This window comes from Alexandromys fortis, unplaced genomic scaffold (genome assembly GCF_014885135.2).
Source record: "Alexandromys fortis isolate MF-2015 unplaced genomic scaffold, M_Fortis_MF-2015_v1.1 scaffold_130, whole genome shotgun sequence".
Lineage (NCBI taxonomy): Eukaryota > Metazoa > Chordata > Mammalia > Rodentia > Cricetidae > Alexandromys > Alexandromys fortis.
The window spans coordinates 4,012,484-4,084,572 of NW_026068016.1; the positions used below are offsets into that span (position 1 = coordinate 4,012,484).

A 72,089-nucleotide genomic window follows, 5' to 3' on the forward strand; every position below is an offset into this window, starting at 1 on the left:
TTCCTTTGGGTGACATTTTTCATGTGCACATAAGTCTTCTACGTGGCCAATAGGAAGCAACCATCCATTCCCTGAACGCCTACACCCCTCTGAAATAGCACACACATGACCGTCAGACCCTCATGTGTGCTGACTAGAAAGGGGTTGTGTTAGGTGTGATGCTCGGTAGCCTAAAGTTGAACTTTTAGACGAAGGGGACCAGGAGGAAAGCTGTGAGTGGAAAAGCTGACACAGTTGGAAATGAGTTCTGAAACTCCATCCCCAGCCTCTATTCAAATGAAAAAGCTCACCCATTATAAGGCAGAAGGAGTGCAGGGGAGGGGAAGGCAGAGAGTATTCAGCAAATGCTTGCTGTATGCCAGATCTTGTGGATTATGCGGACTGGGAACCGAGGCGCTGAGCATGGCAGGATGGTGGGCTACAGTTACCAACCCAGTCCTGTAGTTTCTAAACACACTCTGGCTCAGTCTTTGCAGCCGGCTCTTGGTTGCCTTGGAAACACCTTCTTCATCCCATCCATGCACCCTTACACCCCCCTCTCCAACCTATTTGTCTTCGTGGTTGCTATCTGCTCTTCCACGCCCATGAAACACCTCTGGGTAACCTTTCCCTACCCATAGTGGTGTCTCTGATCTCGGGTGACCTAGGTTCTTCTCTCCTCTGAGTTTCTTCACTGGGCTCACACTTACTAGTAACGACTGATTTCCCCCCTTGGTCTCTGCATCTTGATTTATCAACTATTTATTGAATGGCCTACTGTGTGCTGGGTATAAAGTAGACGAGGGAGGGGTACACAAGGCAAGGTCTTTGAGAGATCAGGTGATAAATTACCTCATTCACTTGCCTTTGTCTCTATTCTATCACATCACGGAAATGTCTTTGGTGGGTCTTTTCTAAGATCGCAATGTCCTGACGCATATTAACTACTGACTTTCTTTTTGATAACAGTTTCTAGATGTCTATAAACCATGAACATATTGTAGGCAACATGTTTTTCTCCCTCTTTCCCCTGTCATCCCATCCTCCCCTCCCTTTCTGTCTCCCTCTCTCCTTCCCCCCCCCCCACACGTATGTATCTGGTGAAATATTGTATCCTAGTACATCTCCATGATACGCAATTTCCAAGGATTGCCTTGGAAGATGTAAAGAACTTTCTTTCATACTTTCAGCCTGAATATTTTATTACCTCCTTGTTCCTGACTTTATCAGCACATTTCCCCATATTCCCAGTATACCTTGTCTAAAAAAACCCAAAATAACAAAAAACTAATTTAAACAATTTATATATTGTGCTGTGAATAATTTCTTAAAGATCCCTTCTGTTCAGAACTGGCTGCATGGATATGGGTTCTGTGCCAACTCGTCTCTGAACACAGAATGGAGCAGAGTGAGTGCCCAGGGCATCAATCAAACGCTTCTGCAAGGATGTATGTAGTACGTGCCCCAGGTCTCAATAAAGAACCCAACTTTGAGAGATGGCAAGATGGGTCAGTGGCAAAGAATACTCACTGCTCCTTCAGAGGCTGGAATTTGGTGCCTGGCAACTCCTATGGACAACTCATAACTCCTGTGACTCCAGCTCAGGGCATTCCGTGCCCTCCTTTGCTTTTGCAGACATCTTCCCTCAATTCACATACTCCTGCACACTCACACCCGTTTGTACAAACACAGAAAGTGTAAAAAATAAATATTTATTATTTTTGTTTTTATTGTTATTATCATTTAAAGAACCTGGGTTCTTGGTCAGGGGACTTGGGAGTAACTGAAGTGATCTGGTATGCTGGGGTGATAAAGTCTCATGGGCTTCCTGGGTACATGTACCTTACTCCCCTGTCAGGGAGATCAGGGAGGTTGGGCTCCCAGATACCCAGAGAGCAATGCTCACACTGTCTTGCAAAGGGCAGGACAATTGTTCTCTGTGTACTCCCTGACTCCAGGCAAGGACAAGTGTGGCCATTTCTGCTCCTCAGACACACTTCAGTTTCTTACCCCTGCATCCTGTTCCTACCCATTGGCTGTCTGGGTTTGGATTCTGTTCCTCACTCTTGAAAAGGACTCTAAGTCGTTGTGTTTAGAAAGCCCCGGGTCCACCTCTAGAGAACCGTCCTCGGGAGATCCGTCCTCCTGGGAGCTGATTGTTCTCATTTCCAGCATCAGTCATGTGTACCTACTGTGTGCACCACACTGACAGCTAATGGCACTGACTGGCAGCTGGTTTTACTCCTCACCCCTAGGGGTACTCTGTCTTGCACAAAGTAGATGCTCAATCAATTCAGGCCTTGGTGTGGATATTTGTTTTTTCAAGGACTTCCTCTGATTTCCTTAGGTGTCCGTGTGTGTTGACTCATGAGTCTGTCAGGTTTGGGGCAGTACAGATAGTGTTTGTCCTGTTCACAGCAGTGTCCCAGTATCTAGCATATAAATATTTATCCACAATAAACATTTGCTGGACAAATGAACTTAGCAGTTAGCAAACACAGCTTGCAGAGTGTGGGGAACTCAAGGAGGAGGAGTTGAAATGGGACCAGATGAAGGCTGGCCTTTGAAGATGTTCATGCGGTGGCTTTGAGTTTGCATCTCACTCTTTTGAGACACAGGGGAAAACGTAGACTCAGCTACCAATGGGGAAGGACATCAGTAAATGTGCGGAGATGTCATGGAGCCTGGACGGCTGAGGGTCTGGTGGAATGTGAGGACCTCAGACCCCCAGCTCACCTCTTTAAATTCAGGGGTAAGGTACTTCCTGGATGCCTCCCAACTGTTGATGGGCACTTGGAGTTTCGGCAGAGCGCTGTGCTCTGATGGACTGCGAGAAGCCTACATCCTGGAATTCTGGACTAACTGTGTCTGTTCTCAGAGTACATCCCTGTTTCCTATCCATCCCATTCCAGTTATGGCTTGGCTGAGCTCCCAAGGGCTGACGGGCAGTTAGAGGTGGGGAGAAAAGGTCGGTCGTCCTGAAGTTGTCTTTTCGGGACAAAGAGCTATTTCACTATTCTTGGATGTAAAGGGAGATTTAAATTTTGTAGTTAGTCTATTCTATGCATAGTTCTTCATGGCTAACATTCCTTTTCCTTAGCTTTATCTGTAAACCTCCCAACTTCACATGTACTATTTTCAACCCAAATGGGGGAAACTGGCCATAGTTAAAACTCAAAATGAAAACCCATGGTAAAGCCTCACCAAGAGCTGTCCTATTAAAGTTATGACCGTACAATTGGCTATTATTGAAGGAAAATAAATAAATAGAAGTAGGTAGAGATTGGGAACAGGGCCACCCTCCGGTCCCCTGGCACTTGTAAATGCATGCTTTTAAATCCTCTCCATCCATCTTCATTAGCATTGTGAGCAGTTCCTACTGGTCTTGCAATGTAGCATCTCTGCATTATGCGAATACACATGATGTCCTGGAAATGGGCAATTTAATATGACAAGCACCCCATCTCTCAGATACTTTTTTTTATTTCATAAACAGTAATTTCTGCTAGGAATTATTCCATGATTTGTGCATAATTTCATGCAGATGGTTATTTAAATATAAATAGAGAAATCTGTCATTTAATATCGTGTCTGCCCCTACTTGGGTTGGCATTCGCAACATTTTAAAATAAGGCCACAATGAAAGATAAAAAAAAATCCTCAAGCCACATACTAGCTAGGAGATAACTGTGTTTGCTCATTAATTGTCGTTTGAGTGACCCTCAATTAACTTTCTCAATATTTCCAGTTTCGTTAAAAAGAAACTTAAATGGGGTCTCTTTGTGAAATGTGTTTACAATGTAATGAAAAACCTCTTTGTTTACCTAATTAAGACTGCGTTCTCAGCAGTAAAGAACCATTTTCCTCCTCGCAAATGTTAACTTTTGACTTCAGACTAACTCGGGTGTGGCTGAGATATGAAGCCAGACACACAGGTCTGTGCACCAACACCCACCTGTGTTCCTTTCACCAAAAATGCCACAGAGTTGGTAACATTGATGAATTTTACCCTAATGCAAAGAGACAGCACGGGGGGGGGGGCGATGAATGCTGTCGTTAACCTCTGTTTGAACAAGAACTAACTCAGCAGTTGGCTCAAAGAAGTGAGCTTGGGATGTCAGTTCAGAATATTGCTGACATGTGTATCCCACCACACACATCAGGCAAAAATGATGACCTCGGAGACTGGCGATGAGACCTTGTGAAATGGAAGAAGAAAGCTTGCTCCCTGCCCAAGCTTGAGTCTTTCTTTGTTTTTTTTTTTTTTTTTTTTCTGGTCAAAGACCTGTGAAGAGTTTTTCAGGTCAAACAGACATCTGTGAGTATGAGCCTGGGTGAACAGGTGAGAGTCCCCATTTCTAAACCCTGTCTTATAGCAAGAATGCAAAAGAAGAAAAGTGAAAACATGGGTGTGAGCCCATGTGTGTTTGTGCATGCGTACATGTGTGTGACATGTGTGTGTACATGTATACACTAGACCTCCTGATTCCAATGCTTAGGGCTCTGTTGACTCTCACCTCTTCATGCCTAGACTACATCCCTTTGCACTTCCAACTCCTTCAAGACAAGAGGTACCACTTCACAAAGAACCAGTTTCCAGTTGAGAACAAGTAAGCGGGAATTCAAGGGACTTCTCTGTCTTTGTCTTAATTCTACTGTTGTTTTAAACTTGAAGGTGAAGCTTTTCTGTTCCTTCCTTGTTTGTGTGAGTGCAACTTGTGCACTCAAACGGAGAGTCCTTCGGCAGCTTTCAGATATGGTGGCAACTTCCGTGCCTCCTGAGGGAGTGGACAGCATCATCAAACACACTGCTGTGCCCTTAGCTTCACCAAACTCTCTGGGAATTGTCTGTTGGCTTCAAATACTAGGGAGAGCTTAGCCTTTGTGGGAATTCCCGTTTTGAGTTAGTTCTTCTATTGACAATAAAAGTCATGCCTCTTCCCTAAGTTTCAGCTCTGTCATTGGAAAAGGAAAGGCCTGAGTATCAAATAGTTCACCCCTTCCTGGCACTCACTTCCTGTGTGTCTAGAGGCCTTCATTTAAATTTCTTGCCAGGGTGTGCAGTCTGGTAACAATTTCTGTCCAGCTGGTTCTTCCCTCTCTCTTTCTCTCTTTCTCTTCCTTCCTTTCTTTCTTTCTTTCTTTCTTTCTTTCTTTCTTTCTTTCTTTCTTTCTTTCTTACTTCCTTCCTTCCTTCCTTCCTTTCTTTCTTTCTGTCTTTCTCCTCCTCCTCCTCCTCCTCCTCCTCCTCCTCCTCCTCCTCCTCCTCCTCCTCCTTCTCCTCCTCCTCCTCTTTCTTCTTTTTCTAGTTTCCTTCTGTCTCCCAGGGGTTGAAGAATATTCAAGCCAGGGTTACCTGGTTTTGATCCCAGCTTTACCTGTTCCAGAGGCATGATCTTGGGCGAGTAACTTCTTATTAATGAATCTGTTTTCCATCGATAAAAGGGACACAGTAGCACTAACAGCCTTTATGTCATAGGCTACTAGGCTATACGAGATGATCATTGGTAAACTCTCTAAAGTGAGGCTAAGAGTTTGAATAGGACTCATATACTAGCCACTAAAATGGAAGAGCTTCTTGCTTTCCTGTTATAGACTGACATAAAATATGCATGGATATGTTGGACATGCATGATCTTTTTAAAATAAATGATTCTTAAAAAAAAATAACACTAGCTTTTAAAAAATACTATTAGCTCTAACACCTGCCTAGATAGTTATGTCCAACAGGAACCTATGCTTCTAGTGTGTCAGAAAATGGATACAGGCTTATCTTATCTTTATCACAACAATGTGGGTCTAAGAGTAGAGCACCCCCTTTTCTTATTTATTTATTTATTTATTTATTAAAGATTTCTGCCTCCTCCCCGCCACCCCCCCCCCTTTCCCCCCCCCCACCTCCATCCAGGTCTAGTAAGGTGAGCATCCAAACTGCCTAGGCTCCCACAAAGTTAGTATGTGCAGTAGGGTCAAAAACCTATTGCCATTGTTCTTGAGTTCTCAGTAGTCCTCATTGTCCACTATGTTCAGCGAGACCGGTGTTATCCCAGGCTTTTTCAGACCCAGGCCAGCTGGCCTTGGTGAGTTCCCGATAGAACATCCCCACTGTCTCAGTGTGTGGGTGCACCCCTCACGGTCCTGAGTTCCTTGCTTGTGCTCTCTCTCCATCTGCTCCTGATTTGGACCTTCTGATTTCAGTCCGGTGCTCCAATGTGGGTCCCTGTCTCTGTCTCCTTTCATCGCCTGATGAAGGTTAATATTCAAGAGGATGCCTATATGTTTTTCTTTGGGTTCACCTTATTTAGCTTCTCTAGGATCACGAATTATAGACTCAATGACCTTTATATATGGCTAGAAACCAAATATGAGTGAGTACATCCCATGATCTTCTTTTTGGGTCTGGCTTACCTCACTCAGGATAGTGTTTTCTATTTCTGTCCATTTGTATGCAAAATTCAAGAAGTCATTGTTTTTTTACTGCTGAGTAGTACTCTAATATGTATATATTCCATATTTTCTTCATCCATTCTTTCATTGAAGGGCATCTCAGCTGTTTCCAGGTTCTGGCTATTACAAACAATGCTGCTATGAACTTTGTTGTATGATAGGGCATCTCTTGGGTATATTCCCAAGAGTGGTATTGCTGGGTCCAGGGGTAGGTTGATCCTGAATTTCCTGAGAAACCGCCACACTGCTTTCCAAAGTGGTTGCACAAGTTTGCATTCCCACCAGCAATGGATGAGTGTACCCCTTTCTCCACAACCTCTCCAGCAAAGGCTATCAATGGTGTGTTTTATTTTAGCCATTCTGATAGGTGTAAGATGGTATCTTAAAGTTGTCTTGATTTGCATTTCCCTGATCGCTAAGGAAGTTGAGCATGACCTTAAGTGTTTTTTGACCATTTGAACTTCTTCTGTTGAGAATTCTCTGTTCAGCTCAGTGCCCCATTTTATAATTGGGTTGATTAGCCTTTTACGGTCTAGTTTCTTGAGTTCTTTATACATTTTGGCTATCAGACCTTTGTCAGTTGAGGAGTTGGTGAAGATCTTCTCCCAGTCAGTGGGTTGCCTTTTTGTCTTAGTGACAGTGTCCAGCACCCCCTTTTCTTAATAGCTGCACACACACAGTGTCAAAGGAGCCAGTGGATTTAGTCACATGGAGTGACATCGTAAGAATAAAAAAAATGAATTTCTCTTCAAAACAATAGTTTTTTTTAATAAAAAAAACCTCGTATGCACTAATTAAACCCATGCTTTGAAAATATGAACTATGGCATTATTATCCATTTAAAATGTTGTCTTTTTCTTCTCTAACAGGAAATCTGCAACCTGTTAGACTGGAGTAGTATTTAAAATACACACATTTGCAGAAGCTTGGTCTTTGAAGTCATTCCTAACTATGCTGTCCTAAAACTAGCCAACTAGTTTAACAAATGTATGGGGTTGAAACCCATAACATCAGGTAGCTCCTGCCACCCTGGAGGTTAAAGTTAAGGAGTGTTGATAAGGCTCTATCAGGGAGATGTAGCTCACTCATGCAGCCCTTCCCATAGTATGTGCAAAGCCCTTGGCTTGATGGCACATACTTACAGTCCCGGCACTCAGGAGAGGCAGAGGCAGGAAGATCATGCGTTTGAGGCCATCTTGGATTACACAGTAAATTTGAGGCTAACTTGGGCTATACGGAGCCAGCTTGACTCAAAAAAGAAGAGGAAAGAGAAGTATGTTGATCCTGATAACATACTACCTTCACGATGTAAAAAGTATAAACAGTATTCTGCATGGAAACTCTCCCACTTGACCTGGGAAGCAGTCAGTAAAATGTTTGTTGTGTAGGCATGAGAGCCTGAGTTCAAAGTTCAGAACCCAGAAAAGGCCAGTCATGGTGGCACATGGTACCAATCCCAGCTCTGAGGAGGTAGAGACAGAGGGAGGCTACCTGGCTTGTTGCCCAGTAGGCCAGTTGACTACATGAGCATCAAGCCAATGAAAGAGCTCCTGAGGAACGGTACCCAAGGTTGACCTCTCCAAATATGTACATGCATACTTTGTATACCTGCACACGTATGTGCATCTGCTTGAATACACACGTGTGTGCATGCACGTACACACACACACACAGAGACAGAGAGAGAGAGAGAGAGAGAGAGAGAGAGAGAGAGAGAGAGAGAGAAGGAAATATCACCTGCTGATACATTACTGAGGTTAAAAAAATCATATAAATCAGTGTTAGGTTGGGAGCTAGGTCCCAGTCCCTTGCATCTATCCCAGCCCCCAGGCCTGGTGTGGACTTCAAATCCCAGCAGGCCAGGTCCTGACCCCTCCCTGGTACTTAAGTGACCCCCCCCAAAAAGAGAAACACGTGGTCTCCCTTTCTTCCTCCCAGGGGTCGCATTCCTGCGGCTTACTGGTTTCCCTTTAGGGGCTACCCGAGAGCGCAGACCTCCCATTAACCCTGGATATTTCTTAATTTGGCTTGTTTTGATGTGGCTTGATTGGGAATTTTGTGTCGTCAGAGAGCTCATATTAAGAAATATTACTAACAATCAGCAGTTCTCAACCTGTGGGTTCCGACCCCATTGTGAGGGGATTGCATCGGATATGCTGCAAATCAGATATTTATTTACATTACAATTCCAGCAGTAGCAAAATTGCAGTTGTGAAGTAGCAATGGAACCTTTTAATACAGCTTGAGGAACTGTATTAAAGGCTCACAGTATTAGGATGGTTGAGAACCCCCGATATAGATTATAGTGAAATTAACAGCCTATGTAGTTAATGATAAATCCCCCCATTTATTTATTTACTTACTTACTTATTTTGGATTTTCGAGACAGAGTTCCTCAGTGTAGCCCTGGATGTCCTAGAAATCACTCTGTAGACCAGGCTGGCCTGGAACTCACAGAGATCTTCCTGGCTCTGTCTCCCAAGTGTTGGGATTAAATGCTTGTGCCACCACTGCCTGATTCCTTCTTATTTTTTAAAGCTCACACTTGCTATTCAGAAAAAAATTTAAGCTGTTTTAATGTTTTTCACCTTCATAAAATCCTAAACCAAAAAGTCTGGCCTTCCTCCTACTTCCAGACTTTCTCATCTCTTAGCGTTCTTGATTTCCTGTGCTTAGCCGAACTCTTACTTCCGGTCCTGCTCTTCCTCTCTCTGGCCCTTCCCAGCACGGCGCCTCACCAGCGGCCGGAATAATCTGTACACTGCTTCACAGGAAAGGGCTCACACATTGACACCATGGCTGTTAAGTCTAAACCAAAAGGCAACTTGCCCAGACCTCCTGAACTTACTCTCGGGACCAGGTACTGTGGTCGGCTTACCGTTGTTTTTCTTGAACTCAGGTGTTTGAACCTTAAACTTAAGGGGAAATCTCTTACTGGCTGGACCATTCAGAGCCATGTTTCTGAGGGCAGGTCCCCTGCAGCATGCCCAGGTTTCCGCACTGTACGAGTGTAAACATGCCTGTCATGAGAGGAATCCAGGCGGCCTGACCTGAACTGGTGGAAGACCAGAAAACATGCAAATAGTTAAAAAGCCAGCGATTTGGGGACCACAAAACACAAGTATGATTAAAATGTATCCTTAGAAAATCAACATAAACTGGGCAGTGGTGGCGCACGCCTTTGATCCTAGCACTCGGGAGGCAGAGACAGGTGGATCTCTGTGAGTTCGAGGCCAACCTGTCTGGTCTACATAGTGCGTTCCAAGACAGCCAAAGCGACATCGTGAGACCCCGTCTGAGGAAAAAAAAAAAAAAAAAAAAAAAGGAAAAAAGAAAAGAAAAGAAACCAGCATAAGGACTAGTGATCTGACTCCTAGATCAGGAGTGAGTGTACAGGCAGGGGTTTCCTTTCAGGCATTCATTTCTGTTTCCAAATAAATATCAGAGAAAAATATAGGTGTTACAAAGTACAAGTACTAAAATAACAGTGATTTTTTTTGAAAAGTATTGCTGCTGAGATACTGAAAGAAAATAATTCAACAATGATACCCAACAATGAACAATACCCATTTTTACAATAATTTTACTGGAATTCTCCCATTTTGCCTCCTTTCTAATTCATATATCAGCTTCTGTGGAGACCTAACCCATGCAAGCTAAAGTGAGTTTTCCCTACACGAAGAAACAGCCACAGCTTCACAACCTACCCTCACGGTTTCTCACCAAACCATTTGGCTTTTGGAATCCCAATTCCAAGCTGGAAGCTTTAAGAAAATAAGAGTCAGGGCTAGCCTGACTGATTTCCGGGCAAAGCTCAGTGGAGACTTCTCTCAGGGCAGCCAGGGGTTTGGAGGTGAAAATGTCCACTTCCTAGGAACCCCAGTATCCATGCCCTCATTAGCAGTCACTAGAGCTCATGATTAAGTTACCCACACAAATCCAGGCAGAGTCCCTAGCACACGGGAATGAGAATGGAGCTGGGTTTGGGTTCTGTTTTACCAGGAAGCCTGCAGTGGGCAGCTAATCTCTTCACAGCAAGCAAGGAAGAAATAAAGACAAACTGGCCACACCCCAGTAAAAAGACCCCGAGAACACAAACTGACAAAACACGCCGTCTGCTGAGCAACTCGGCTGCCTTCAGAACTGTGTTCCGACACACATAAGTGCTTTCACATTTAAGGAATATTAATCTGAAAAATACACGGTTTGGGGCGAAAGAAAAGATTCTCCTTCCTCATACTCTACAGACTTCCTTTAAAGCTTGTGTATTTTGAAATAGAAGTAGACACCCTCTCAGTGAATTGTGAATTAATCTGAAAAAAAAAAAAGATCTGGTTTTATGCACGTGCTTTTATGTATATAAAAGCCACTTAAATGCTCAACTGAGGGGGAGAAGACGGAATGACCCCGGCCTCCAATTTTCTCACTTCAGATAAGATTTAACATCTAGGAAGCACAAGGGCAGCTCCCGGCTGCCAGTGAGACTCAGTCACTCACAGATGCGAGTGTCCTGGCTTCGGTTTCCCGGCGCATTTTTCATTTCTCCTGTAGACCACAAAGGCGTCGGGTGAAAACCACACGCTTCCTTTCAGTCCCTCCTGTTCAGGAGGGTCTTCTACATTCATTTCATCCTGAATCCGATTTCCTCCATCTAAAATTTTGAATATGTCCAACTACAGAGAAGCTCCCTCCCAGGACCCCTGACACAGTGACAAGAATTCATAGTAAGTTTCCCCATTCAATCAGACATTTCTTGGGGGAATTGCAAAGGCTGTATCGAAAGAGTTAATATGTGTATATCTCTCCAAAATTGGCAAATGTATTTTATTTCCTCAAATATTCTGACCAGAGATCGGAGCCCCGCCCCTCCCAGCCATAGGCTCAAAAAAAAAGAGAGAGAGAGAAAGAGAAAAGAAAAAAAAAAGACTGTATTCACTAATTATACATCCTGAAAAGAACTTGGTTCGCTGTAAGATGATCCTACTGATATGCTAACTCCCCTTTTCTGCTTGTGCTGCCTGAAGCTTGTGTCTAACATTTTTTTTCAACTGTATGACAATAAAAGTTCTGGCAACAAAAGAAATAAATGGGCAGCTAAAGGAGGTCCAGCCAAGCACATGGCAGGCCGCCGCTCCCTCTGCTTCTGCCTGCTCTTTTGTAGATTCTAGTTGGGTAACTTCAAGTCAATAGCCCAGATCCAGCCACCTTAGCCACTCAGAGTGACACCCAAGCCCTCTCTCTTAACGCTCATGAATAGTCAGCACCCAGCAGACAAAATAGAACTAATCTTTTTTGACAGAATTGTTCAATTTTGAGGAAAAGCTTTTGAGTCTTCCACACATTTGCAGAATATGAGACAACAATGGCCGCAATCAAATTTGAAAACAACAGGCCAACCGGGCTGGGGAGAAAGTCTCTTTGAATTAAATAGCATACTCACTGGGTCCCAGTGGCCATAGACTCGGGACAAACAGTCATTTCAATACATGAAAGAGATAAACAAACGGAGAGGACGACCTCCGGCCAGAGCCCGGCTTCTGCCCTGATTCCCTCTGCAATGATACACATGTCCTTTCTTTTTCCCCTTTCCTCTCCTTTCCTTTCCTTTCCTTTCCTTTCCTTTCCTTTCCTTTCCTTTCCTTTCCTTTCCTTTCCTTTCCTTTCCTTTCCTTTCCTTTCCTTTCCTTTCCTTTCCTTTCCTTTCCTTCCCTTCCCTTCCCTTCCCTTCCCTTCCCTTCCCTTCCCTTCCCTTTTTTCCTTCCTTCCTTCCGTCCTCTCCCTCTTTCTCATAGACTAATACAAATACTTCTTCCTTCTCAGAAATGATTTTGCTGGGCCGAGGGCAAGAGCTGCAGTATAAAGTGCTTTTTCTTTCCCCTCTTGAATCCAGCAGTCTTTTGTCGTCATTTAAAAGCCATTCTGTCGTTTAGAAATCCTGTAGTATATCAGTCACTTCCAAGCCCAACGTGTGCTAAAGACGAATCTTTTCTCATCCTCTCCTCTACCTCCGCCTGTTTCATGCAAGGCGTCTTTATACCTTTGGAGACAGGTACAAGCAAGGAGAAAAATCTACCCAGTTCATGGCAAAAACAGAAGTTAGCAACATGGCCCATGCAGCTGCAACACTGCATTTAAAATTCCTTTTTCTCATAGGAAGAGGGCTAATCCTGCCCCCGTAATTCCCTACAGCCAAAATGTGCCCCCTCCCCGCGTGACAGTGCAATGCAAAGACACTAGCATGCTTATCTTGCCTAACCAGATGGCCGACTTGGATCAATGCACACACGCCACGATCAATGGGAGAGATAAAGAATTAGGAAAACAGTGGTACATGCTCCCAGAAAGCTTGTACACCGCATAATTATTTTATGATTCTACACATGGCTACATGTGATACTGAAGTCAAGAAGGAAAGGATGATTGGAGCGCCGGAAAGAATTTTGTAGTAGACGACACTTTGTCAGTCAGCGCTTCCCACTCTAGCAAGCTCGCTGCCTTATCTGAAAGTGATTTTAGAAAACATGAGCAAAAAATGCGACGGAAAGTATTTCCATTTTTTTTTCCGGCCAGGTCCTGCCAAGTCCCAAAGTTGAGTTCAGAACCCGAGGAGGTGAACTGGGATTTGGCTATTATCTCTCGTCATTAGCCACCGCTAGCTGCCCAGACTAGGGAAGCCAGCAGAAATTATTCGAATGTGATGCAGACTGTAGCCAGAAAGAACTGGGTCCCCCAAAGATGCAGTTACGTCCACTCAGGAAAACGGTGCTGGGGAAAGCGCGGCCTTTCATGTCTGTCTCCTGATTGGCTGACTAAAGCAGTGGTTTCCGGCAGGTTGGTTACACACTTCAGATGAAGATGATGGAGAAGAAGGAGACGGAGAAGCAGCAGCAGCCCTGCCCACTCCTCCCAAAGAGCGATCTCTCTTCTGCATTTGGGTTACAGAAAAAGTATATGAGGATTTGAAGCTGGTATTTGGCTGCCTTACCGGAACTGAGACCAGATGAGAAATCAGAACAATGAACGGTTCCAATCTTCCACCATGGCAATGTGCTCATCGGAGAAACAAAGTGTTTGCTCCGTTCCCGCTCTGGGCACTACTTCATACACGATTCTATTATTATTTACAAATGACGTTTTATTTACCCCGTACAGCTCCCAAATTTATTCTTTTATCACCTGGTATGAAATGGTAACAAAAGTAGAACGCTCTCTTCTTTTGGACTGGAGACTGAGTTTGCATGTAAATTAAGAGATTCAATGAACTTTTGCACCTTTTTGTAAAGAGAGATAGGAGCTGGGAACTGGGGTCAGCCGCGGAAACCGGTGCAGCCTGTCATCTGGAGGAGGCAACTGTGTTCAAAAGAAGATGGATGTTCAATATTCAAATATTAAAATGACTATAAACTAATTTCTAAGGATCAATAAATAATAAGCTGGGTAAAATCTCCGAGGGAACTCAGAGGCTGACAACTGCGAACTGCTCCTGGCCTTCTAAGATATGTTTGTTGGGATAACTACAAGGGTCGTGTTGCTCTGTGCTGCAATCTGCGGAGTTATCTCGCTACCCCCGCCCTAGAACACATCTCCCCTCACACTTAGCTCATGATGGATGGCTGTGCGGGCCTAACACTTGGCTTCTCTGCATACCATCAGATGCACAGACAGATTCTGGATGGAGGATGGCTTGGGTATTTCCAGATCTACTTTTTAGTTCAAAATCTTTCAAAGGCAGAGCTATCATTTAACTTTTTGGAGCTTGTTTCTCTTTTTCTCTGAGACAAGTGCAAACATGCCCTTTCCAGCAGCATGTCAGATTCATCTCGGGTTCCTTTGGCTGTAGAAACTGATTCTGCATAGCTCCTGCTTGACACAGGGTAACTGGGCTCGCAGGAAGTAAGCCAGAAGCCTTCTGCTCTCAGGAAGAGCAGGTTCATCTAGAGTAGAAAATTGAACATTTGAGTGGGGGCCTGTGAGGTTCAGGGCAGGATCAAGTAGGCCCAGATCCTGGCTGCAGATAAGGTGAGGAAGCACCTGCCCCCTGAGACCCACCAAACACCCGGGAAAACCTGGGAGGGAACCGTGTGCTCTCTGCACAGCAACATACTTATGGCTCCCAACAGAAGCAAGCTCAGACCTCACCAGGTTGGAGCCCCACTGCTCAGGGATTAGGATGAATGATATCTAGACTCATAGACAAAGCTCATCAATAACCTAAGATCTTAAAGGGAGAGTCAGAGAAAAAAAAGGAAACAATGTACTCAAAGCTCTTTGGACTAAACTGCCTGCACTTACCAGAAATAGAACGTAAAATAATGTGGCCAGTACATTTTTGAAAGTTAAACGTCCATGGCTGAGATTGGTAAGAGTGCAAGCATAGCATACAGGAAGCCCTCTGATCCCCAACACCACACAAACAGGAAGTGGTGGTCCAGGCCGGTAATCCCAGCATTCAGTAGGAAGGAGGCAAAGTCATCTTCAGCTATCCAGTGAGTTCATGGCCAGCCTGGATACACAAGAATCTGTCCCCAAAAATTTAAAAAAAGATCATTTTGCTATGGAATAATCCTTTTGTACACTATGAAGACGTGTTGCTCTCATTGCCAATAGTTAGACAGGAAGAGGTTAGGTGGAAAAGCCAGACTGAGAGAATGCTGGGAAGAAAAAGGGTGGAGTCGTCAACCAGATGCAGAGGAAGGAGGATGTGTAGATGATGTGGTAATAAGCCATGAGTTATGGGGCAGCTCATAGATTAATAAATCTGGGTTAATTTAAGTTGTAAGAGCTAGTTAGTAATAAGCCTAAGCTATTGGCCGAGCATTTATAGTTAATAATACATCTCTGTGTGGTTATTTGGGAGCTGGCTGAATGGGGCAGAAACTTCTGCCAACAACATTTCATTAAAATATATCAACAATAAAAGACTACTACAATGGCAAGACAGCATGGCATGGTGGTGCATAATCTATGATTCAGCACTTGGGAGGGAGAGGCAGGAAAATCAGAAATTCAAAGTCATCCTTGGTGGCATAAGCGAGTTCATGTAGCATTGGTTTTGTGAAATCTTGTCTCAAAAGAGAGACAAGGGTGTTGGGGAGATGGTTAAAAGCATTGACTGCTCTTCCAGAGGACCCGGGTTCAATTTCCAGCACCCACATAGCCACTCTCAACCACCTGTAACTCCAGTTCCAGGGGATCTGACACCCCTTCTGGCCTCCAAGGGCACCAGGTAGGAAAGTGGTACACAGAGACACGTGTAAACGAAACACCCACACATAGAATAAATAAATTATTAAATAAAATTAAAAAAAGAGAGGACAGAGTTGGGAAATAATAAAATAACGTTTCTTTCCCCTCAAATTAGTTGGGAAACAACTTACATTCAGTGTGTGGCACCCATTGTGAACACTCAGTTCAATGAGTTCCAACAAGGCATATTCTTCCCCAGCCTAGAGTGTACTTAGTGTTCTACCGCAGAGTCTCTCCCTCTACCAAATGGCTTATGTGGCCATGGATTTGGTTTGTGTTACTGCAATACACTTTTCTTTTTCTGAAATTTTCTATTTTTAGAATTTTCTATTGATGGAGTCATATATTCTATGTGTTTTTGGTACCTGGCTGCCTTGATGCGGCGTAGTGATTTTGAGGCTAGCTCACTTTATTAGACATCAGTAGCTCATTTCTGTTTATTACTAAGGAAGGTTCTGCAGTTTGGCTCCCTCAGCTTTTGTTTATGCATTCCTCACTTGGTGGATATCCAGTTGCTTCCAGCTTGGCATTTTTGTAAGTAGTGATGTAGTGAGTAGCCGTGCAGAAGTCTTTACACAGAGTATGTCTTCATTAACTTTTGGTGTCTGATGGTGGAAATGGCTGGTTACACATAGATATTTTCCTAGCTTTTGAGAAACAGCTAGACATTTTCCAAAGGGAATTACAATTTTCTGTTCTTATCAGAAGTATAGGAGTTTCCGGTTTCCCGTGTCCTCTGCAGCGCTCAACGCTGTCGGTCTCAGTGTTAGTCCTTTTAATGAGTGTGCTATAAAATCTCATCATGCTTTTACTTTGCATCTCCCTACAGTGAATAAGATGTTTATTAACTATCCCTGTATCTTATTATGTGAATTCTTTGTTCAAATCTCTTATCCATTAAACATTTTTTTGTTGTTGTTTTAAGCATTTGTAACCATTTAAAAAAAAATCCTGGATAGGAATTCACAGGATGACCCCAGCTAAGACCATAAGCAATAGTGGAAAGGGTGCACGAATTGGTCTTGCCCTGTAGTCAGACTGATGAATATCTCAAATGTCACCATAGAACCTTCATTCCGCAGCTGAAGGAAACAAAGGCAGAGACCCACAATGGAGCACTGAGTTGAGCTCCCAAAGTCCAGTTGAAGAGTGGGAGGAGTGAGAATATGAGCAAAGAGGTCAGACCATGATGAGTTCACCCACTGAAACAGCTTACGTGAGCTGAGAGCTCACCAACTCCAATGGGACTGGGAAGGAACCAGCATGGGACCAAACTAGTCCCTTTGAATGTGGGTGACAGTTGTATGGCTGGGGCAGACTGTGGAGGTCACTGGCAGTGGCACCAGGATTTATCCCTACCACTTGTACTGGCTTTTTGGAACCTATTCACTTTAGATGGATCCCTTGCTCAGCCTATATATAGTAGGGAGGGCCTTGGACCTTCCCCAAAGCCTTCCCCAAAGCAAAGTCCCTTACCCTCTCTGAGGATTGGATGGGGGTGGGGTGGAGGTAGGTAGAGAGAATGGGAGGAGGGTGAGGGAGTAGGAACTGGGATTGATTTGTAAAATGAAAAAGATAGTGTTTTATTTAAAAAATAAAATAAAATAAAAAATCCTGAATACAAATAATTTGCTGTATGTACTAGCTTTATTATGTTTATTTAATGGTATGTTTTGAAAAACAAAACTTTAAAATTTTGATAAAGTCTGGTAACAAGTTCTGTTTTATAGCCTGTATTCTTTTTGCAGCTTATAAAAGAAATATTTATCTATTTTATATTTGCAAAGATTATTTTCTCTTCAATTTTGTGTAAAGAGTTTCATGTTTTTTAACCCTTTACATTTGGGTTAATTATATTGTGCAATGTAAGATAAATATCTCTTACATTAGAGAAACCCAACACTTGTAGTAACCTTTGTTAAGAAAAACCTTCCTTTACTAGTTGGATTTCCCTGTACCTTTGAAACATCAGTTAACCATATCCTTGTGAGTATATTCCTGATTCTCTGTCCTATTTTATTGATCTGTGTATCTGTCTGCCTTTCTTTTTTGTTTTGTTTTTTTTTTTTCCTTTTCGTTTTGTAATTTTACAAGTAGATAGTGGTACTGACAACTTCTAATTTTGTTCTTCCTTAAAAATTATTTTTTGTTTGTTTTAAGAGAAGGTCTCTCTACATAGATTTACATGGCTGTCCTAGGACTTGCTATGTAGACCAGGCTGGCCTCGAACTCACAGAGATCCGCCTGCCTCTGCCACCCGAGTGTTGGGATTAAAGGTGTGCGCCACCACCACCCAGCTGACGGGCTTTTAAAATCACGTCTTTGTTGGTCTGGGATAGTAGAGACAGCATAGATGCAGAGCTATGTATTTCTCTATCTACGGAGTCTCCATATTTACCGTGAACGCACGGGTGCTTAAGTTTGTTATAAAATGCAAAGGGCACCTTCTCTCTTTTTACCTTTCCGTGTATTTACTTTTCACATTGTGCACGTGCGTGTGTTGGGTCACAGCTTATGTACAGAAGGCAGAGGATAACTTTCAGGAGTTGTCCCCTGGTACCAGGTAGGTCTCAGGGATCGAACTCAGGTTGTCAGGCTAGACGGCAAGTGCCCCCAAGGCAGAGCCACCTGGCTTGCCCAGCTGTAGATGCTTAGATGGTTCATAAGGGATAACTGTTAGAGGGCGTGTCATAGGACTCTACTCATTTTTAGAAAGATTTATTGACTTATGTGTGTGTGCCTATGAGCTTATGCATACTGTACGCATGAAGATACCAGAGGAGGCCGGGAGCTGGCACTAGATTCCCTGGCACTTTGGTCACAGGCAGTTGTTAGCCTGTCCAGTGTAGGTGCTGGGAACTAAACCTGGGTCCTCTGAGAGAACATTAAGTGCTCGTAACCACTGAGCCATCTCTCCAGCTTCGTGCTGTTATTGACTGACCTAGTGTAGTCGTGCCTGCCCTTCAATCTTCAGGCCATCAGTGACCACTCCCCTAGTGCGGTAGTGCCTGCCTGTCAATCATCCTCATGCCGCCAGTGACCACTCCCCTAAGGCTGTAGTGCCTGCCTGTCAATCTTAGCATCTCGCTGTACTTGAATTTTCTTCGTAGCTCCATCACTTCCAGCACATGCTATGTCCACTTGTTGATTTGCTTGTGGTTTCTCTACTCCACAGGAAAACATCTCTTGCTGTGTTTTTCTCCTCCCACCCACCCCTGATGTCCTTGGGAACAAGCCCAGGACCTTGCGCGTGGTAAACCAGTTTTTTAGCGCCCAGCTACACCCCAAACCCACCCTTTTGTTGGCCACTCTTTAGAATGGTTCAGATTGATTTCTTCAAATATGTAAGATGTGGACAAAGACTTTTAGAAGGAAAGCCAACTCCCGTGAAACCAGGAAGGAGCGCGGACTCCAGAGGCAGGCTGCCTAGATGTGAAATCGTCGACATTTACTGTGCAATCTTAGGAAAACTTGACTTGATTTTACCTAAGATTTTTCTTTTAATCTGTAAAATAGAATAAAAACAGTGTTCACCTTCATGTTCTAAGACCAGCCCTTAGAGAGATGAGGCAGGATGAGTTTGAGGCCAGCCTGGGCTACATAGGGAGTTTTAGGCTAAGTGGTTATGAAGTGAGATCTTATCTCAAAGCATTTTCAAAATTTTGATATGTGGGAAATATTAAGAAATGTTTGTTTACAAGGGAGTGTCATGCATAGCATTTAGCTGTCACGCATCCTATCTAGATCCTTGAAAGGAGACAGGGGCTGCCTTTCAAACCAGGTGTGCTTTTGCCCTATGACAGCCAGTGCTAGGCTTCACACTGCAGCTCTGGCCAGGATGGAGATTTGCATTCATGTCTGATACGGTGCTACTTTAGAGCTGCCTCTGAGTGGGCTCAGGGAAGATCTACTTCAGTCCAGATGGTCTACAGTAATGAAATCTGAGGGCTTTTCCAAGTCAGCTCATGGAAAACCTCATGGGGGACTTCCTATATAGGACTACAGTGAGCCCAGCTGTCCAGCTGTCCCTTTCAAATACAATTCCTGTTCCCAGAGAGCTACCTAGACTTGTAGCCACATCCAAGAGGGACCTGCTCCAGCGCACTCTCAGAGCTTACCTCCTTCGTTCCTCAGCCTTGATGAAGGCTGTCCCCTTGCTTATCAGGAAGATAAACTCGTAGCATGTTCTTGGGGGAATTCCTGCAGCCCTCATGAGAGTACAGGGCTTTCCCATCATCCTTTATGACTTGGTCCATGTCCAGGTTTCTATTGCTGTGAGAAACACCACGATCATAAGCAGAACGGGGAGGAAAAGGTTATTTCAGCCTACCTGTTTCAAGTCACACTCCTTCATGGAGGGAAGTCAGAGCAGGAATTCAAGGCAGGAATGCAGAGGCAGGAACTGAAACCATGAGGGTTGTTACCTGCTGGCCTATTCCCCACAGCTTCCTCAGGCTGATTTTTTATACAGCCCCGAACCACAAGCTCAGGGACAACTGCAACTGTGAGCTGGGCCCTCCCACATCAGTCATTAACCAAGAAAATTCCCTAGAGACTTGTCTACAGGCAATCTGATGGACTGCCCTTCCCAGATTGTTGGGAGCTGCAGACCCCTGGCCCCTTGACTTTCTTTGCCTGCCTCAGACCCTTTGCCTGCTGGAGTGAACTGAGCAAAACAACTTGTTTTCTTGTGCCTGTCGCCGCTCTGAGCACCAGACCCTCATGAGTTCCTGATGGCAGGGGAGTGAATTCTGGTGAATTTCACAGCTGGAAATCCCAAGAGCTGGGGCGTGGCTGTCAGTTAAGGATCCCTACGTAAACTTTCCTGGAACCCAATAAAGTTGGCATTCTTGTTTCGAGGATGACCTGTGTCTCTGTCTCTCTGTCTGTGTGTGTGTGTGTGTTTACTTTCCAGACTAGTCCCCGCTCGCATACCATACCGTAGAGCGTAGAGCAGACACAATGATTTACACCAGATCAGTCTAACTTAGTCAAGTGACATAAAATAATCCAGCATATCACCCTAACAAAACCAAAAGTCCTCTGTCTGATCTATATTTCCATGTTGTTTTTTTTTTTTGACACATACACTGTATAAATTCTAGGTTCCTTCCCTTAGTATATTAGCTACCTTACACACACACATTCTCATGCCTCCCCCCCCAAACAGACTCTTACCTAACCCCGGATTCCATTTGTATAACAACAAAACAAAACAAAGCAAAGCAAAACAAAACAAACTAACAAACACACAAACACCAAAACATACACACACAAAGTACCCCAAACAAGCTCTGAGTCTGGGGCAGGGTGGGGCTGGGCCTTTAAGAGCAATAAATAATTAATAATTCTATGAAGCCTATGTCTTATTTAAAAAATAATCACTCGTGATATATTCACAGATGTACCACTTCATATATTCCCAAAATGCTACTTTCTTATGAATAAAGCAATTGAGTCTTTTTAAGACAAGGGGAAAATGCTTACCTGGTGTTCTGTAATACCTTTTTTTGGAGACAGGATCTCATGTCCTCTGAGATGGCCTTTATCACACTGTGTAGCAGAGAGAATGGTCTTGAACTTCTAAGCCTCTTCCGTCCACCTCCCCACTGTTGGGATTACAGGCAAATGCCTGGTGCCTGGTCCCTCTCTCTCTCTCTCTGTGTCTCTCCCTCCAGGGTTGCTTATTGCTACCGCTGGCCTTGTACTCACTTTAGCAGAGGGTGACCTTGAACTCCTCACCCCCCTTTTCTCTACCTCCCAAGCTCAGAGATTATCAGCATGGGGCAGCATGCCCGCCTTATTCTTGAGCTTCCTTCATGTGTCCAGGGCTCGTTAGATCTTCGTCAGAAGCGCCTTTGTGAGGGCCTGTCTCCTTGACTCCTTAGTCAGCGGAGACTCAGACAGACAGACAGTCAGACACCAGGAAACAGAGCAGTTCTCCTTCCCTGCTTCTCATGCGATGGGCATGCAGGGAGGAAACTCACAATGCCACTAAAACACGACTGCCTCTACGCTTCTTTATGTGTGTGCTGGCCTGCGCTCTGCAGCTCCAGGAAATCAGACGGGCAGTAAGGATTGAGAATGGGGGCTGGGGAGGCAATGTAGCTGAAGACGGTCACTACTGTTGTTAAGAGCACAGGGCCTTAGAGCCAGGGAGGCCTGAGATCTCAGCATTCCTGAAACACCATGAATAAAACACGTCATACTGGTTACGTTCAAGGTCAGCTGTTTCCCATTCTACAAATGAAGGAATTAAGACTTTAAGAGATCAAATTTGGCCATCAGGCAGAGCTGGCTTCATGGACCCCTTGCTTGGATGGGCTTCATGCTTGTTTAATCTTTGCTGTTGCTGTCTTGAAATTTAAAGCATCTTTGAAATTATATATATAGTGTATATGTTAGTTGTGAGTGTGTATATGTGAGTGTGTGTGTGTGTGTGTGTGAACTTCTGCACTGTACCCTGCCCTGAAGACTCAGTCCTGCCCTGAAATCCTTTGCCCCATTGTTGTACCTATGAGGATTGTGGGATTAAAGCTAGAGAAAGGGGGTCACTTCTTTCTCCGAGGGCAGCATTAAGAGTATCAGACCTTCAGGACCCAGGAATGAGAGCTTGTGGATTCAGCCCAGTGAAGGACGGTCTTAGAAAATGAGTTCAGTGGTGATGGCCGTGGCGTAGGATACACAGGAGCCGGTGCATCCATGCACCCCTTCCATTTATGGTAGTACTTTCTTCTTTTACTTTAATATGTCAGGTTTTTGAAATGAGGTCGATCTTCCTGCCACAGTCTCCCGAGTGCTGGGCCTACAGGCATGAGCCACCATACCCTTTTTCTCATTAAGTACTCAATAAAAGCAGGACAACTTGGGGGTGGGCAGATGGCTCAGTGGTTAAAGCCCTTGCTGTGTAAACACGAGGAGCGGAATTCAGATCGCCACAATCCCTGTAAAGGCTGGGTAGGGATGACACCAATCCTGTAATTTTAGCTGTTGGAAGCACAGACAGGGAGGCTAATCCCCAAAGCAAGCTAGCCAGTCAGACTAGCTGCAGGACAAAACTGTGGGTTCCGCTGAGACCACACCTCGGTGAATAAGGGGGAAAGTGGTGGGGAAAGACACGTGATGTCAGACTTTCACCTCCGCCCACACTAGCACGAGCACTCGCTCACATACATGTGTCCACACATGCATGCTCACCACAGGCACGTACACATGAGGGGAGAAAAAGGAAAAGAAAGAGAACTTTCTGGACCTCCAGTGCTCACAGCCATGGCACCATGGACTTACTCTTGAAGCATAAACATCCAGAGACATCACACCTGCCCAGCACTGTCTTGCTCAGCAGAAGTTTAGAAAAACATCAAAAAAGGTAGAGAGTAGATGTTCACAGCATTGCTATGACTAAGGTGCTGGCTCAAACCTACATGTCTCTTAGAGGAAGTCCTTTCTGCTAGTTCATTTGATGTCTGGAGAATGATCATCTCCCCCAAAACTTGGCCCAGTACCCCAGAAACACCGCCAAGGAGAGCTCCCCGAGCTCTCTCTCTCCTCCTCACCTCAGGGCTTTGCACCTCGCCAAGGGCAAGAGAAATGGCTGCTGTGACCCCAAGGCCTGCATCCTGCAGCTCCCAGTCCAAAAGGCAAGAGCATCCCTACATTCAGTCCTGTAGAAGGGCTCCAATTGGCTGGTTTGAGACAAATTAGTATGTAGACTACTAATCAGTACAGACAGGAGGAGCACTGGCTAGTTTTATATCAACTTGGCACAAGCTAAAGTCATCTGAGAGGAGGGAGCCTCACTAAAGGAAATGCCTGCATAAGATCAGGCTGTAGGCAAGTCTGAGGGGCATTTTCTTAATTAGTGATCAATGTGGGAGGGCCAGCCCATTGTGGGTGGTGCCATCTCTGAGCTGGTGGTCCAAGCCATGGGGAGCAAGCCAGTAAGCAACAGCACCCCTCCATGGCTTCTGCATCTATGCCTCCAGGATCCTGCCCTGTTTGAGTTCCTGTCCTGGCTTCCTTCAGTGATGCACTAGGGATGCACAAGTGTAAGCTAAACAAACCCTTTCCTCTCCAACTTGCTTTTGGCCATGGTGTTTCACCACAATAGAGACCCTAACTAGGACAGGGGAGAGGGCTATTATGACTAGTCAAGCCTGGATCACATGCCCACCTATTGAGCAGGTGTTGTAAGGAGGAGGCTTTTTGTTCATCCTGGCCACCCAGAACCGAAATGACCACACAGAAACTATATTATTTAAAACACTGCTTGGCCCATTAGCTCTAACTTTTTATTGACTAACTCTTACATCTTAATTTAAACCATTTCTAGTAATCTATGTATCGCCACATTGCTGTGGCTTACCGGCAAGATTCTTACTGGCTAAAGTTCTATCTGGCTCCAGCAGGGCTGCATGGCTTCTCTCTGACTCCGCCCTCTTTTTCTCCCAGCATTCAGTTTAGTTTTCCCCACCTAGCTCTGTTCTCCTATAGCTCTGCTACAGGCCTAAAGCAGTTTCTTTATTCATTAATGGTATTCACAATATACAGAGGGGAATCCCACATCACCTCCCCTTTTCTGTTTAAATGAAAAGGAAGGTTTTAACTTTAACAGTAAAATTACATGTAACAAAACAGGTATCAAGCAAGAATTACAGTTACAATATTTATAGCTACTTTGTTTTTTATCATAACTAAGGAAAACTATAACTATAAATTCTTCAACTCCATCAAAGACTCCAGAAGTAAACAGGAAGTGCATTGTAAGCAACTTCCAAAATTCTATAATTGACAGACATCTCGCTGCCTGGACAGTCACCTAAAGTTCTTCTGTACCATTGAGGCACCCATCTTTAGCCTACAGGCCCATAGTATCCAGCAGACTTTTCCATGAAGCAGGAAATTTCAAAGACAGTTCCACCTATATTGACAGTTTGTCAGTCACTTTCTTCTGTATCCTGAAGAATACCTAAGCAGACTCTTTCATGAAGCAGGAAACCTGAAGGATCGTTTCACTTTAGGCAAGTTCAACAGTCATTTGTCTGTGGGTCCTGCAAGTTCAGTTCATACAGCATAGCATTAAGTCCAGGCCAGAGCAGTTTCTTGCCCAAATGGCTAACCAACTCCATAAGGAGCCCATCTTCCCTTTGAAGTAGATTGGTGCTGCCAGGAGCAGATGTGTCTCATTGTCATGAAAATTTCTAAATTTGTAAACATTTTAAATGCCAGATTCTGTAGTCTTTGAAAGGTTTGAGGAATGCCTATCCATCTGAAATACATCTCTGTACATCTAGAAAATCTAATAAACATGACTACAAGCTTGACTATTGTAGATGATTATCTACTAACCTATATATTTTTAAATTATACATTACATTTTTAAATGAGCTACACAAACAAAATACCTTAATCAAGAGCACACACACACACATATATATATATAACAAAACTGATCTTGAATTTGTATCAATAACTCAAGATCCATACCAATGCAAAGTATCCATCTCAGAACAGGCACTGACTAACAAGCCACTAGATAAGGTTGTCCATTTGTTTATGCTTTATCTAAAGTTAAACTTAGCTTGGAGTTATATATTTTAACTGGTGCATACACAAAAATAAATATAAAAATAATAAAATAAAAACACAGAAAAACTAAACTATTTCCAATAGAAATAAAATGTAAGCTAAATATGTAATTTAGACTGTAATAATGGCTTACTTTACAGTGTAAAAGGAACAGCTGGAGGAGATTTTAATGGAGTGTTTTATTTAACCTAAGTATATAAAATACATTCATTTTTAACATGTTGGCAATATAAAACTTATTGAGATATTTTACATTATTTTTATGCTTACAGAAAATTTTAATTTAGATGCTAATTTAAAAAAAAATTAAAAGAGATTTCGTGTGTGTGCATGTGTGTGTGTGTGTGTGTGTGTGTGTGTGTGTATGTGTGTGTGTGTGCATGCAGGTAGACCTGTGCCACAGCATGCATATATGGGTCTGAAGTCAACTGTTTGGGAGTCAGTTCCCTTCTTCCATCTTGTTTGAGTCAGGTTCTCCTGTTTTGGCTGCCACACAGCATGAGAGCCTTGTGTCTCCTGCTGCCTCCCATCTTACACCTGCGGTTGCAGGCGTATGTAGTTCTGGAACTTGAACTCGGGTCAACAGATTTGCACAGAAAGCTCATTTACTCCCTGAGCCATCTTCCCAACTCCTAAACACCAACTCTTATCTGAAAATACTTGAGCTATATTTAAAACCATAAAATTAACAGGAGGAAAAACATATTTGTGAACACATGCAATTCCAAAATTATTTTCTGATTGATAATTCTATAAAAGTTTTTAAAATTTAAATGTAAATTAGTAAAATCAAAATCCCAGTTTCTCAGTCACATCAGCCCCACCTGACTACCACATTTGGCCAATGACTAACCATGTCAAATAACACAGAACATGCCACCACTACATTTAAGTCTGTTACCAGAACAAGAAGTGCCTGACAGACCCATGTTACAGAAAAAAATTGTCCAGAATCAGAAATTAAGACATCAAGAGTGTAATGGCGTTAGCGAATGCAGACAGATTGTCAAAATATAGACAGCTTTAATGGAGGAATAGACTTACAGAACCACCGTTCTGCGGAGACCAGGAAAGCAGAAGCGAGCACTGGGAGCACGCTCGCCAAATTTATAGGCAAACTTTAGCCTGAGGCGAACACGCCCCCTAAGGGGTGGGACTTATCCCTACACAAGAGTACACAAGTAAGGAGCAGATTATTCACATAAGTGATGGAGTTGAACAAGATGGTTAAGAATCTGGAACACAACAGGACAATTCTGTATGATTCATTAAAAATGCATTTATTTGCTAATTATTTCCACATACAGATCTGTATGAGACCGTGCGCAGTGTGCAGGAGACTTTGGAGGCCAGAAGACAATGTCAGGTCCCCGAGAGCTGGGATTGCAGCTGCTGCGAGCTGTGGATGTGGCAAGAGTGGCAGGACCTCTGCAAGAGTGGTGCGCACCCTTTACCCCTGAGCCGTCCCTCCAGCCCCTTGATCTGATTCCTACATCACATTCTAGATTATAGAAAATTGAAGAGGGGATTATGAATTGAAAGTAAGATATAAACACCTAACAATGACTATTGAAGGAAATATGGGAAAAATAATTAAACTTCACGAAATGAGAAAGCGCCTGTAATATGTTAACCCATGAGGGGGATTCAAAGAAAACGATACAGTTTTTAGTAGGCAATATATAAAATGTAAATTTCAGAGTATCAAAAATCATGAACAAAAAAGAACGGTAACTTAGCAAAATGTATTTCAGAATGTTATAGGAAAAATGATTAACATGGCATTGTTATAATTTATTATGAAAAGTATATGCTTGCTAATGGAATTGACAAAATGAATGAGTAGAAAATTCATGGAAGAAATTACAAATAATTAATAAACGGATGAACAACTTCAATATCTCTGATATTTACTCAGGACAAATAAATATAAAGAAAACTATTTTCCACATCAAATTAGCAAGTATTTAAAAAAATAATAGTGTTACCAAAGAAATAGGCACATTAGTACTCAGGATACGCTGTAGATATGAACACTTTCTCTCCAGAATTTTCAAAATATATACATAAAGAAGCTTGTGTTTCAGAGCATATTTTAAGAAAATTTAGGAGGTTGAGGCTGTAGCTCCGCTGGCAGAGTGCTTGCCTAACTCAGACAGAGCAGGCCCAGCTCTGTGTTCCTGCCACCCAGGAGGAAGGTCAAGCCACGCAGGGAGCTCAAGGTCAGCCTGGCTGTATTAAAAAAAATAAAAAACAAAACCTTTATGGAAACCCATTACTTTGTAAGCTTCAATTTTTTGTTTTGTTATCTATCTATCTATCTATCTATCTATCTATCTATCTATCTATCTAGCATCTGTCTATTTATTTGAGTTCTGGAGACATTTTATTTAGAAAAAGACCCATAATTTTAAGATTTTTAAGATTTTAAAAATGGTGCCCTAAATAGATACAAGGTAATCCCGAATACCCAAAGTATTTACACAGGGCCTACAAAATAAATAGAAAAATTAATTGTCCACTGATTCATCTCATCTTCTCTTTCCTCGTCTTCTGCCGTGCATCTTGCTACCTGTGATAAACCCCTCTCTTTTTTTTATTTCAGATCCGCACTTGGCTCTGGTGTTACCCACTGTGTTCCTATTGGTTTTTCCTCTGCTGGTCTAACAGAGCCATCTTCAGTGGGTTCATGAGGAACAATCTATCTTCCTTAGCTTATGAACATTTTTTCCCCTAAGATAGAGTCTCTCTATGTAACTCTGGCTGTCCTCAAACGGTATATGTGCACCAGGCTGGCCTGAAGCTTTCAGAGACTCACCTGCCTCTGTCCCCCAAGTGCTGGGGTTAAGGCAGGAATCACCTTGCCCAGTATTGTTGATGAGCACCTTAGATCAGCACTCTGCCACTGTGACGGGCCTTGGCCATGCTGACACATGTTTAGAGACTGGTAATGAGATTTGGCCCTCCAAATCTCCCCTGAAAAATCTTTGTGAGATTTAAGACAAAATGAGGTCTCATTTCCATTGTAGCCATACCTTCTGCAATCTGGAAACTCTAAAGCCATATCCTGTTATCCAAAATGATGAGAGTAAGCCTGATGCTATGGTTCCTAAGGATCTGAACTGAGAGCCTTTTAACAAAGCACAGTGTGGCAATTCATCAAAAGCAGGGTGAAAAGACGAATGAGGGCAAGGGCAAATTCTGAAACTTCTCAGTTTCAGGCCATCTTAATTTAGTTCAGCCAGGGTATGCATATTAATGTTTTGAAATAAAAAAATTTTTGGCAGGTGGCCCATGAGATGAATTTGAAAGCCACATACAGAGATCCTGTTTTTCTCAGTGTCAAATAAATGCGTCAATGATCAATAGATCATGTATCAATAGATTTCTGATCAACAGATCAATGCACCAGTAGATGCGTCAGTTTGATAAAGAGATACATTTATTGCAGTTTTAATTTCACAAGCCTTGTGCAGCTCAAGTATGTTATCTTTAGGCTTCATCTTAGTGTCTGCGTCAGAGAGAGGCGCAGGCACCCTCCAGTCATGCCCTGCCTGTCTTGATCTGCTATTTATTCCTCTGGAGGAGAAGATGAGGATCCATTCCTTCCTTTCCCCATGCCACTCTTGGTCAGAACCCCCAGGATGCAGTCTGTCTCCTTTCTCTACCACTTCTGCCACAGCCACCTGCTTAGCTGGCTGCTCAGTATCTTCTTGGCTTCTTTGCCTGAATATCTATGCCCTTGTGCCACTGTTTGGTCACCGCCATCTTGCTTCTATAAGCCAATTAAAAAAAAAAGACCGACTATAGAGTCCATTCTGCATGGATAGATAATGTATCCCCTGCCTCCGAATGTATGAGCTATTAATAAAACTCTCAGGGTCAGGTATGGGGTAGCTCCCTATGTGCTATTGGTTAGAGAGGCCCCAGAGACATCCAAAGAGTCATCAATAGTTTCAGTGATGAAAACAGAAGGTTACAATACCAGCCTGTTGACAAGTTATGCTTGCTCGTGCAGTAGTGGCATAGGTGTCATGTGGGACCAACTAACCACTTTCTGATCGAATTTGAGGTCTGCTCTATAGGAACAAATTCACGTCTGATGTAATCCTGGTCAAAAACTGTGGTTCCAGAAGTTAGAGGCCCTGGGAAGGTTGGTGTGTATGTGTGTGTGTGTGTGTGGGAACCCCACTCCTCTTCTTCTGCTAAAAGGATATGTTATCAACCTACCTTCTAAATATCATATAAATATTTGTGTTTATACCCATAACTCAATGCTGCTTTCTTCTCCTCCTCCTTCTTGTTTATCAAGTGTCTTTTAATATAATATTATTTATAGTGTTAACAAACCAAGTAGTTACATTGGTTAATGAATAGAGAAACTGCCTTGGCCTGTTGATAGGGCAGAACTTAGGTAGGCAGGGAAGACAGAACTGAACGCTGAGAGGAAGAAAGGTGGAGTCAGAGAGACATCATGGATCCGCCACTGGTGACAGATGTGCTGAAACTTTGCTGGTAGGCCCACTACCTCGTGGTGATACACAGATTAATAGAAATGAGTTAAATTAAGACGTAAGAGTTAGCCAATAAGTAGTTAGAGCTAATGGGCCAAACAGTGATTTAATGAATACAGTTTCTGTGTGATTATTTCTGGGTTAAGCATCCGGGCGGCAGGGACGAATAAGCAGTTCCACTACAACACATATTGTCCTTACTAAGATGTAAATTTGCAGGGGACATAAGAAAGGAGAAGCTAGGCATGGTAGCACATGTCTTTAATCCCAGCACTGGGAAGAATTGGTGGTGCATATGTTGAAGATACTTAGTATACATGTAAGAATTGTTCAAGAGTAAATGAAACATATTTAAAAATAAATAAAAATAATGGATGTTAGTGTGTCAGTTAATGTTTCTATGGCTGTGCTAAACATCATGACCAAAGGCAACTTAGAGAAGAAAGGGTTTGCTTCACCTAACAACTCACGCTCCATCACTGAGGGAAGTCGGGGCAGGAACTCAAGGGGAAACAAAGTGGAGGAGGCCATGGAGGAGTGCCACTTTCTGATTTGTTCCTCTTGGCCTGCTCAGTTCGTTTTCTGAAATACTCCAGGACCACCTACCTAGTTAGTAGCATCACCCACACTGGCCTGGGCCTTCCCCATTTCCCACGTCAATCATCAATCAAGAAAAAACACATTATGTTTCAAACATCATTATCTATTAGATAGCAACTCAAATAATGGATTTCCCTGTTGTTGGAGATGAAACTCTGGGTTTTGTGCATGAAAGGCCCTGAGCTGTGCTCTGTGCGTTTTCAAGGTCTCCTGTCTTTACGGTACAATGCATGTCTAAATCCCACACAGTGTTTCTAATGATCTTTGAAATGGGACGCTGTGGTCGCTGGCATTTTCCTTCGACATGACTTACCACAAGGCTATCCTGCCCACTGCATCAGGAAGGCAGGGACTGTGCCCATCTGGGTCACCACCGTAGCTCTATCCCTGCTGCGCTGCCTGGTACACCCCAGGGCTCAGTTATGATTACCTGAGTAACTGAGAAAATGCCTACTGCTGTTTCAAAAATATTTTTTCATGTTTTCTACCCTGTTTGACATGACAAAGATTTGATTTTTATTGAGAAATTACAAATAGAGCCTTTAGACTCCCTCAAGATTAAACACTAAAATCCTCCAAACAATTCTTTTGTTCTTAGGGACTGCATGAACTCAAAGGACATTTATAATGCCTGTTAATGCTCTAGGAAGTTAGCCAAGAACTTTCCCATCACTGGGAGTTCTGAAACCTTCAGGACTTTTCTCCTGGTGTGTTTAAGAGCTCATGTTCACTCTGAGCAAGGAATACGCTGGCTCGTGTTGACACGGTTGTCTTCCCCACCTCCCCTTAAGAAACACTGCATCTTCTTTTCAGGGTCACGGACGATTCCAGCTGCCTTTGAGGTGTTGCAGGAGACAGCCCTCCAGCTCTAATCAGAGACAATCCGCAGCACACAGTACAGTTTCCCAGCAGGATAAAAGCTGGTTTCTATAAGGTAATATCTCTCTCTCTTGAGAAAGAACGGTCTGTAACACTGGTACTGTCAAATTTCCAGGTCATCCTCGCTTGCTGGGAGAAAGAATCCTTCTGATGAGAGCACACTCCCTGGAGAGAGAGAGGAGGCAACAATTGCCCTCTGAACCGACCCTTGCCTCAGAAAGATAGCTACAATGAGCCCCAGGGAGGCCCGGGACTGTGGGCAGAGGAGTTGTGGGTGAACACAGAAGGAAGATCGCTTAAGTGGGATGACTCGCACAGACCTCTGTGACTCTCTCGCAAGCAGACTGATGTCCTCGGTGTTGGCCAGGCTCGGGTCATTTTCATGTTGAAGTTGCTCTGAGGATTAACAGGGCTGTGTATGGACTCTGCAGATGAAAACAGAATCCTTTAATGGCATTTTCAAGGGTAAAGGAGGGAGACTTGATTACTCTGCAGAGGAACAGAGAGAAATCCCAACCACTCTCCATGTACTTCAGCAGAGGTCTGTTACGCCCCATATGTAATAACTACCTCCTGTTTCTAGAGCAACGGTTCTCAACCCTCCTAATGCCTCTTTACTACAGCTAGTTCCTCAAGTTGTGGTGACCCCACAACATTATTAAAATTATTTCCAATGCTCCTTTATAACTGCTATTTTGCTGCTGCTATGAATGGTAATGTAAATATCTGATATGCAGGATATCTGTTACGTGACCCTGTGAAAGGGTGTTTGACTCACAAAGAGGTGGTGACCCACAGGTTGAGAATGGCTGGCATAGAGGAAAGCCTGTGTGGTGGTCAGCCTTTGCTTCTGCTTACCCTCTCCTCCCTAAAATCCTCTGCTTAAACCGGGCGGTAGTGGCGCACACCTTTAATCCAGCACTCGGGAGGCAGAGGCAGGGGGATCTCTGTGGGTTTGAGGCCAGCCTGGTCTACAGAGAGAGTTCCAGGACAGCTAGGGCTGTTACACAGAGAAACCCTGTCTGAAACCCCCCCCAAAAAAATCCAAGAAGAGAGGGAGAGAGAGACAGAGAGACAGAGACAGACAGACAGACAGACAGAGAGACAGAGAGAGAGCCTTTTCTTGTACACAAACCCCACTCCCTAAAGTACACATATGCTTATCATAGCATTTCTGATTTTACCCTACCTCAGAGCACATGCCAAGGAAAGGTTTTTGTGACCTTTGAAGCTTGCCTACGAAGACAAATCAGTCGCTGGATGGAGTGTTGCAGCCTGTTGCCCGATTCAGGTCAAGCTTTATGCCGTCACTATTTGGTCATATTTACTAAATGTCTTACTTGCTCTATTATCTGTTTTTCCACATGTCTGCCGTTTTTGAGTTTTAATTGCTTTTATTTACCAAATGTCTTACTCATTATATTATCTAGGTTTTCAGATGTGTTCTCCTTTGCACCAGGAAGAGAGTCCAGTCTACTGGCATCACTGCACGGATGGAGTCCAGAGGGACGTCACCACCAACGCTTTGAAAGACCCCTGCCATCATTTACTTGACAAGAATTAAACATCTCATCCTATTGAATAATTTCAGTTATTCAACAACTCCCAAGGCTCCATCAGTGTCCTTCCTATCATATTCTAAAAAACAAACAAGCGAAGAAATAAACCCATAGAAGCACCTGTGATTTAAGAAACTTGTATTGCTGCTTAGATTGAGAAGAACAACCCACAGGCATAAATAAACCATGCCAATACTCCCATGGGAGGAAAGATTAACAATGACAGGTATTTCCCAAACTGTGTCAACAGTACGTGGAAAGAACATGACACACTACATAGTATTTGGGGTGTTTATATTGGATGCTTTACCTCCTATTTCTGTAAATGGTGGTGGGTGGGGCGGGGATGGCTTTTCTATTCTCTTGTAACAGAATCTAGGCAGCTTTACTTGTGGCCAAGCACAGAACCAACTGTAAAATAGCCTCATATTGGGAGACAAATCGTGCTCGAAAGAGTATAGCCCAACAGCGGATGATATGCAGGATTATTCTCTGCCCCAAACAGTGGTTGGAGGCAATTGTGTTCTGCTTTCTCTTTGCTGTGTGTAGCCTTCACTGGGCCAAGTGCGTTCCCCTCTGAATTCTAGTCACGGCGTTCGTATACTGCCTCTACTGCCTCAGTCAGCACAGGCTGCTGTAACCAGAACGTAGATGCTCCACGGCTTAAAAAACACACATCCATTTCTCACAGTTTTGGAGGCAGGAAGCTGCCAGCCAATATGCCAACAATAAGGGTTTCTGGAGAGGACATGTGCCATAGCTTAAATTGTCATGTTGATATAGGCTAGAGCAGAGTCTCATGGAGAGATTGTCCAGTCGGATTTGCCGGTGGGCGTGTCTGTGGGGGGATTGTCTTATTCTATTCGTTGATGCAAAAGTGGGCGGCCCCATCCCCTGGGTTTGGCTCCTGGATGAACAGGAGGTGAGGTGTATGCATTAATTTATTATGCTCACTCTTGGCTGAGGGGCTTTCTATCTACAGAGCTTTGAGTTGAAGAGAATCCAAAGCTTTCTGTGGCGTGTGTGCTGAATATGGACTGTAGGGAGAATGGGCGCCATCGGGACCCACTTGGGTCCTGGAAAGAGGACAAGGCTGGGAAACAGCTAAAAACAGTGGACGTGATGTGATGGGGAAGAATTCCGGAGAAAGTTTGAACTCGGGGGATGACAAAACCATTAAGAATGTCCCTAGGAGTTGGATATAGTTGTCGACACCTATAATCCTAGTACTTAAGAGGCAGAGACAAGAAAATCATGGCTTTAAGACCAGCCTGAGCTATAAAATGAGTCTAACCCAGCCAAAGCTATATAACAAAACACTGTCACAAACAAATAAACAAAACCAAACACGAGAGACTCCGGATAGAGCATGTGTGTGGAGCACCAGGCAGGCTTCGGGTCCAGCCCCATACAAGGGAGGGAAAGGCTGTGCCTGTCTTTTCTCATCAACGCTAACGAGGCTCTGACACCCCAGCACCACGCTCCATCTGCAGCTACACAGCCATCAGAAATCTTGCGCTTTGCTTTCCCACGTCCGCTGTCAGCGGACCTCTTTCTGGTCTTAGGTCCATCCTCCTCTCCTCTCATGCCTTCCGCCACACCACTTCCTTTGGTTTTTCCCACTCCCCTTCTGCAAATTGCTTCATTCATTCATGATATGTAACACAAAAGGGCCTGTTTGTTGGGGTTTCTGCCTTGCCCAGTTCCCCACAGCTGGCAAGCCCCAAAGAAAATTACACAGAGTCTACATTAGGTTATAAACTGGCCCATTAGCTCAGTCTTCTTATTAGCTCTTATAACTTATATCAACCCATTATTCTTATTTATGTTAGCCACGTGGCTCAGTACCTTTCTCAGCTGGGCAGATCACACCTTGCTTCTTGGTGGTCAGGGCAGGAGTGGGAGGAACGGGCTTCCTCCTTCCTAGCATTCTCTTGTTCTCATCGCCCTGCCTCTACTTCCTGTCTGGTTGGCCCACCTATACTTCCTGCCTGGCCAATAAGCGTTTATTTAAAACATGATTGACAGAATACGGACAATTCTCCCGCACCAATGATAAAAGACTGAATCTTTTCAGAGACTGTTTTTAGGGTTGTGTCCATGGGCCCTGTCCCCTCTTACAGGGTCTTCATCAACACAGATGATGCTTCCTTGTCTTCCAGGTCTGACCATACTGCCTACTAACTCCATGCAGCTCCTCTTGGAACTCCTGCAGAAGTTTAGGATAAACAGAATCCATTTATTCCAGAATAAACTCTCGTTTGTCTGGTCTTTCCCATGTAAGGCCTCCTCTTGTCTTTTTCTTCGGTTTCAGCTAGTTCCCATCCAGTTTTCCCTAGATAAAAGCAGCAATACCGACCTGGATTTCCAGCTCAGCTACCCCCTCTCCTTCCCCATGGACTAACTGCTGCTCGACCCTTTGGCTAACAGCCCTAGTCTCGCCAGCACTTTCTCCGGGACTCGGTTGGAAATACATATGGGGCTATTATTTTGGGTCATCACGAAGGCTGTGGGGCAGTATGAGGATTAAGTAGCTGGAGTCCAGGGAAGTGTGGTGCTCTGTGGTGTCTGTGGCTCCACCCAGCCCACCAGCTGCCAAGTGTCCTATAGACACTGACGTAGCACAATCAAGCACTGCACATTGCTTTGCTTCTGATTTTTTTTTTTAATTTCTTGGGCTGGAGATATGGCTTTAGCAGTTGCAAGTACTTGCTGCTCTTCCAGAGGACCTGAGTTTCCTAGCACCCACATCTGGCAGCTCACAACTGCCTGTGGCTTTAGCTCGCGAGGATCTCAGTCTCTCTTCTGGTCTCTGCCAGCATCCACATTCTGCAGTACGCACCCACACAGAGACACAAACACATAATTAAAAACAAAGCAAGTCTTCCACATCTTTATTTCTTATAATTAGGGCCTTAGGTTGATTTTTTTGAAAGTTGAACTATGATATCTCTGAATTTCATTTCAGCACAATTAAGACGACACAAACTATCCTTTACGGAATGCAGCACTCCCCAGACAGTGAGGCAACACTAGTGGTCTCAATCAGTGTTTCCATTGCTGGAATGAAACACTGTGTCCAAAAGCAGGTTGGGGAGGTCGGTTGGAATGAAACACTGTGTCCAAAAGCAGGTTGGGGAGATCGGTTGGCGGGGTAGAAACTCAAAGCAGGAACCTGGAGGCAGGGGCTGATGCAGAGGCCATGGAGGGACAAATTCTCACTGGGTTGCTCAGTTTGCTTCTATCCAGAACCCAGAACCACCAGCCCAGGACTGACACTGCCCCAGTGATTTGAACCCTCCCACGTCAATCATTTATTAAGAAGCTATAAGCTTGCCTGCAGCCTGGTCTTATGGGGGCATTTTCTCAATTGGAGGTCCCTACTCTCAGATTACTCTAGCTTCTGTCAAGTTGCTGGAAAATTAGAGAACACACTACTGTACACTACAATCCAGAGAGTGTGGAAATTCTCACCACCTGTACCACACTCTAGAATACACTGTGGCAGCACAACCGCACGGTGTGCATATATCCCACAAATATAGACTGGAAAAGTGTTGAGGGGAGTGGGCTGTGTTCCTGCTGCCTGGCTCCCATCCGCCTGGCTAGCTTAGCCCCCGAAATAACAACACACAAACTGTATTCTTTTAAACACTGCCTGGCCCATTATATCTAGCCTCTTCTTGGCTAACTCTCATATCTTGCTTAACCCATATTTAGTAATCTGTGTAGCACCAGTCTTACCGAGAAAGATTCAGCATGTCTGACCTGGAGAGAAGAAGCATGGCATCTGCCTAACTTCCCTTCTTCCCAGCATTCTGTTCTGTTTACTCCACCCACCTATGTTCTAACCTATCAGGCCAAGAAGTTTCTTTATTAATTAACCAATGAAATCAACAGATTGATATATGACACTCCCACATCAGAAAAGGAAACCACACTATACTTTTCAGATACGCTGCAGAAATGCTTATCGGAAGAGGAGGTGGCCAGCTGGTACATCACACGCTAGTGTGACCCACAGGCACAGGTTTGCCTAGGATTGTCAGTTACATTCAAATTTCACATTGTCTTAGTCAAGGTTTATTGCTTTGAATAGACAGTATGATCACAGAAACTCTTATAAACAAAAACATCTAATTGGGGCTGGCTTACAGTTCAGAGGTTTAGTCCATTATTGTCATGATGGGACATGGTGGCATGCAGGCAGACCTGGTGCTGGAGAGGTAGATTAGCATTCTACATCTGGATCAGCAGGCAGCAGGAAGAGAGAGTGAGCCACTGGGCCTGATGTGAACACCTGAAGTCTCAAAGCCCACCCCAGTAACACACTGCCTTCAACAAAGCTACACCTACTCCAACAAGGCCACATGTCCTAGCAGTGACACTCCCAATGAGCCTATGGGGACCATTTTCATTCAAACCACCACACAGATGAGCAACAAATTGTATTTTAATATGTGCCTCATACAATAGTTGAGATATACTAAACCCTACCCACTTTTTACTTGAAATTCCAATTTTATAAGGTGTCTTGCTTGCCTGCTGATCTGGTAACCCCATGGTGGTTGTTATTTTTCTTAACTTTTCTTGTTATAGTTTTGCCAAAATTTAAAATTAATTGATTTGATTTAAAATTAAGTCTCTATTTCTTAGAAAAAAGCCAAAGGTCTGGATTTGGCCTGTATTCCACTTGAAGGAGGGGAAGTTACTCCAGTTAGATGGGGTCCACTCAGCACAGGTTACCCCAGCTCCCATTCCAGTCCCTACCCCATTCCGTGGCTCACAAAAGCATTTGATTCTACAGCTAAGAGGAAAGCGAACTCTTTACTTACTTATCATGTCTGCTCAAATGGATAGCAGGCAGGCTGGCAAGGTGACTGACTCACATGGAAAGGCAATCACTACCAAGTAGGGTTGATCCTCTGGACCCACAAACTCCCATAAGTTGTCCCCTTATCTCTACTAGTGTGCACGCTGTGTAACACCCCCCCAACACATACCAAATAGATGCAATATTTTACTAGGAAAATGAAAGATAACTCAGTAAGGCCACATAATTCCAAAAACAAGAATGCCATCTTTCTTGAGGAACCAAATCTTTCCTCTGTTTGTTTGTTTTACCCTGAGCCAGCTTTTAAACCCAGAGAGACTTGACCACAGACAACACAGGGGCACTGATGAAAAAGAAACTCCATGCTTTTTTCTGTTTTCCTTGAGCTGTTTTTGCTCCCACAATGATTAAATTGGGGCAACAGAGAGAAGAGAAGGGGGCCACATGAGGTAGTGACACATACGTCCATGCGCCGGTATGCATGGCAGTCAGGCATAATGAGCCACGGATTCTGACTTTGTGGGAACTTTGTTCATTTCTCACCTGGGAAATGGTTTCCTTATCTAGCGCTGTTAGGGCAAGGTAGAGTCCTGGACACCCCGAGAGCTTTAAAATAATACGCTCAAATCGCTGATTGCAGCATGTCTATAAAGGGTTAAATATAAGCAAACTCCACACAAGAAAACCTAAGCTGTTGGCAGTTGTCTCCATCTGTGTATCAGGATGCTTCCAGAAGGGAGGCAGAGCAGAGAGGATGTCAAGACCTCAGCACAAATTGCTGGTGCCAGCCAGGTGCCCATTACACAAAATTCTTTCTGTTTCTCCCTATTTTCAATCTGCTCCATGTAGAACTGTGGGACTCCTGGTGTGGACTGTCATGAATGTGACCCCACTAGGGGTGTCTACTCAAGACTCTGGGTCCCCGGACTATCATCTACACTCCTCCCTATCCGACATTGCTTTGTAGTCCTGAATGCCCTGAAGCTTGCTATGGAGACCACGCTGACCTCAAACTCACAGAGATCCCCCTGCCTCTGCTTCCCAAGTGCTTGAACCACACATGTCCCCTACCCCCAGGTCTTTTAAAGCTAAGACACCTGTTCTCAACCTGCCCTATCCAGAGGTCTCTGAGGAAGGCAGAGAGTCTGTAAGTCTTTAGTCTGCTCCTGGGAATTCTGCAAAGTGGGGCAGCCAGGGGGGGGGGGCTGTGCCTCACAGTGAAGGGCGCGGTGGACCTGAGAGCTCACCCTCTGATATCAGAAAGGTACATGAGCACTGTGTGAAATAGTGAGGCTTCCTAAGTGTTCAAGGCACCAGAGGTCTCAAAGAGAAGTAAAGGAGGTGAAAAAGCGCTGAAGGCCCTGGGGGTGAGGTGGGACTTGTGTCTCACAACTCCTCCGCTAACTCAGGGTGGCCAGGTTTCACTTAGTAATAAAGGTGGGAAAACGAAGTTTGAAAAATCCCAGCTAATTCAAATACAACATTTCATATGAAGAGAAACAGGCCAGAAAGAGCATGTAATGTAGGTGCAATGAGGCCAGTCAGCAGCAGGCTTGGGATCAGAACCTGGGTCTCGCTAACTCCTAGCCCAAGGCTTCCTGCTGAATACCTCATTTCAGGAGCCCCCCCCCCCCCAGGTTCCACTGGGGATCTGGTTGTGCTGGGAGACGCTCGCTGGTTCAGACCACAGCAGGACCAGGTCATTAGTTGGCCCCATTGCCAATCAGCTGGAGTCTCCCCTAAGTGGTTCCAACCACCAGCTGGGTCAGGAATGCAACTTTGACCCATGATCCTGAGCCCAGGGATGCCTGGAAAGCTCAGAGCTTCTGGGTCTGCTGGTGAGGCAGGTGCCCCAGTGCCCTTGGTATTTTTCCTGCACTGTGTAGCTCACCACATGACCAGGGCAGAGTTCACCTGGGAAATTCCATCTCTGAGCCTTACTTTATTAATGGAACTGAAAGGAATGTTGCACTTTCTATAGTGGGCCGGGAGCATCTGTTTTCCCTGATGTCGCATGAAGTAATGAACTGGAAACATCACTGAGTCTGTCTGTCCTAGACAGGGCTTTGCGATGCCCTTCCAGAGTAAGAGTTATAATGTGATCTGTTATGTGTGACTCAGACCCACACCAAGTTTAAGCTTATCTCTACACATGAGTATCTGAGAGCTAAGATGACTTCTGACCCAATGTCACACCAGTGTATACCCTGCCTACAGCAGAGTGCCCTAGTTACTCAAAAGCTACTCTCTGGGTGGCAATTGACGGGCGGATCTTGTCACCCGTGCAGAATGTTCTCTGTCTTGACAGTTGTTTCATGTGGACTGCATAGGCTGAGAGAACAGAGGAGAGCTCACCGTAGGTTAGGTCCCCTCCCTATTTACTCACACTGCCTGGGCATCGGGTGGGTGGAGTCCCCATGAAAACATGACGGTCCTGCTTTCTGTGGAGTCTAAGCTGGAGCAAGTCTCCCTGATTCACCTACAGAAAGAGATCAGATCTGTCTCTGACTCCACCTCCTCCTTCTCCCTTGCTCTCTCCTTTTCACATACCCTTCACACCTGCAGATGTGCATATAAAATGTTTTGTGGCCATCATTGTTGGTAATCACCAAATAGTTCCAGCACACGCCTTTGTGGCCTTTTGTAGGTAAGTGGGGTCCTATGTCTCATTTTGGCCAATGAGTTTGCTGAGAAGTCCCATGGGTCATTTCTGAGTTAGTCATTACTTGCCCTCGTGAAACCCCTAGAGCTCTTCCCTCTCTGTATGTCACCTGCACGGTAACTGCACTATCTATCCACTGGCTTCCTGAGTGACCACCTCGAGCTGACTGCCATTCACTGGAGGAACCCACAGTGGGCAAAAGCCTCAGCGAGAATGGCTGGATTGTTCCAAGCCCAGGGCAACAGGGCTGTTTGTTCGTGCAGCGGGCAGCCTCACTGGCTAACACATGGTAGAGATCCGGTGTTGTGTGCACCTTTCTTTCTCCACATAAACCAAGGAGGTGTGTCCTGTCGTCATGCCCACCTTGTGTTTACAAAACCCCAGCTGAGAAAAACAGGAATGAACTTGTCAATGAACACTGCTGACAGCCAGCGGTTTCCCCTTGCCCACCACCCACCCTGGAAAACCTGGCCTTAGGCAGCACACCCCTCTCTTTCCCCTGACTTGGGGACTTTGTGAAGCAGGAGGAAGGTGACATTTGCCACTTTATTGCATAATGGGACCTTCTTGTCATCCACAAAGCCCATGTGACTCAAAGGAAGATTTAGTGGGGCTTCTCTATTTCTTCTAAAGCTTTACTTTTTAAGAATGTGCATGCGTGTCTCTGTGGGTGGGCCTGGACGTGGAAGCTCAGGTGGCTTCACCGCCATGTGAGCGCAGGTGACTTCAGAGGCCGGACACATCAGAGCCCCTGGAGTTGGTATTGCAAACGGCTGTGAGCCACCTGACATGGACGCTGGGAACCAAATTTGGATCATCTGGATTAGCAGCGTGAGTTCTTAACTGCTGAGCCATCTCTCCGAGCCCCAGGAAATTTGGTTTTTGACAAGTCATTATAATCTGATGGTTAGCATTCCATCACTTCCAAGAAAACTATGATCTGGCAAATATATACCCTCCTCACAGCAAGCAGCCCTCAGCTAAGAAAGTTAGTTTTATTAACCAAAAAAAAAAAATCATTCTTCGAATTGATGGCCATGTGAATGACCTTTGGCCTGCTGTAATATAGCAATGTGTCTACCGCAGTAAAAATGCCAGAGTAAGACAGGACCCACAAAAGGCAATAAAGGAGCAACATTCCAAAGACAAACGCACTTGAGACACTTATGACAGCCCTGGGAAGGAGGGCAGCAATCACTTAGAAGAAGTGACAGTGTTTTGGCAGCCTCCGTTACTTTAACTGACAGGAAAAATAAAGCTAGTATAAATTACTTTTCTAAAGAAGCAAGTCATGGGTGCTCCGAATAGAAATCAAAGTTGGTTCAGGGCTTTGACTGACAGCTGCCAGGTGCCCCTCCTCTCTGAGTACACTGAGGTAGGCGTTTCTCTGAGACAGACAGGAAAACCTTTCTAGCGCTACTAATTTCTCTTTGGTTATTTGATTTAATCTGGGTTTTATTCTGCTGTTAATCCCCTCAGACTCACTCTGCCCCTCAGATGGTCTCTTTGAGGCGTATCCTCATCTGGGTCTGCTTGTGGCCTAAAGGCAAATCCTCCATAAATTTAGTCAGGAATAGGGTTGTCTATTCAAATAGCCATTGTTTGTAATGCCATGTTTCCTAAAGACATTGTGAGATATTATAATTTTTTTCTTACTTTTGTCTATGTGGGGGTGAGCATATGTTTTCCATGGGGTGTGTGTGTGTGAAGGTCAGAGAACAATTTGAGGGAGTCAATTCTCCTCCCACCATGTGGGTCCTGGGGTTTAAACTTAGGTCCTCAGGCTTTGTGGCTAGTGCCTTTACCTGCAAAGCCACCTTGACAACCTAAGGTATGGCTTTGGCTTTCTACAATTGGGCCCCTAAATATGACCATAACTTACCCTAAAATGCTCTGGTTTTTGCTGTTGTTTTTCCAATTTCACTTATGCCTTCTAAAGCTATAGTCTTACTTTCTCCCATATAAAAGAACTTGAAAAGTTAAAGGAACCTGCCCCTTTTTCTCAGGCAGCTTTTTTATCTATTAAAATGGGCCAGGCAGAAATGCCTCTTGCTGGTGATGAGCCACATCTAACGTAACACCTCTGAGATTGGGACACACAGTGTCTACTTCATTGGCTGGTCCAAGACCAGGGTATTAGAATCCTTGCCTAAGAACAGCTCATATATCCAGGGGTTTTTCAAGTCTTGAAGTGGCTTAATGTTCAAAACTGCCTCCTTGGGATGAAAGTTCGAACACCATGTGGGTCAAAGTTGAAAGAAGACTGGTACTTCAGCGGGCAGATGAGGGTTTGGAAGGTCTGGCCTGAGGCCTGGTGTGTGGCTGAGGTGGGCAGGATACATCAGGGCAACCCAAGCCCACCTTCAGTTGCCTGCTTCTGACTTCCTTAAGAATCGAGGTTCTTTAAATTCCTTTCTTATGAGACAGAAAAAATTCACAGCCATCAAAAAAAGTAAATCTTACCTTTGTTCTGGCGAGGGAAGTCAGCCTCCTGTTTCTGGGGACCATTTTCTGCAGCGTGGAATCCCCTAGTCACAGGTATTTCTGAAACTGTGCTCTGTGCTCAATTCAACTTCTCCTCCTGCCGCCGCATCTGAAGGCTCCAGGGTCTCGCCGTCAGGAAGAGATTGAGCTGGCGGGTGTTTCTCTCGGAAGACCCCTAAGAGAAGACGGCAGATCTGAAGACCATCTTTGCACAGATTCGATTTGGAACGGAAGCATCGCACACGTACACGCTGCATGCAGAGATGCTGCCGCCATGCAGAAACGGCTTAACAGCGTGCAAACCTCACTTTTTTACAAGTCATTTTAATGGGATTGGATTCACTGGTACAGATCTCACTAAGCCTGCCGAGAGAGAGAGAGAGAGAGAGAGAGAGAGAGAGAGAGAGAGAGAGAGAGATTCATTCACATTCCCTCCAGACTCATCAATATTACCACTTAGCATTTCAGTGTTAATTGTGAAGGCAAGAGACGGATTTTCTCATATAAACTGTAAGACAACAGTGATCTTTGGATCGAGTTCTGAGGCTTCGAGGAAGAGTCCTGCAGACTGTAGCTGCAGGTCAGAGCAAATGCAGAAAGCAAATCTTCCCCTGCTCATGCAGATGAGGAGGCATTCACAATCTGCCTCTCCACGCCTGGCCTCGGAGCTGGAGACAAGGGTTCCCAGGATACAATCTTTGTGAAGGGGAACTCAGCAGTCAACACAAAGGATGATTTCACGTGTGTGGTCCCACTGCGAAAGCCAGGCCACAGACTTAGGGATTCTTGGGTTTGTGCTCACATCTATTGCCTACGCACCCGGCACCCAAGCCTCCGTTATCCTCCACCTCTGCTTTGTATGACTGCAAACGAGTGTGACTCAGGTGGCAACCGGTGTCACGAACCTGAAGAGGGACTCCGTCTCCCTCTAGGCTCCCCGCCCCTTTCAGAGGTGTCTTTATTTGTATTTGTATGTTCCTGTTGACGCTGATAGGAGACAGAGTAGTGCACGGCCAGGCATCCCAGAGGGAGCAGATATTCTTCAGGTCACACAGCTGTGACCCCAGCTCCCCACTTGTTGTGTGTCCCTACGGCTTTCTTGATCTGAGTTGGAAAGATATGTTGCTATTAGTTAGAAGTGCTTCTGTCTTCCACACAAAAAAAAAAAAATGTCTCACTGTGAACCACAGATAAAGCTATTCAATGAAAGAATGGGGCCATGAAGACAAACACTTTGATCGCACACACACACACACACCTCCCCTCAGCAGCTGGACACAAGCATCCCCTGGACTCACAGTGAATTGCAAATTGTGCCGGGTAGGCCTGGGTGGCCTCGAGAGCCAGCATTTCCAGCAGGGCCACACGTGGTGTGGTGTGTGTCAGTCTTTGGACCACACTTTTCAATAGCAAAGAAAAGACTATACAAGCTAGTTGTCCATCGCTTCTTCCGAAGCACATAGCGAAAGAATTGGTACTTAAACACGCGGATCCTGAGCCGGGGTTTCTGGGGTAAGCCTGTAAGCCTAGTCATTTGGGAGGCTGAGGCAGGAAGAGCGCAGGTTCAAGGCAAGCCTGGGTAACTTAGTTAGACCCTATCTGTCTTAATCCGGGTTTCTATTGTCGGGAAGAAAGGGTTTATTTGCCTTATGCTTCCATATCACAGCTCATCATCAAAGGAAGACAGGACAGGAATCCAAACAGGGTAGGATTTGGAGGCAGGAGCTGATGCAGAGGCCATGGAGGGATGTTGCTTACTGGCTTGCTCTCCATGGCTTTCTCAGTCTGCTTTCTTATAGAGCCCAGGACCACCTGCTCTTAGATGAAGCCACCCACAGTGGGCTGGGCCCGCCCCATTTATTACTAATGAAGAACATGTTCTACAGACTAGACTCCAGCTTGATCTTACTGAGACATTTTCTCAACTGAGGCTCCCTGCTCTCAGATGGCATTAGCTTGTGTCTAGAGCCATCCCGCACACTATCCCAGAAGACAGAGTAAAATGTATTCAGTCTCCTAGCATGTGCAAAGGTTCTGGCTTCAATACCCAGTACCAGGGTGCTGGAGAGGGTCCAGAGCAGAACTTACTGCTTTCCCATCCTGGTATCAGCAAGTGCCATCCACCTGTAACTAAGCATTCTTTTCTTCCTTGGGAAAAAGGGTATTATGAATATTTGCCAAGGTAGTGTATTGGAAACGAGAGAACTGACAAGGGCAAATGAGTTGGCAAAAGGACATTCGCTCCAGAAACATTAGCGGGTCCCCTCTCCAGGATGATCAAATGTGGGGAGTGAGGGAGGGTCCAAAAGCAGCTCCCAAATTTCTGGATGGCAGGGCAAGGATGTCCCATCTACATGCAGAAAGCACACGTGGCAGTCAGGAGGGGTGAGTGATGGGAATGAGGGACACCGTTTTGGACACGTGGAGCTGAAGATCTGGGCTGGAGATATATGTTTGAGAGGGCTTACCATGAAGGAGTCATGTGGAATAATGAGAGAAGACAGGACAGAACTCTGGCCAGCCCTCATGGGGAGGGAGTGAGGGGCAGAAGGGACTCTACAAAGGAAACTGAAGGAATGCTGGGGAAGCAGGAAGGAAGCCGGGGAAATGTGGTCACACACCTGTGGTGATAGGGAAGCCTTGATACTGCAAAAGGCAGGCGGAGAAGGAAGCATGGTTGGGGGACAATCAGGTAAGGTTTGAGAACCCATTGTAGACGTCACAGCAGAGCTAGACAAGGGACTTTAAGAGACAGCAGCGTGAAGGGCCAGGATCATGCAGGACCAGGAAGGTTAGGATGCAACAGCTAGGAGGGTAACTGATGGGGGTGGCAACTACAAAGACAGGAAAATGCCCCTGCCGGGGAGGGGGGCGGTTTTCACAGCTGATGTCAGTCACCTTTGATTTTTTAAATGTGGCAATTAGAAAAAGGAAGCAGCAAACAGAAGCTATAAAAATGACGTAAGAACGTTAGAAATCTTTTAAAGTAACACTATAAGAACTAGAGATGGAAAATATCCACGGCAGATGGGTGGTGGTGGTGCACGCCTTTAGTCCCAGCACCCAGGAGGCAGAGGCAGGTGGATTTCTGTGAGTTCAAGGCCAGCCTGGTCTACAGAGTGAGTTCCAGGACGTCCAGTGCTACCTACTGAGATCCTGTCTCAAAAAAAAAATGACTGAATGAATGAACGAATGAGTGAAAAGAAAGAAAAGAAGACATTTATGATAATTTCAGCAAACATTTACAGCTGCATCCCAGAAACTGCAAAGTTCAGAGTTACCATCCAGAAGTAAAATATGAAATCATAAGCCTAGGTTTTTGGTTTTTTTTTTTTAAAAAAAAAAAAAACATAATAGGATGAGCTACTTGCTGCTAAAAACCCATTTGTGCTGAGCAAGATCTTAGGACTACTCCTTCTGGTTCAGAATTTGTGTCAGCCTGGCTTATTGCAATCCCAGAACTTGGGAGGTGGAGGCAGGAGGATCAGAAGTTCATAGCTGTCCTTAGTTACATAAGAAGTTACAGGCCAGCCTGGGCTATTTGAGACCCTGTTTCAAAGAGCACCCAAGAGGTCTTTGTGAACAGCCTTCCCACATTAGCTACGGCTCCTCCTTATTGTGCCTGCCTTTGTTATCGCTGGATCCAGAAACACTTGACCAGGAATTTCAATGTGACATCAAAAGGCACACAGAATTAGAGAGATGGCTCAGTGAATACAGCTCTTGCCTCACAAGGCTGAGGACTGGAGTTTGGATTCTCAGCATCCATGTAAAAGCCTGTAATCCCAGAGCCTGGGGGGTAGAGCTGGATAAACCCTTGGGGAAAACAGACTAGCCAGACTACCTAAAATGGCAAGCTTCAGGTTCAGCAAGAGACCTGGCTTTAATACATAAAATGGAGCTCAGTGGAAGAAGACACCTGATGTGGATGCTGCAAGAATCCACTTCCTATGCACCCGTGTGCATGCATATGCCTGCACAGATACCCATGTGCAACACATGTATGCATCTACACACGGGTGAATGCCATGCATGCCACACACACACTTGCAGAAAGGAAGGAAAAAAAATAAAGAAAAAATATTTTGAAATGAATGAAGAGAGGAATATGATCTTGTTTTGTTCATCTTGACATCTCAGGATGTGGCTCAGCCAGGACCCAGGCCACAAAGGCACTTCCATCAATGTTTGTCGGATGAAGAGCAACATAAAACATTGAACTTAACAGGCTCTGCTCAAATTCCACTACTTCAGAGAGCTTCCCCTGATGAACCCCACTCCTGGGAGGCACTGTTCTTGTGGATTTCTGTGGAAGCTTTTAATCTCATCATCTTGCAATTATTATGATTCATGTGTTGTTTTTAATCACTGCTTTATTAGTTGTGGTTGTGTGTGAGAGAGTGTGAGCTTACAAATGGACACAGGCTGCCCTCCTTGATTCACTGGGGTCTTCTTGGTCAGACCCTCTGTTTACCTTGGCTTTGGCTCTCCATGCAAGTCTGGGCATAGTCATACTTAGCAGTACTTGTTGATGTCATCTTTTTCTTCTTTCTGGGCTATACATTTCTATATTTGAATCATTATTCCAATAATATCTTAGCTCCCAATCCATATGTTTTTCTATTTCACAGAAGGGAGAGACTGAACACATTTGAAGCTGAAATTTCATGTAAGAACAGAATTCTAAGGAAATACATCCTTCATCCTTCCCTAGAAATCCAGCAGACACTTCTGCTAGCAAACTTCCCATCCAGCTGAGGCTGAAAGGTGCTGTCGCAAATGCAGTGTACTTTAATCCTGCAGATCACTTCCTGCTTCCAGAAAAAAAATAAGTATGTGAGGAGGAAGGCCTAAGGGCAAGACAGCAGTTATGAACTCAGTCTCCTGATGACCAACCACTATAGCTCCCCTCGAGGGAATACCTCAGGCACAGCCCTTAGGGAAGTCACTTTCCAAGGCCCAGAGAACAAAGCCGGGTGCGGTCAACACTAGAGAAATGCAGACAACACAATCAGTCTGCTTAAACTGTGAGAACCGCAATCAGTTTTCACATGACTGACAAGACCCAAATGAGTGTCTTTTATCAACTTAATACTACACACACGAAGTCATTCCCTCAGTCAGTGTATACTGAGCCCTTCAGGTGCAAAGGGCACAGAGAAGAGAAAACAACTCCTGAGCCCAGCGTCTCATCTGGACCAACAGACTAGAGCTAGAGTTCTAAGGTGATTTCCGGGAGTTCTTTGTTTCGTCCATTTCTTCTTTTTTTATTGATGGATGACTTTAAAGGCATGATTTATAATTTATCCAAACACACATATATTTGGTTTTGTGAGACAGTGTCTTACCATGTGGTCCAGACTTTCCTCACATTCACTCCAGCCTAGGTTGACCTTTAACTCACAGCAATCCTCCTGCCTCAGCCTCCTGAGGGTTGTGATAACAGGTGAGCACCATCATATTCTGCTTTATATCTTACATAAAAATTTAAAAATATTTTTCTTTGTGTAATATTTTAAACCTACCAAACAGTGATTGCATAAAATGCATAGCTACATAAAATGACCTAGCTCTTAACATGGGATATATTACGCCTCTTAGAAAAATGTACATTTTCTTACTGTTTAGGCTTTTTTTATGGACTGCTGGAAGCCTTCTGTAACATACAACATATCATCAGATTAAGACAGTTCTTTCCTGAAATTACTAATGAAGAGTTTTATGTCAGATATTCTCTCTCTTACTGGAAGTGAGTATCAATCAGTTCATGCTCATAGCTTTATTTAGCTCTGTGACCTACTGACCTTCACCAAGGTCAAGGGTGGGTAAGGCTCCTTTCTAGTGTACCAGTCTCCTCCAGCTGGAGAGCCATGCTCAATACAGCTGGGTGTTTGACTGGTGGCTTCTGCAGGCCTGAGCGCTGACCTTAGTACAGCTGGGTGTTTGATTGGTGGCTTCTGCAGGCCTATGCGCTGACCTTGTTCTGTGTTGCAGTTGTAGAACACAGCTGCCTTGTTGAGAATCCGGAGCTCCATACACGTCACAGCATCTGTTTCTTGTATGACACGCCTGTTGTGTTTCTTTCTGCTGGTATCATGGTATGTTCCACGGTGGCACATGACTAACTATATATATATATTTGTTTTCTAGGTGGCTGGTGCAAAGGTAGACAACTGGACCAACCTCACCCGTGACTGTGACTGGGAGTTTTTTAGAATCCCAGGAGCACAGTGCTGACACTTAGGACCTTTTACAGCCTGATGTCCCTTGCTGGCACCTGGCTGGTTCCTTTGCTCTGTTACAAGAACAAGTGAGCTGTGTCATAATTATGGCAACAGCAGCCTTAGAAATTTGGTTTCATCACTGTCAATTTAATATTGCTTTAAGTCTCCCCTTTTGAAAGAAGGCTTCCTTTAAGGGCATCATGCATCCTGGTGTTTCTTTTCTTTCTTTTACTTATTTTTTAAATTAGAAACATTTACATGTGTTTGGTATACGGATGCTTTGCCTGCATATATGACTGTGTACCAGAGCCCGTAGAATTCAGAAGAGGGAACTGGATCCCCGAAACTAGTCATGGATGGTTACAGGTGCCATGTGGGTGCTGGGAATCGACCCCAGGTCCTTTGCAACAGCAGGCAGTGCTCTTAACCACTGAGCTATGTCCTCAGACCCTCTTCTTTCTTTCTTTCTTTCTTTCTTTCTTTCTTTCTTTCTTTCTTTCTTTCTTTCTTTCTTTCTTTCTTTCTTTCTTTCCTTGTTTCTCGTTTTGAGACCCAATCCTCCGATGCAGCCTTGGCTGACCTGAAATTTACCACGTGGACAGGCTCTGGGGTTTCCTTTAAAGGAAAGTCCCTGATGGTTGATAGCCCTGGGAAGAGAAGCAACATTATTGGTGTATTTATTAACACCATTGTTGTACTAAGAGCAATTAATGATACTCCTGTTGTTTGAGCATCACCTTGGGCATATAGGAAGAAACTGATATTCCAGAAGTAATTGTTTATTTATAGCATTTATTAAAGATTTTTTTAGAAAGAAAACAATCTGCCACTAGTCGGAAGGCAATATTAGAAAATGTACCTGATGAATACTTTTGAGGTCTGCTACTTTGTCCCTGCTCCAACACCCACTCAAAATTGGCTTTCTCCTTGGTTCTTGATTAAAATTCCTTGGATGGCCTCAAAGTACAATCCCTTAGACAAATTTAATTGCCTTTAAAAAAAAAAAAGCCAGCAAGAGGAAGCTCAGTAGGAAAACAGGCATTATTTTAGAGGGCAGCCACCCCGAGACAGTTTTGTTAGCGGAAACACATTAGTTTTTCACAATCTAAGTAATGATGATATTTACAGAACACTTTAGGAAAGGTCAGAGGCTATCTGCCCACAACCCATGTGCTTGATTTTGGAAAACCTGCTACTCCAACAGGTTTTTCATAGGTGTGGATCCACAGGAACTTTAAAGATTTTTTGCAGTTTTAGGATATGTAAGATATATTAAGTTCCTTTTAATAGCAGACTCACCTCCTCCCGAATCAGCCTTTGGCAGGCATAAAGACAGAACTTTTTACAGCAAAAACTGTTCATCCCAAGGCATTGAGAACTCAAAATCCTGGTTTTTAGGCCAGCGTTTCCTAAAGTGGACTCCGTTGGTGGGAGTTAGGATTCCTGGGGGCCTTTGCAAGGAGGGGTCCATGAGGAACTGAGATTGCCCTGCAGCCAAAGCCGCTCGGTACTGCAGAAGGGGCCGGCGAAGGCAGAGGGCGCCACCGTGAGGCCCCCATTTCAACGCTTGTCGTTCTGATTGAGGTGGGTTGGAGATCACAGGGGAAGCCAGGCTATCAGCGGAGGAGACATCAGACAGTGTAGTAAAAAGGGTAATCCATTTATTTTGAGAGAAGTTTGCACTCCGAGATCATACACGCAGCAGATCACAGAAACACACGCAAGCATGAAATTTAATTTTTAGTAACTCTTTCCTGGGGCTTCCACAGAAAGCAGCAGTGAAAGCGAAACCGTAATCACGACACGGTAATTACAGAGGGCTGGGGAATGAAAAACTTTGAAAATGCAGTGTTTTTATGATTTACTTAAACATGCGTCAGACTTCAGTATTTTAGCAGAAAATGGTGAAATTAACATCACAGAGATAAGACTTTTAAACTTTACAATCAGGAAGAAAGGATGGTGGGCTTGTTTCCCTGTTGTATTGGGGTCGCTAGCAATGCAGACTCTATAAATGTGATAAATATTGACTTACCCGGCATCCAACAGATGGAACGAAACATGTCGTAAAACAAAGCAATGCATTTGTGCTTCAGGCATGGAATGAGTGGGAGATTAGAGTGGAGCATCCCTGGATTAATAAGAGGAAGCAGAGTGGATATTATTGTTTATGCCCAACTGCAGGCCATTTTCAGCAAATGAATATGGGCAGAAAAAAGAAAGAAGAACAGAGGGAAACCAGAAAGGAAGGGAGGGAGGGAGGGAGGGAGGGAGGGAGGGAGGGAGGGAGGGAGGGAGGAGGGGAAAGAAAGACAAGAGAGGAAAAGGACCAGTGCCTGGCTCTTCCCCAGGGCAGTATTCATTCTCCTTTTAAAAATTCTCAGTTTTTAAAAATACTGAAAAATAATAAATACATTTAAATTTCTTGAAAAATCAAGTTCACCCGAAAGTCGTGAGCTGAACAATAAATAAACATTTGTATCAGAAGGGAATTGGGCTTTGGTGTCCAAGGGCGCTAAGTAAGGGTGTTAGAACACAGGCTCACCCAAACGCCAGCATTTCAACACTAACAGATGTGGATTTTCTAAAATTTCTACTTAAATGTTCTCTGAAGGCAAAAGGCACAACGTGATAGACATTTGAATTTTGTAAACACCGTTTAATACCTGATAAGCGTGGTCGCACAGGTGTGTGGGTGAATGGTTCTCCACTTGAAAAAGAAAGATATTGGGGGAAAAACTTTTAGGAAAGTTTTGATGAAAAGGCCAATTTTTTTTCTGGAAAGTACTGTGTCAGGAAGAAAAGATGAAGGTGAATTTACCAATTTGAGATCATTTGTGGTAATGGTGGTTTATTTTCACACCAGAGAACTAAACTTATACACACTAGGCCTTCAAAAGCACCACCCTGGTCGCAAAACAATTTTTCAGATTGTCAAAAGTACAGGCATCCCTGAGCCAGGAAATTTCTCTTGTGTGTGTCTTCATACAGCATGACGTCTGGTGTGGCAGCCTGCCTTCAGATCTGTCTGCAGCCTCATCAGCCAGCTCCCTCTCGCCTGATCGACCAAACTGCATCTAAGAACTACTCTTTTTTTTTTCAAGCCTTTTGTGCAAATTGAAAGGTTGGGTTTGCAAGCAAAAGTCCACTGCTCCCTTCAGCACGGGACTGTGATTCAGTCACATTTTCACTGGTGTTACTGGCCTGTGTGAGACTGATGGCCAGATGCAGCCACCATGGGCTTCTCTGGGGCAGCCACGACTCTAGGGACTGAGGTGTTTATCTTCAATAGAAGAACCAAGTTAAGGGCTCTGACAGGAACCTTTAACTGTTATGAATACCCAAACTCCGCTTTTCATTGGAAAAACGTATTTCTGTATGTGGACTCCACCCGTAGCCTCACATCCACCCTGGCGATCTGATTCAGGGCTTTTGTTATTAAAGTGCGTATATGCCAAACGAGCCTCCGTATTTTATCACAGTCTACATCAAAACAAAACAAAACAAACAAAAACAGCAACCAACAAGTTGGCTCTCTAAAGAGCTTGGATTCTTGCATCAGAAAAGCAAAAAATAGCATTTGCTAGCTTTTTCTTGCCGTGTAGGAGAGGTTTGCATTATGTCAGAAACAGAACAGGACCGACCATGCTCCTGAGCCTCCCGCAAGCATGGCAGATGAACAGGAAATGCGGCCATCTCCTCTTCCTCCCTTCCCTCCCGTCAGTGATTCCTCTGCTGGTGTACACAGCAAGTAGGGAAAACTCGGCAGAAGGTAAAGCATTTTAAAGCTTTTCTAGCTTCATGGGCGGCCACTGACGTCCACTCTGCAGCAGGCCCAGAGGAAGAATGCAAGAACTATTAACTATGGTTGCAGAACCCTTCGCCTACATACAAGAGAGGGAGAAACTGCCCACAGCCTCGGACTCGCCTTTGTTCCACACGGCTGGTGTTGTTTATGACGCCTGCTTTTATTTCATAATGTATTTACCATGCCTCAGCATGAGGCCAGCTCCTTTGTCATGAAGCTGAGAGAGGGGAGGTCAAGACGCATCCACCAGGTAGCGGGCTGACTCTGGACGTCAGGACGCGTCCACCAGGTAGCGGGCTGACTCTGGAGACTAAGGTCTCTTTCTTCAGGTTAGTATTCTAGGACTTCAAGCTTCCATCTGTTATTAAATTCTATGCAAAATTGATTTTTGGATTAGATTTTAGTGAGGGTGTTTTTTTTTCCATTTTCAATTATAATTAAATCCTCCATAATCATCAAGGGTTGAGTAGAACTGGTGTTGGCCAGCTCCTACTGAGCATCAGTAACTCGGTGTGAACAAGGTTAGTGAACCATATTAAAGGACAGCCTTGCCTTTTCATTTTCATTTCAGTGCGATTCGACTCATAATAAACAAATTTGCATAGTGATACTACAAATAAAACTTAATCTCTCTCTCTCTAACACACACACACACACACACACAAAGTTTCACAAACTTAAAACAGAAACAGTTTTCACTTCTTTGAGAACATAGCTGGGCCATCTGCACAGCAAATACCAACTTCCTGAAATGGGTTCCCACAGCCTGCCCATGGCGACTTGGCTGCAGCTGATGTTGGTGGAGTTTCCACATGGGCACTGACTGGAAGAAAGAACTAAGATTTTTTTTTATTAAAAAAATCTTATTTAGTAACTTTCCTAGCTATCATCTCTTCAATTTTCTGATGCTGAGAAACCAAAAATATCCTGGACTAGGAAATGAAACACAGGTAAAAATATCAAATTATTATTTAACTAGTATAAATAAGCTTAGCTGTTTTTAAAAAGACTCTGACACCCTAAATTCAAGTGGAAGGTACAGAACATAAAAACGTATTTGTTTAATTGCAAGCTTGATTAATTAAAATGACTCCTTTGCCATTAAACTTTCATTACAAAGCAAAGTTGTGAACACACCATAACTCAAATCACTGGAAACATTACACGAGTGTTTCCTGACAGTTTTATGTAGTGCAAATTGCAAAATAATTCTAGACCTTAAGACTGACTGAGATTGTTTCTGTAAGGAGAAGCACATGAGAGATCTCCTGTATCCAGTCAGTCACCACGTTGCTAGCCATTTAGTCCATGGCATTGTCAGACAAATACCCACTCCCGATAATCAAAGCAATTAATATTAACAACGCCTACTCCTGATTTAGTATGTCAACAAAGTAAGCCAACCACTGTTTATGCAAATCAAAAAGCAAATAAGAACAATTTCAAAATGCATTCAGATATCCAAACCTTAAGATTAGGTTACAGTCAACAAGTATGGGCACAAACGACGGCAGCAAATTGGTGGAAATGAAGGGAAATACTTTTCCAGCATTTCTTAAGATGTATGCGCCCTTTAAAAAGGATCTATCATGAAATCTAGATAGCTAACAATTTGTTCCACTTATAATTCATGTAAGCTTTAAATATTTGTCCTTAAAAAAAGGTATAAATTAATATTGATGTACATTTTTGGCAAAGCACTATCAGCTATATATATAAACAATATATTCCAAACGCTCTTTAATAAAGCAGGAGATGAGGAACAGCCAGCACGCAACAGTATGTATTTACTTAGGAGGTACACTGTACTTAGGAGCGTCCTAATGAATATGAAATGTTCTATTTCCTGTGTCTGAGACACAAAGCCAAATCATCACAAATCAAAGCAACTCAGAGTATTAGGTAACAATCAGTAAACTTGGGCAAGATTCTTTTTCCCTCTCAAGTTTAATTGGTTCATTGTTCCCAAGAACTATAAACCGTGGGCTTGGTGGCCGTGCTGAAGTCTACTCCTGTAAAGGGAGATTAACGTTCTCTGGAACTCCTCACTAAGCCTTGTTTTGAGTTAACTCAAGCAGATTGGATTAGTAACTCTTACCTCCCACCCACTAGAAGAGACCCCAGCTTCTTCTCCTTGACAGCATGTGGGACTGTACACCTTCCAGGCATTATCTTCCTTTGAAAGCATTCTCACGGGGAGAGGGAAGAAACTGTGTTCAGAGAGGAAGAAACTGTTGTATGTGATGAGGGCAAAAGCCCAGAACTCTCGAGGCCGCACCGGCCGCTTGTCTGTTACCTTCTTAGCGCACTCGGGTTAATGCAGACTGTGGCTGGGTGCTCTGAGTTCATTGAATTCCTCCACAGTGAACTGGCTTCCCTTTTCCAACATCTGGAGAAGGCTTGCTGCACCAAAGAGGGAGGAAAACCTCTCTTGCTCCCACTTGGAAATATTTCTACATCCTTTCTTTCTCTCCTCAACTCTCAGACAAGATCCTGAAGGAATACACTGAGTAGTTCTCTAGGAGGACCATTAGTGTCCCATTCTTTCTGTTTATCTATCTATCTATCTATCTATCTATCTATCTATCTATCTATCTATCTAGTACACTGGGGTTTTACCTGCATGTATGTCTGTGTGGGGGTGCCAGATCCCCTGGAACTGGAGTTACAGACAGTTGTGAATTGCCACATGAGTGCTGGGAATTGAATCCAGGTCCTTTGGAAGATCAGCCAGTGCTCTTAAACACTGAGCCATCTTTCCAGCCCCCATTGTCCCATTCTTAAGGGTACCAGGACTGGACCCAGCTGTCAGTGTGGAGCACTAACACAAAGAGCACCCATTCTCAACGCCAACACGTGTAGGACTCAGATCATACATATATGCCCAAGCAGGTTGCTTCGTGCCTGAAGAGTTTTGATTTCCCATTTGTGAGGAAATGCTATAAAATCCCGTCTTTTCCTACCTTTAACTTTCTAAAAGTCATATACCGACCACAGCTGTTCACGACCTGTTTTATGCCATTCCTGTCTGTGCAGAAGTGTAGAAATCCGGTACTGCCCCACCTCTTGGAAGCCTTCTCTCTAAAGCACCAGATGGCCTTTTGCCATGATGTGATACCACCAATAACTTATCACCATTAAAAATTATGAGAAGCAGACACGATAGTCCATTTTCTGCTTAGAGTGAGAGCTAAACACTAACTCTTTACTCAAAATAACCACAGTAATAGAATTTGAAGCAGAAGTGCCAATAGGTTTAATGGATTAAAACATTTTTAAAGAATCAGTTGTTTAGAATTGCTTTGCTTCATTCCCTTTAAGTGAGTTCCAGCTACATGAAAACTATTGTCAGGTAGTCACTAAATGGTGGGTGGGTGATGACCTGCAGTTTGGAGGAATTTGGAAGGGGGGAGATCGAGACCTAGCACCTCAGTGGTGCCTAGCATGGGGATGGACAGTTATATTAACCCCAGGCAAACAGACAGTAGGGATTTGCACAGGGCAGACTGAGAAGTTATGTAAGGAGGCTGGGACCACCATGAATTTGAATCTCTGTCAACTGTAGTCCAGAGGACCTATCATCCCAGGACCAAGTTTCTCATCATATAATAAGTTAAAGGTTTCAAACAGATGATCTTGACTGAAGGAGGAGAGGGCTGTGCTGAAAGGCGAGTTCTGAGCGGGTTTCCCTGGAAGGGGCAGAGAGGCGGGTCTTTGGAATGGTCTTAGCAGCCAGGGTTGTCTACGAGTGCTAATAATCTAGATGTACAAAAAGTTTTGCAAAAACTGGAGGTGTGCACTTCAGGATAGCATCACTGCCTCCAGGTTGTAATTCCTCCTCCTTTTGTCCCCAACTGACAGCTCCGTGCTGGCTTAGGATCCAGACAACCCTCCGGTGTCCCAGAACAGCATCAGTCCTGGACCCAGATGCTGTTGCCAGGGCCTCAGTCTCTGTCTTTGTCAATGGCCCTGGAGTCTTCATCTTACGACACCACCTCATTATCCCTCCTTCTCGCCAGTCCCCTGTGACCCTCTACCAGCATGGGCTTGGCACAGTCTTCTGCTGGAGTCCCTCTCAGGGGCAACATAGCCATCTTTCCTTCCGTCCTCCCTCCCTCCCTCCCTCCCTCCCTCCCTCCCTCCCTCCCTCCCCACTTTCCTCCTTCCTTCCTCCCTCCCTTTTTCTCCCTCTCACCCTTTATTCCTTTCCCCATTCCCTTTTATTCTCCTTTTATTTTTTTTCAGTATTTAACACCTTTAATAAGAGACTGGATTTGGAATCAACCTCACAGGCGGCAGTTGAGGCAGCATTGTCTTCACCTAAGCCTGTACACCATAACTTGCTGGATGGCTAAGGGAGAAAAATCGCAGAAGCTGCCATGCTGTTTCTGGAAATACTGCTTCTCTAGAATTCTTGACAGCACAGAGGAAACCGGGTAGAAAATTCAGATTTCCTTTAATGACTCGCGCTGCCCTTCCCTTGTTTGTCACTCTCAGGAATGACACTGTTACTTTTGGAAGCTGTGCGATCTTAGACGCGCACTCTAAGATCGGGCTGATCCAGAAAGAGTAGAGAAGGCTCAGTTGATGCCACAGTCCTTAATGACACAAGTGCGTCTTTTGGATTTTTTTTATTTTTGTAAAATTTTGCCTGTGAGGCATGCCTGAAATGAAAATGCATAAGATGCTACAGTGCCCCAGCTTCCCCATCCCATGCTTATTTGGGGGCCCAAGTGAAAAAATTGACCGTTTTTTATCATTAAATCCCTTCTTGTTAGATTCGGTCTATTAAGATATTTTTAGATTCTGATTCTGTCACATAGCAAATAGCTTTTCCAATGAGCTCCAGGGCATTTGCAAGTGTGATTAGCTTACATATCTGGTACATCATTATCCAGGTTATTAATGAAAATGGTGAGAGGAGCCGTGAGAGTCTGGTAAACATCGGCATCTAACCCTCTCTCCAGAGTGACATTCACAAGAGGACTCCTGCAGCAAGCCAGGTCCAAACAGAAAAACAAAAACCACCATAGCATTCAAAACAGGAAGAATTTACTATAAGGCAGTTGTTTCCAGATCCACAGACGATCTGAAGAGGAGCCGAGCTCCACCGGAGACTGCAAGAGCAGGGAGCTGCTGTCCTTCAGAGGCCAGAGTCACCAAGTGGACCGTGCTGGTGGATGCCGCCGGCAAAAGATAGAGCCAAGGACCAGCAGGCGTGCCCAACAGCCTGAGGTTAATCCTCAGAACCCATGATAGAAGGAGAAAACTGACTCCTGGAGGGAGTCCTCTGACTGTATCCATGCTGTGTGATCCCGAAGGGAGTCCTCTGACCACATCCATGCTGCGGCATTTGCACACACAATAATATATATATATACATATATATATATATATATATGTATGTATAAAGGTAAAGCTGATAGAAATGGGAGTGCCTCCATCAAATCCTTCCCCTCAGAGCTCAGTGAACCCCGCAGAAGAGGAGGCAGAAAGAATGAATGAGTCAAACGGGATGCAGGACACCAGGAGGACAATGTCCTCTAAATCAGCTGGGCAAGGCTCATATGGACTCATGGGGCTGAAGCAGCAGGCACAGGGCAGACACGGTTCTGCTCCAGGTCTCTGTGCACACACTACAGCTGTGAGCTTAGTATTTTTTATGGGTCTTCTGAGTGTGTAAACAGTGGGTCTCTGATTCTTGTGTGTTCTCTTGATGCTCTTTTATTTTTCTGTTGTCTTGTCTTGCTCAACTTCAATGAGATGGTTTTGATTTCATTTTATTATATTTTATTTTGTCCTGTTGGTTGTATCTCCTAGAAGCCTGTTCTTCTCTAATGAGAGACAGAAAGGGAATGGATCCAGAGAGGATGGGAAGTGGGGAGGAGCTGGGAGGAGTAGAGGGAGCAGAAACTGTAACCAGGATATACTCTATGAGAAAAGAATTTGTTTTTAATAAAAGGGGACTGGTAAAGCTGAGAAGTTGTAGCCATGGTGGGAGCTGCCACTAAAGGCCCTTGGCATCCCTTCTGTTAAGTCTACCGACTGGAAGCTGGCAGATGCAGGATGCTGGCAATCACAGCTTGGTTGGGAAACCGCTGTGATGTAGATCAGAAGGGGAGTAGATTGGAAGTCACGAGCATCCAGGGTTATCTTTGACCTCCCTGCTCCTTCAGTTACTCTCTCACTCAGCGTTTTATCTCCTCGAAGCGGCTGATAGTCACTGTCTCTTTGGATAGGGTTGTTTAGCCAGTTACTGATGGATTATTTCTGAATCCAAGATCATTTTTTTCTGTTTTATTCACAAGAAAATAAAGAGAGAAATTGATGTGTTCATATGAATAATGCCAGCTCAGAGGACTACAAGGACTTATCCTTGTAGACTGAACTCTACCAACTGAAGAAACTAGATTACTAACTTAGCACTAACTAAATCTTAATGATTTTTACTTGGCCACCCAAGACTTCACCAGCTACAGGCTAAGGGGCAAGCCCAGACTTCTTCTTCTTCTTAGCAATCTTCTGGATTGCTCATTGAACCTGGATACTCTTCTCTTACACGTGAAACTAGAAAGGCAGCCATGAGTTGAGATGTTGAGAAGGTAACCGGATGGACTACAGAGTGTAAAATATGCATTATCTGATTCTTTACAGAAAAAGAGAAGAAAGAAAGGAAGAAGAAAGGAAGAAAGGAAGGAAGGAAGGAAGGAAGGAAGGAAGAAAGAAAGAAAGAAAGAAAGAAAGAAAGAAAGAAAGAAAGAACACCCCGCTTTGGGATTTGCAGGCTTCTACTGGAGCTTCCAAACAGCAGATACTCCTCATCTCATCCCCTGCTCCTGTCCCTCTGTCCTTCTATCCCTCCCAAGTGCTCGCCGTGTGTTTGTGTACTTGCAGAACACAGGCCTTGAAATCCTACCGTCCGATATGATGGAATTAGGTCATGAATCTGGAACCCTTGTGAGTGGACTGGTGCCTTCAGAAGAGAAGACCTCAGGGGTCTTCCTTTCTTCCCACTGTGTGAAAACACAGAGCAAGCCAGGAAATAGGCTTTTATCATAACCTCATCGTTAGGGCAAGCCCACCCCTCTAGCCTCCAAGAACCATGCAAAAGAAAGGTTTGTCGTTTAAATTGCCAGGGATCTGTCACAGCAGCCTGAGCTGACTAAGAGAGTAGCTGACCCGGGTCATCGCTCTCTCTTCGTGGGGGAAATGTAAATGTTCCCATGAGAGCTTGCACGAAAGGTGTCCCCATCTTCTCTCTAACTTCTTTACACTTCTCCCCTCAGTCAGTCTGGCTCTGCCTGGCTAGAATCATTGCGCTGAGGTGTTTGTAGGTTCTCTTTCCTGGTAAACTGAAGACATAGCAGGCACACACCACCGCAGGCACATGTCCTTGCTCTTCCGTTGGCCTGTACAGTTCTTGCCCCAGACAGCAGCCTCCTTTGGTGAAGGATCCTTTGGTGAAGGATCAATTCTCGTGGGTCCTTTTCTGACTTTTCTAATCAGAACAGTGACAGCTATCTTCTCCCTGCACAGCAACGTCACCTCCTTCCATGTTTTGCTTTATGCCAAAGCATTGCCATCCTGTGATACAAAGATCTGCTTCGGGTCTGTTGTCTCCCCAGCCCCAAGGGGCAGGATTTTTGTATTGCTTGCTTACCAAGGTACCCGCAAGTGCCTAAGGCAATGTCAGGGAAATAACAGGTACAAACATTTTTCTTTTTTTAAGATAAAGTCTTAGATATCTCAGACTGGCTTTGAACTTGCTTGGTAGCTGAAGAAGATACTTTGAATTTCTGATCATCCTCTCTCTGGTTCTCAGGTACTGGGATTACAGGTGTTCACCAGACCTGGTTTACGAGGTACTGGGCACACTAGGCAAGAACTCTACTAAATGAGTTACTACACATCTGCAGGCCTACAATAAGTGTTTTTTTTTTTAATATTTAAGGAACTTCCAAACATTAAGGAACTCATGTAGAGCCAGTGTCTACTTTCCTATCATTTCTATCATTGGGCCAACAAAGAGAATTTCAATACTGTTCATCAGTAAGGCTCCCTTGGAGTTTGAGCACAAGTTAATCATCAAGGAGTTTGTAGTCAACATTTTAAAAACCAATATTAAGCTGGGCAGTGGTGGTGCTCGCCTTTAATCCCAGAACGCAGGGGACAGAGGCAGGTGGATCTCTATGAGGTCAGCCAGGTCTACAGAGTGAATTCTAGGACAGATATGACTGCACAGAGAAACCCTGTCTCAAAAAACAAAACAAAAAGAAACATTCTGTTAGTGAGTAGTCAGGAAGAGCACTGTTTAGGTCAGAAGATACCATCCTAATTGCAAAGCGAAGCCTGACAGGTTCGGTGTGGGGTCTTCGTGCTCAGGTCCTGAAAGGATATGAAGCTCACAAAAACCAACTCTGGGATGATCTAAGCGGTTTCCAACCACTCCTTAGCTTCTAACTATGATGTTTCCCCTCTACTTTAAGCCATTTTATAGTTATTGAAAATATAATTAAAAGAAAGGTTTAATTGGATCTCCAGTGCTAACCTAAAACTGTTCCGAATGACCTCCGTTTATTATTTCACAACGGCCTTTTGTTCTGGGGCCTTCCATCTGTTTGTTAAGCACTTTTCAATGGAAGTCTCAATTAGAAGGAAAAGGGGGAGGGGACAATCATCTAATTCAAAAATTAATTTGGAGATCAGGCTGCTGACTTAGGCTCATGCCAGCAACTTAAGGCTTTTCAGCCTTGGCCACATGATCCAAGGGAACTGGGCAGCAACTGTCTAGCTGCCTTAATCCGCCTTAATTTGAGTGCAAAGAAATTCACGTGTGTTTCTAAGAACATTTTTTTAAGAGTACAAGAAGTCCATTTCAGGGGACACTATCTAATGCCCTTGTTTCTCTGATCTTGTTGTGCTCCAAATCAATTTGAAAGCACGCAGAGGTAGGGAGTAGGGTGAATGGAATAGTGTGGGGATAGGCGAAAAGGAAGCTTACGTCCTGTGTCATCAGAGCTGTTAATAAAGGGGTCATCATAGTTCGCCCTGACACCATGTAATGAGTTGTCTTTATGCTGGGATGAAGCTAGCCTCAGCTATGAGTAAGACAAAGACAGTGATGCCTACCCAAACTTTCTCAGGAAGACCTGACAGGAGACACCCAGGAACAAACTAGGTGGCTGCTCTCGTCACTTCCTTTGTTGGTGGCCCTCCAGGGTCCCCAGTCTTTAGAGGAACAGAGTTCAAGTGCATGGTGAACTTTCCAGGAAGTAGATAATGTCTTTGCAGCCATGGCAGCTGAGGAGTCTCTTGGCTTCTGTCTGGGAAAGGAGGAACCTTGCATCTGCGAAGTTGGTGGTTCCCCGTGCACTTGAGTCTCATGAGTTGACAGGCACATGAGTCCGCAGAAATTTCTCTCTAGGTCTTACTAATGAAGAGGACAGTCGGGTACTAGGCAGGCTACAGTCGGGAGTGCCAGTTTCTGGCGCTTTCTGCTTCTGCCTTCTTCGTTCTTCAGCGACCTCCATTCCCGGCATTCAAAGACTCTCTCTCCCCAGTGCGAAGCTGCTTCCATGCCTGTCTGCACATCACCCAACTTTCTCTCCAGAAAGCGTGGGACCAAACTGTCCAACCCTTGAAATAAATAGCAGGAGTTATTCACCAATCTCTTGCTGTCTGCCAGCCATTGTCTAAGCACTTTGCACATAGTGCTATTTTCTTCTCAGTAATCTTATGAGGTGGCCATTAGTCTTCTCCCCACTTTGAGTTCTAGGATAGGCTTCTCTGAACATGGCCCTGAGACTCTAACCTGGAAGTCTGAGCACCAAACTTCCTGATCACACAGTGGGAGAGGAAATGAGGTTTTCTTCAGTGCATCCATGACACACAACTGCTAATACCTAGTGGATTCTCTCTCCCAGATTAGCTGCTTCTATCTAGGGGACGGAGGAAGGCTGAAATTGTGTGTTTCTTTCCTGTGTCTCTGATAGCAACTTGTAGAAGCAGTTGCCTGTTCTGGGCTTGCCATTGCCTTCAGGTAAGCTAATGAGACAGTGTAACGATGGTAAGAAGAGCTAAGGTATTTGGGAATCAAACCTTCTGGGTACATGAGTCTTCAAAGCCACCTGATGGAACCGTCTACCTGAAGCAGACACCCTCTGAATCTCTGAGGATAATATTGCAGCCTCTCCCTCCTGGAGCTGGTGGGCTCCGTGCTTGCCTAAGCTTGGTTTGTTTCCCTGTTCTCATTCATGATGTGTGCTGACCCGTCTGTCCTGTGAGCCCAGTTTGCATGTAAGGTGGAGCAATCTCATGGGGATCACTTTTCTCTTTCTCCTCATACATTCCCAAGTAAAATGATTCTCTTAGGAGCTCTGTCAGGTCAGTGGGGTTACAAATAGGTCCAGCATTTGAGGATCTTCCAAAGGCCAGCACCTGAGGATAAACAGCTTGGTTCTAACATTTTCCAGAATGATCGTACGGCGAGGATTCTTCATTCCAGGAAGTGTGTGGTCTTTCAGTGCCTCCAAACAACTGACATTCCCCCTAGTCCTCAAATCCCAGCCTTGGCAGCTTGTTTCTCCTTCATCTCTCTCTCCAGTCTCCCAAAGCAAAGTGAGTGCTTGCATTCAGTACCAGGCTGCATGCATGTTGATAGCCATGACCCAGTTTCACAGACATAAACTGCTCGAACTTTTACACATTTACTTTAAAAATGTATGGTTATCTATTTAAAAAAAAAACATTGGCCACTCTGATAAAAAAAAATAAAAAAAAACCAAGCAAATCAATAAGAAGCTGCTGGAAGATTTGGATAAAGAAACAAAATATTCTGTGAATGAGATGCCTGTCCAAAAAAAAGTAATCCAATTTACTTTAGGCTTAACCAGTTACCTTCTAGAAGCTAGGCAGTTGCGTTAAAGGATGAAGGTCTATGTTCTTCAGGGACTTGTCATTGTGAAAGGCTGGTGTGGAAGCAAGAGGGAACGTAGCTCTTGGCTTCCAAATTCAGACTCAGGGTTTCACTTAGTCTGAGAGGCAGCCCTGGCCCTGGGCCAGGCATTCAGCTTCTGTGTGCAAGGTTGGCTGATGAAGACGCACCAAGAGGTAATTAAAGCAGGGTAAGCGGAGAGATGGGGCAAACTGGACACTCTTCAGTGTTCATGATGGGCAAATTCTGGGCTCTGCCTACACTAGTTAACCCAAGGAAAACAACAGTGGAAAGTTCCCAAACCAGAAAGCTAAATACAGGCTTTATTATTGTTAAGTAGATTGAATCTCTGTGATATTTTACCCACTGCTTAAAGTGAATTTGACTTAACTTTTTAATTTAATAATTTATTTTTTTCCTCTGGATAACAGAAGTAATCAGTGCAAAAGAACCCTGAGTTGTTCAAGCTAAAAGTCATAATGTATTGCAGGAAGCAAGGTCTAGCACCAGAAGCCAGCTTTCTAGTCTCGACTCCTGCACAATTAGCTGTGCCTGTCAGCAGGTCACTCATGAACCTGTATGAACATGTATGAAGGGCTACAGGATCTATTAAACCTTTTCTAGTTGAGATGAAGGCAGGGAAATCTCAAATTCAAAGCCAGCCTTAGCTGAGGCCAACCCGAGATATGCAAGACTCTCAAAAGCAAAGCAGAAAAAAAGAGAGAAGAAAGACCTGACTGGCCAAATGATCGTGAACTGAATGGTAGCGATCAAGACAACCGAACAAGCTGCAAAAGCAATTACATTGTGTCAAGGAAAAGTAAAATAAGGCTAGGGGTTAAGTTTAATTAGGGCAGTGTTCGGTACAACCCTTACTATCAAGTTTCTGAACGAATGAAAACATGAACTGGAACACTCTGAAGGGAAGAGCAGAACATGCGGTCGTCAACAGGACCCAGCCTGGGAAAACTGATTGAGACTGTGGAGCCCAGTAGCTCTTGACATTTCTTCTTGAGTCAAATTTGATTTGAGCCTGAAAAGTCTTCTGAATTCTCATGTGATAAAGGTCTTGTTGCCCCTGATTGGATCAAGGATCTGATTTTATGAATGAATTAACCCACCGATAGATTCATACTTTGATGGTATCAAAATTAGAAGCCTGGGCTAGAGGGAGTAGCTCCCTGTGTTTCTTGCTCTGGCCCCCTCCCGTGTCTTTCTTTTTCTACTGGCCAGGAGAAAACCTGTGCTGTTGTGAGCACAAAGGTCCTTGTGTCCACAAATAGCACCAGGGAAACCAGGAATGCCAAACTTGAAGGGCCATCTTTTTAGGAAAAAGACATTTTCTACTCAGAAGACTGGCAATGGAGGTGGTTAATAGCCTAGGTACCCCTGTGCTGTCTGTAGGGTCAGGCCATACCTGGACCCCCCAAGTTCTCACAACCAGGACCAGAGGTGATTAATAGCTCAGATGACCTCTTTAGTATCTGTATGGCTGAGATCACACCAGACCCCCTCCACCTATGTTAAGATAACACATGTAGTAGCCTATCTTTAGAACCTGTCTTCAGGGAAGAAGTGACATGTTCTTTTGATGGAATTTGCCTTCCTTGTACACATGGCCTTGTGTTACACCAGGAAACTTTCCCCCCCAAATTGCACTGTATTTACATATGCCTAAAATTAACTGCTCAGACTCTGGAAGTTTGAACCAACACTGACTTCTAAGCCTGTTGAAGCATATCTTCTTCTTGCCTCCGTGTTGGCAGAGATCCCCACACAGCACCCTTGCTTTGCCCTGATATTTGCTTCCCTTCAGGCCAACAGTGACAGAGTACAGAGGCCATGGACTGAAACCCAGGAACGGCAAGTCCAGACAAACCAGAATTGCTACTTCGAGATACTCTGTCACAGGAGCGAAAAGTGACCCCACAGTTCTTTGAACTTGACCCTTTGATCCACAGGTTTGACAATGCAGGCACTGGGATTCCCCTAAAGTTACTGTTTAACCGTTGTTAATTTGGTTCATCTTAAAACATAAAAGTTGTATATATTAACGAGGCATCTCATGAGCGTTTTTTTGCATGCTTTTGACAATGTTTAAATCAGTTTCAAGTTATTTCCTTTAAACAATAAGCATTTTTTTTTATCATTGAACTATTTTAAATCCTTTCTTCTAATTGCTTGAAATATGGAGCACATAATTGCTGTCTCTAGTCACTTGGCTGTGCTGTGTAGCATACCAGAACTTCGCACCTCTTTCAAGTGTAGCTGAGTGCCAGCAGTCAGTCCCTTCCCCTCCCCTCCCCCCTCTGTGCTCCCCCACCTCTGCTCACTGCCATTCTGCTCTCAGTCTCTGTGGGTTCCACCTTTCCAGACCCCACACGCGGATGAGCTTTCTGTTCCTAGCTTATGTCACTTAACACAGTGATCCCCAATCCCATTCATGTCGGAAATGACGGGATTTTATTCTCTCTAAGGTGGAATAGTTCTTCATCTGCTCACCAGTTCAAAGGCACTCAGGTCATTTACATTTCTTGGTTACTGTGAATAGTATTGCACTGAATATGGGCATGCAAATATTCCATATAAATCTCTGTCTGTCTGTCTGCCTGTCTATCTACCTACCTATCTCCACAAGTAGAATTGCTAGATCAACTCTATTTTAGTTTTTGAGGAACTTTCATACTTTCATCTCTACTGAGTATACTAATTTACATTCTCATTGCATAGTTACCATTAAAAATGAGCATTACAATAATAATACCTTCAGTTACTCGTATTTGCCTGCATATTATACTGTTGGGTGCAACAGTTACCCTTCCACACAGTCACGATAGTCGAAAGTGGTCAGGAACCGTGGCTTTGACTTCCAGTCCTGCGTGCCTCTGATCCTGCGAGATGGAGGACTTCCATAGCCCTTTTGGCATGGAATGCGCTTAATTCCATTTGTGAATAGAGACACCAAATCTGATCCAGATTTTCATTCAATTAGCACCTGGGTTACATGTTGTTTATCTTTATGCTTTCTATTTGAGAGGTATTTTTCTGCCTTATAAGCAAGTTTTTTAAGCAAGTTATTGGCCACTGTACAAGATGAATTCAGGATAGCAAGAGTTAAGGTATGATTATCCAAATGCATTCCAGCAACCCAAGAACATCCTGCCTTTCTGATGGCTAAGAAGCAAAAGCAAAATTCCCCTAAATATTTGAATCTCCCAGATCAAAAAGCAAGATTGAGAAAGAGGACCAGACTGGAAAACAAAAGAGAGAAGGAACCTCCAGGGGGAGGTGGCAGATGGTCCACCAGGTGGACTTTGACAGTCCACAGAACCGGCCAAACGGACTGGTGGACCAGGCAATTTTTAGCAGTGATGGCAGTGTGAGCCAGTGTGCACCAGCCACATGGCCAAGTGCCAGCCATCACTCCCAATGACATTCCAACCAGATAAGCAATGCATTCATTGCTGAGGAGGACTTGGGGGGCGGTGGGAGGAAGACCAGGAGAACAGGCAAGGGGAGTGGAGTCGAGCACACACCAGCCTCGGCTCTAACAGGTTCCAACATGTCTGAATAGGTAACCAGTAAGGTGACTTAACCTTTGGTCTCTACACACTAGGAAGCATTGCCCTCTGAGAAAGATTTGATTTACTCAAAGAAGTAATTAAATCTGGCGGCATACTGCTAATCAAGGTAGCATTCAGCACTCCAAGCTGGAAAGTTCTTTCTCCCCTCTTTGTAAATGCCTAAACCCTGGGTACCTTATTATTCAAGTTTCTAATTAAAAAAAAGAAGAAAAGGGGGGGGGTACAGGAGCAGTTCAATCACCTGCAGCAATTCATCTTGCTCATAGCGTAATGAAAGATTGCAGGGTCTCGAAGATGCTCCCCCCACACAAACGCCAGTCACCACCAGGCTCCACAGCCAGTCAGCCGGGAGTCCTGTGTCCTTTACCTCTCGCCGGCTCAACTGTCACACTGCATCGCTGCTGCTAAACTGCACAGAAGGTATTTCTAATCTCATAACGGGGACTGGAAGGGGTTGAAGGACACAGATTAAGTCTCCGAGCGGTACAGCTGAGTGAGGAGGGAAGGTCAGTCCGCTGGCTCTTCCCACAATTCCCCGAACAAGGCAATTATTCATGAAGGAAATTTCAAATTATTTTCATTAGACTTCTGTTTTACCAATCTAACCAAAGTGATTAATTAAGGATTAAAATATTTACTCTGCACATGCTGCCTTGGCTAAGCACCGGCATATTTAAGCTTTGTGCTAAAAGGGTCAGCTGTTTCCAGTATTGTTTGGAATTCATTTCCTATTTTCTCTGCGAAAGGGCACTGACATGCATGTCTGTACCTCACTTAGGGTCTCTCCAGGCCCAGACTGGAGAAGCAGAAGGAGGCTCTAGAGTTCCCACCCTTTGATCCCAAATTTCTTCCTTGTTACAATCACTTTGTATCAATGGCTTCAACAATTTTTTTTTCTGTATCCCATGTTAACACAGCAAGGTGTCCAGGATGCCTTGGATTGGGGGAGCATGGCAGGACCCCTAAACTATGACCCTCTGTGGGGGAGCAGTAAGGAGTCTGTGAGACTCACCATGACACCTGCCTGGGAAGGAGACTACAAGAACGGGGAAAAGGGATATTTTTCTGAGCTTTTAGAGAGGTTCTCAGAACCCTAGGATCTCATAGAACAAATTGTAACAGCCGTGGCTATATCTGTGGCCATACCTAGAGGGTGGGTCAAGCAGGACACCCAAGCCTCATGTATTTCAGGGTGCTTGTCAGGGCTGGCCCAGTTATCTGAGTTTGAGTTTCTTGCCGTTTCAGTGAGGCTCTAGATGGGACTGGGTGTAGAGAGAATGCTAAGGGTGAGGGAGGTGAGCTGCTCTTGATTAGATCGCCAGGTCAGAAGCCTGCCTGAGAGAAACGACCCCTGGGAGTCTACAGCTGCACCCCCAGAGGCTTCTAGAGGCAAGCAAATGATTAGACATTTTGTTTTGTGGTTTGTTTCCTGCCGTTCTATGGCTCCTCACAAGGTTCAAGAGACCAAACCCATTCACTGTTCCTGTGGAAGAGGTTGATGATACACTGGAGACACCTGGATGAGAAATAAGACCTCAGTCTTTAGACCCAAGTCTACGATTTGTTCTAGAAAGGGCTGGGTGGGAAGAACTCCTCACAGAAGAAAAAGCCACCAGGGTCAGCTGTACCGATGCCAAACCTGAAGGCTGTCCAGCAGGGAGAGTTCTGGATGGTTGGGGGAAGGAGGAATTTATTGACAGGGGACCATTAGTTTCAGCTCAGTATTGGGGCCACGAGCCAGGTTGGCTGGAGCCCAAGGAGACAGCTGGTGTGGAGACGTGGACATGCCGGCAGGTACAGCCGCGCAGCTCTGGACTTTGTCTAGGAATAATAATAGCAATGACAATAATTCATGGAGGGTGTACCATGAGCCAGATACAACGTGGGCAGTGTCTTATTTCCCTTTCTTCTCATGAGAACCCTGTACTTACTTCATTTACAATTAGTAAGCAACTACCAAGGTTTGCCCTGGTATGTCAGAGGACAAAGCCTGTGCTCCTAATTAGTGCAAAATAGAGTCTCCCTGGTCAGTGAAAACACAGCTGGGAGCCATAGAGATGGTTGTCTGGCCTCGAGGGGCAGAACTCACAGAAGTCATGTGTGTCCCCCACTCCAGGACAGCAGGTTCTAGGAGACTCTTGGTAGGATATTTAGACTGGGAAACGGCAGGTTAGGAGGTTCGTCTTCACTCACGTCCTCAGAAGTCTGGAGATTTGGGCAAGCTATTCCAGCCTTGTGACTTGGATGCTTCAGCTATGACACAAAAGCCGTTCTGCTGGTCTCATCTACGCTGTGGACTGTTATAAGATTTTCATACAGTAGTTAATAAAGTGTCTTATGAATATTTGGCAAATTGGAAGTCCTTCATCTAGCAACTCCATGGACAACTTGTGGGAAGAAATACTTTTTTACATAGCTCAAAGAACTATAAGGTTTTATGATTCTATCTTCGTAGGAAGCAAGTAGTATTAACTTAAAGAAGAGATTATGTTAAGAACTCTCTGAATTTTCTAGAAAAAAGGGAAAAAGTGGGGCTGAGGCAAGGCATCCCTCGGTATGTAATTAGAAACCATGTAAATCAGCCAAGGATCAGCTAGCTACAGGGCAAATTTCATGGAGAAGCAGAGTTGGTTACCTGAAATTATGAATAACCGAATTTTGGATAACCTTGGCTCCATTTCTGAGAGAGAATGTATCAGATATAAAACAAATTGATCTTGGCTAACAGCTTTGAGACATTTTCTGCCCGTAGAAGTTGGGCATGTCTCGGGGTAGTTAAGTCTCAAGGAAGTTATATTTGCTTCACCTTCTATCTGACTTTCCGAGCCACTGGAACCTCACCAAGATGAAAAAGATGCGTAACAGGATTTGCATCCCTTACCGGGGAAGGATTGCTGCAGGCAGACACTTGAGAATTTACCTGTGAGCAACATTATTAGAGCTCTCAACCGGTTTCCTCGCAGGGCGGAAGTGTCCCGAGGGGAAGAAGTCACCGCCACTTTCTAATGTTTTTAATCTTTTTAGTCTGTCTGAGCTGTAAACTGTCAATCACAGGGAATATGTAGTCACCTTGAATGCTGTTTAATCAGGAGAATGCTTTGTATATCTACAAATACCTGATGACACAGGAATTAAGTCTTCACAATAATTACCCCCCACAACATCACTTGACATCATTTTTCAGAGGCCAAGCCAAATCTGTGCTTAATCTCTCGTGGTTTTTCAGTACGAGATGTTGCGTTGTACCTCATAGCTGGAGTCGTTATTTCACACGGAGGCCACGGGTGAGCGAAATCTGCACTTTGGGCTGTTTATAATGTCTAAATTGCTCAAAATGTCTGTCACAAAAGGCTGCTGATGACAGGGTGATTAGGTAGATGCAGACTGATTTCCAAGTTCACTGAGAAACAGGAGCTGCTCTGGCTCTGAACGGGGTGATGAGAGCTGGGTATGGAGATTTCGGTTCATGTATTCAGCTTCTGCCAGCCCTTTACCCAGGAGAAACAACTGTCACCCACACACCCATCTCTTAACCATCTACACCTCTGAAACCACGTATACGCCTTCCTTCCATGCCTCCTGTTTTTTTCATTCCTCTTCCACTCTTTTCTTCTTTAACTTTTTCTTGGATTTTGTAAATTACGTGTACTGGCTCAATGGTCTTCTTATAAAGAAATTTACAGTCATCTGTGGACTGGGGATGTAGTTCAGTTGATAGAGCACTTGCCTAACACGAATGAAGTTCTGGGTTCAATCCCCAGCACTATATAAATTGTTTATGGTGGCACATACCTATAATTTCAGGGTTTGGGAGGCAGAGATGGGAGCATCAGAAGTTCAGAGCTATTCTCAACCATATAGATAGTTTGAGGCTAGCCTGGGAAATGAGAGCCTGTCTCAAAAAATATAGCCATTTAGTAATATTATAGGAGACAAGATATTTGATTTACCACGTTAAGCTTAGCAACATGAGCTTGAAGTGCTGGCTGATTGGTCTTAGATGCTGGTCAGAGGAGACCCATCGATGGCTCTGTCGGCATCACTATGGGGTGGGGTCAGTCTGAGGACTGTGGAAGTGCTGGTTGGTAACTGTGTGAGTGTGCAAGCCTCTGTGATCCAAAGGGCAGGGCTTTGCAGGATGGCAGAGTAAGTGCTGACTGCTGGGAGAAAGATCGAGCATATTCTGCAGGACCAGCATGGCTAAGTCCCCGTGCAAAGGACAGCCTGGAGAAGTCCGGGTCTCTGTGGCCTGCGTTGGACTGCAGCTCCTGGGGGTTTTGGTCTACATCTCTCCCAATGCACCACGTCTTGGTGCCTGGTGACGGGCTTCTCGATGCTTTCAGCTAACAAATGCTGAGGGCTGCTGCTCTTGACTAACCCGGTGAGGTGGAGGGAGCATGGCCAGTTAGACTGCTGTCCTTTCTCTGGGTCTTTTCACCCTTGGGTTTCTTCAGGAAGCTCGTGTCTCCTCTGTGTTGATTCTTGGGTTTGCTTTATAGACAGCGCTTCAAAATCTAAAATTTCCTGGCTAGGAAAAAGGAGAAGAGACAATTATTCACTCAGTCATTCAATCTGCAAATGCCTTATCCCACTCTGAGACAGGGTCCCTCTTGCTGTCCTGGGACTCACATGCAGACTAGGTTGGCTTCAGACCATAGCGATTTGCCAGGCTCTTCTTCCTGAGTGCTGGATTAAAGGTATAGGCTACCACACCAGGTCCAAAATCCACATTTTTGGTCAAGCCTTGC

General features: G+C 44.4%; 1 pseudogene; it reads right to left on the reverse strand.

The window, feature by feature from the left end:
• Window positions 1-28,197: 28,197 nt before the first annotated feature.
• LOC126513860 (uncharacterized) lies at window positions 28,198-48,827 on the reverse strand (annotated as a pseudogene).
• Window positions 48,828-72,089: the final 23,262 nt, after the last annotated feature.